The sequence below is a fragment of the Schistocerca nitens genome, chromosome 5 (assembly GCF_023898315.1).
Source record: "Schistocerca nitens isolate TAMUIC-IGC-003100 chromosome 5, iqSchNite1.1, whole genome shotgun sequence".
Lineage (NCBI taxonomy): Eukaryota > Metazoa > Arthropoda > Insecta > Orthoptera > Acrididae > Schistocerca > Schistocerca nitens.
Window position 1 is genome coordinate 557,792,480 of NC_064618.1, and position 72,089 is coordinate 557,864,568.

The following is a 72,089-nucleotide window of genomic DNA, read 5'->3' on the forward strand; positions in this document are numbered from 1 at the left end:
CCACTTACTATATCCAAAAATTCATCTAATGAGTAGAAGGAGTTGCCATTAAGAAATTCTTTTAATTTCCTTTTAAATTCTGTATGGCCATCTGTCAGACTTTTGATGCTATTAGGTAAGTGACCGAAGACTTTTGTGGCAGCATAATTTACCCCCTTCTGAGCCAAATTAGATTCATCCGTGAGTAGTGAAGACAATCCTTTCTCCTAGTGTTGTAGCCATGTACACAACTACTACTTTTGAATTCGTTCGGATTATTAATAACAAATTTCATAATTGAACATATATATATATATATATATATATATATATATATATATATATATATATATATATTGTGAGGCTACAGTGGAGATCCCAAGCTCTTTAAATAATTGTCTGCAGGATGATCTTGGATGAGCTCCAGCAATTATTCTGATTACACGCTTTTGTGCAATGAACACTCTTTTATTCAATGATGAGTTACCACAGAATATGATGCCATACGAAAGCAGAGAATGAAAATAGGCGTGGTAAGCTAATTTACTGAGATGTATATCGCCAAAATTTGCAATGACCCTAATAGCTTAAATAGCTGAACTCAAACGTTTCAGAAGATCTTCAGTGTATTTTTTCCAGTTCAACCCCTCATCAATGCAGACACCTAGAAATTTTGAATATTCTCCTTAGCTAGGTCCACCGATTTCTGATCGAAGTCTATACTTTTCAATGGTGTCATTCCATTTACTGTGTGGAACTGTATATGTTGTCTTTTGTCAAAGTTTAATGAGAGCCCATTTGCAGAGAACCACTTAATGATTTTCTGAAAAACATCGTTTACATTTTCATCAGCTTATTCTTATCTGTTGGATGTGATAGCTATACTTGTATCATCGGCAAAAAGTACCAGCTTTGCATCTTTTTGAATATAGAATGGCTTGTTGTTTGTCAAGTTTCCATTCGCTTTGATGGTAATGCCATCATCCTCTACTCTTGGTTTCCCTGTCTCCCTTGTAATAATATTCCAAATTGTTTTGATTTTGTTATCAGAGGTTTTAATCTCAGACATTATGCACATGCTTCTGGACTTTTTAATAACCTTTCTTAATGTAGCACAGAAGTTTTTATAATATTTGGCTGTTTCTGGGTCATTACACTTTCTTGTTGTTAGATACAGTTCACTTTAGTGGTTACAAGATATCTTATTCCTTTAGTAAGCCAAGATTTTCTACATGGTTTCTTATAATTAGATTTAACTGCTTTCTTGGGGAAACAGTTTTCAAATTCTCTTACAAGTGTATCATGAAAAAAGTTATATTTTAAATTAGCATCAGGTTCCTTGTACACCTCATCCCAGTGTAATTTCTAATGATTATCTCTGAAATTTCTAATTGTTGAGTCATTAATTGTTCAGCAGCCTACCTAGTTAGTTAAAGCCCTAAGTAATATTTGATGGAATAGTATTATCACTCAGAAAAAATTGTTATTATGAAAAGCCTCCTTTAAAATGAACATGTAATTATGGCTAAATTCAAATGGTGTTGTTTTTGTTTCTTGTAATTTATGATTGTTATTTGTAGGCTGAATTTTTTGTTCTGTCTCTCTGTCTGCTTCTTAATTTGACTTGTCCTACATTCAGTATACTATTTAATTATGTAATGAACCAATGGGCAAAATAAATGAAGTGAAATAAAGATTTAAGTGTTCATTTTTGTTGTTGTTGTTGTAAGCCGTATTATTAGTATAAGGAGCATATTGTGCCATATATTTTTCTCCCCTTGATTTCTCTTCCCAGTTATTAAAATAGTTTATTACGTTATATATACTTGTCGTGTATGTATATATCTAAATGTATTTACTTATTATCTAACAGTATAAGTAGTACGTATCATAGTATATTGTGCCGTACTGTCGTATTTTATTCTGTTGCTTTCTCTGTCCGATATTAATGTTGTTATCATTTTATGAATAGCTGTGACTTTATTATGCATTTAATTCTATTTACTTTTTAATGTATACTGACGACACCTACATCATGTGTGTGGTCAGTGGTTGGTAACTAAATATGAATGGGTATACACCACAGTCTAACATAACAGTCGCGACACTAGCGCTCCAAGCGGCAGGTAAGGTGAACGTCAGACGCGTCGTAAGCATAATGTTTGTTTGCATCCATTTCCTTCGTAATTTCCGAATTATTCGAGTTATTTTCTTGCCTCCAAGAGTTTGTTTAGCATCAGAAGGCATATATGTTTCTATTAATGATTCTAAAATAAGCGCAAGTATGGACAAAAACCATGAATAGAGTGGCAAGCTACAACACATTCGTGAAGAAACACTTGTGACATTGGACAGAATTGTAGCTTACCACGTTGATATCAAAAGAATATAAACACACAGATTCACATGTAAGATGCAGAGACATGTACCTCTACATGCAAAAGCGATCGACAGCTCGTTTATCGTTCTGTAGGCCTACTGTGTGTGTCATTGTCGCCTGTTGCCTCAAGTACGACCTTAATCTTTATATTATTCTAAGTGGGTCAAGCAACTGCCAAATAGTGGCTGAAATATGCTGAAAACATTATAATGAACTGATTACATTACATTTCACGAAAAACCAAATATTTGAATAATTTTCAAACAATGTGTCTGTAGGCACTTTCCTTGTCCCGTAATAGTTTCGCTTGATCTGCACAACCTGACACTTCACACGCTTTTGTAAGACACGAACAGCTGCACTTAATCTAACCACTTTCTCGTCAAAGCACGTTGGAGAGCTGAACTGGCCGCTTCTGTCATACGATTGTTCTACAGCTTTAGATTGACTGTCGAATCTTTGTGGCAGTTTCCTCTTCATCGTCAGTAGAAGTGGCTCATTTGGGATGTCAAACAGTGTGGGTACTGCATTCCACACGAGTTTGTTATTGTCTGCGCTCATGAACTGGTTTTCTTCGAAATGTAGCGGACAAAACCTAATATTATTATACAGGTAAACTGGGTCTTTCTTCATAAAGTCTTCTCGTCTGCTATTAACTAGCCATTTTCTGCTCCTAAAACGAAACATTTATCATTTATACACATATAGTTTGCAAGTGAATCCTGACGATACAATTTAGTAACATGATGGTATATACCTCTCAGGATCCTTAGGAAACATAAAAAGAGACAGCTGTGGTGTCTTCTTCCTGATGCTGCTGCAATTTATTGCGCTACAAACGCTCTCGATGGTAAGAATCATTGTATAAATCAAAATAAACAATCACTATTTGCTTTCACGATCGCGCCGAACTCACAGTTCAACCTACCAGCCGCTTGGGGCGCTGCTCGCGCTGTAGGCAACAAAATCGAGGCGAAGTGTCGCGACTGTTATGTTAGACTGTGGTATACACCTTCGACCGCAGATATTGGTCGAAGGTATGCACGAAGACGTGAATGGGTCTGTTGGCAATACTGGGCGAGGGCATTTGTTACAAGCGGAAAGACAATTTTTCGAATTTTGTAGCAGAAAAGAGGGATTGTTAAGTTTAGGTAGGTACTAGGTACTAGGTAGAGAACGTCTTGGAAATGGAGACAGACGTAGGACTGTACGAAGTAGAGCCTAATCGGAATGCTGAAGCTTATCGCAACTTGCAGCAAGAACCTGTTACAGGCATTGCAAAATATTTAGATATCATCGAAATTGCTGAAGGTATGTTTATTTCAGTGGTGTGTGTGTGTGTGTGTGTGTGTGTGTGTGTGTGTGTGTTACTGATTTGTTTGTGCTGCAGATGGATCTACGTTACTTGGATGTTCAGAATTAACGGGGCGGTTTTGGTGTGGCTCGCTGTGGTATTTTGAGGATGCAGAACTTACGCCAGATGTGTATAAATGTCTAGCAGGCGTTGATCGTGAGACGGGTGTATGCGATGGGAAGTTCCTGCAAGATAAGTATAAAGTAAGTATTCAGCAGAAGTATTTAATTTTTCGGGAAACGAGTGACATTCACCCATGTTAGGCCGAAGTTTGCACAGTTCTGAGCTTTGGAGGATCTTTTGTTAGGTTTATTGATATATGATGTGGCCTGATTTGTAATACTAAACAATATTGTCAGTGGTTTTTGCATGTACTCAGTAAGTATATATGCTTCTACATTTCAACAAATGTTGATTTAAAATTTCTTGTCTTAGATTGTTGTTGGCGAAGACTCTGGTGTTATTCAAGTACTCGCCTTGATTGAATCTGAGGATAAAGATTCATTTCATTTTACATGCCTCGGGTCTGCTTGCGAGCATGATGATAGTGTTAGCTCCCTTTCAACATTTAACGATAAGAAGAAGGTTGTTTCAGGAAGTTTTGATTGCAGGTAATATATCTCACATGTTTTGCCACAGTTAATTATAAGAATGCATTATTACTGTGGGTAAATTTTAATTTTAAAATGTTTATCATATTTAGTATAAAGGTATGGGATATAGAGGCACTAGCTCCAGAACATACGTACAGACCTGCTCACGCACATCATGTGACGTTAGTGACAACTAGTCCTATGGACAGATGCCTTCTGGCATCAACTTCTCTTGATGGTACAGCACTATTGTGGGACACAAGGAAATCCCAACCATCTTCAGGTAGAAATATACTGTTAAATGAGATGTAAATTATTCTTGCTTCAGTTTAGACTAATGTATGTTTAATGTTGCAGTTTTATTGAGGGATATAGGGTTCACTTCAGTAGACTGGCGGCCACAAAAATCTGAGTTTGTTGTTGTTGGTTCCATAACTGGTGATATTTTTACTGTCGATGTTCGGCACCCGAAGCAACCTCTGGATACATTGACTGTATTTAGCAGACCTGTCTATAAACTTAGGTTTTCCAATTGGTAAGTAAATACTTCAGTTACAATTTTTATTTTTGGCATATTCTACATAGTTCGTCAGTGACTTAAGTAGCAATAATTAAAGTGCAGTGTACTCATCTTGTAGTGTGCAATGGGTAACAGTTTAGTTGCGCTGTGTTGATCAAATTATTACAGTTCGGGATGAAAAAGTTCTATTAACAGGTACACAAAGCAATCAGAAGTAGTGAAGATATAGAAATATCAGATGCCCAAATAAGATACTATCCACTGACACACAGACATAACAAGATAATCAGCACAACACTCCCTATCTTGTTTGCTGATTTTAGACAGACAGTTGATAATGATCTAGTTAGTTTGTAACTTGACTTTGGTAAGTGCTTTTTTAAATAAGTCTGCCAAATGATCAGACTTGGTACAGGATACAAGAATAAAACAATCATTGATCTTTTCACCACTTTCTCTGTGGTTAGTTCTTTTGTGACGATCATTATTTTTTAACAATGGCATTGTGCCTTGGTATTCAACAAAGAATTGAGTTGGCTGTTCCACACTGATACAGAGCTCCTGCCAGAATGTGCAAAGCCACATTATTTCAGCAGCTGCATTAGATACAGCAACATACTCTTCTGTTGTAGATATGACAACACAATTTTCTTTTGCCTGCATTATATCTGGGTTATAGGTCCTCTGTTTAATGTGGTGACCTAACTTGGCCGAATATCAGTATCTCCTGTAAACTGAGAATCTGAGTACACACAGTGCTAGAGATTGCTCTCTCTGTGTTTAATACTGTTGTATCTTGTACCTTGACAATATTTTTGGATGAGTTTAATCCTCTAAATGCTGTGTGTATCACATTCTCATAAGGTACTGTACATGGACTTGGTGCTGCGTATCTAAAATGGCAAATACGGAAGCGTCCGATCCCGCCCGTCTGCTTTGACCCATGATGTCACAAATATGGCGGAAACAAAAACAAACACACACACTTTCCACAAGAAGCCTAATGACACTAACGGGACAAGTGCGGGAAATGGGGTGTTTTGGGTGGGGGGCAAACTAAATATAAACAAATTTAGACGCCTTGCGTAGCTACAACGTGTAAGTGAAGACAGCCATGCATGAATACCCACCCACCTCCCCAGGGGTCGTAACCCCTGCAACCCATAGAAGATAAAGATGCTTCAGTAGCTGATAAGTGTTTCTTTTTTTAAAAAAAAAAATCTCACGGGATAGGAGGAACAAATCAGAAAGATAAATATAATAAACTAAAACAGAAATTGGAGGAAACAGATAATTAAAATAAGTAATAAGTGTTTTTAAATTTAGAAAAAAAATCTCAAGAGATAGAACGAACAGATCAGAAAAGTAAATAAAATAAGATAAAACAGAACTGGAGACAGCCACACTCAAACCAAACTCTGCGCCATCATGACGTCACACACGACAACACCCTTACGTCACGGGTCAAAGCCGACGCGTGGGATCGGACGCTTCTGTCGACCCCTAAAATGGTACCATTTGTACATTTTTGTAAGTATAAATACCTGTATGTCAGTACAATCTAAGGACATTAAAAATCACAGAAAAATAGTATTTATTTTGACTTTGGTGCCAATTTAAAGGATAAAGATAAATTAATATGTAGCTACGCACTTTATTGAAAGCAAAAGTATTGCTTAATTGTAATGTATAATACTGAATAATTACAGTATAAAATGTATACATGTATTTCTAATATTAACTGAAATTAATTACAAGGTACAACATACATAAATATGAAAACGCTAAATATCAATCGCTGTGCACTTCAATTTCCCCATATCTTCTTTGATGACAGTCGAAAACTACTTCGCATGTTGATTCTTGCATACAAAATGTTTTCATGTTGAACAATGTACAGTAGTCTTTATTCTTGTGTGGGGCCCCATTTTTTTAACTGTTTTGTCGATTTGGTATTAGTTGGTTCTCGGTAGTGTGTGAGGTGGCAGCATGCGCACGCACGCACATATATGTAGTGTTCAAAGAGTGAAAGCCATATTTTCCAGGAAGTCCTGTTTGCTACATGTTTGATGTACATTACTACACATCCACAATGTGTGCATTTATTGCTACCATGTTCAAATATCTGAAGAATATTGCATTTTTTCTTGAAGTCTAGTAAAATGAACGCTTTGTGTCAACTTTATCCACGCCCTCCCTCGGTATGGTTATAATCAGTTATTGGGGTAGGTTTTTCCTGTTTCTGTGTCTGTTTCCTCACTATCGTGCATTGTAGATAACAGGCGGACACATTTTTTTTCTTCTTTGGGATATTCATTGTACTGAGAAATGTTACACCATTGCCCAGAAGAAACTGTGCTAATGGATAGCTAGTATAGTAGTTGACGGTAGTTACATTTCTGAGAGACTCAAAAGATACGCTGAACCAGTTGCTTAACTATGTCGAATGGTTTGTTTGATGTAAAGCAAGAACATTCCCTTTGTTTGTTACAGTGTATCTCAAAGCTGTGCGCATAAAATCTTCTATCACACATGGCATACAATTTCAGGCTATTTGGCTGACAGTACACTGACCTTGAAAGGGAAGCAGAATTTCATCAGTCGTCACAAATTCTGATAGCGAGTAATTGATTTTGCAGTTACTTCCTTAAAAGTCCCTGTACACCTCCATAATGGCTGCTAATTTATCGTGTCCCCCCCCCCCCCCCCCCAAAAAAAAAGCTTTCATTTCTGAAGAGGAAATAAACAAAGAATCTCTCCCCCTTGTATATTGAATTGTACATCTCCGTTCTGAAACACACACTGTTTTGTGTAACCAACAGTTTTGTCAATCATATTTGTAGGTATCCGGCAATGGAAACTCCAGGTAGAAGTATCAATCATATACGGAAAAAAAGATCGCTACTTACTGTAAAAGACACACAAAGTTGGACAAGCACAATTAAGACACTTCCATAAAGCTTTCGGCCCCAGCCGTCATTAGTAAAGAGACACAGTTCACACACAAGAAGGCTCATGTAAGGCACACATGACCGCCAACTCCATCTCGGGCCAGAATGCAACGTGGGATTCAAGCGCAATCTGGAGGGGCGGGGAAGGATAGTAGTGTATGGGTGCGGAGAGAGATGAACGCTGTCTGGTGGAGTGTGCAGGGACTAGACTGCCAACATGTGCAGCATCAGGAGGTTGTGGGGCATGGAGATGGGAAAAGGAGCAGAGGAACGGGGAAAGATGGGCAGATGTGTTGGCAGATGGCTGCAAATATAGTCGGAGGTGAGTGGGGAGGAGACAGTAGAACAAATGTGGTGGAAATTGTTGGAGGGTGTGGTAACAGTTTGTTACTGTAGGTCAAGGCCGGGATAATTACAGGAGTGGAGAATGTATTTTAAGGATAAATCCAATTGCAAAGTTCAGAGAAGCCGGTGGTGGAGGGAAGGATCCAGATGGCTCGGGTAGTGAAATAGCAGTTGAAATTAAGTGTATGATGTTCAGCTGCTTGCTGTGCCACAGGGTGGTCTACTTCGCTCTTGGCCATGGTTACGCAGTGGCTGTTCATCCTGGAAGACAGCTGGTTGGTAATCATATGAATAAAAAAAGCTGTGCGGTGATTGTAGTGAGGCTGGTGAATGACAGGGCCACTATTGCAGGTGTTCAGGCCCCTGATGGGAGAGGATAAACTTGTGATAGGACTGGAATATGAAGTGCAGGGTGGGTGGATTGAGCTGCACCTGGGTCTTCCACAGGGATGTGATAAATGTGGCAGCAGGTTGGGATTTGGAGTGGTATAGGGATGTACCTTTAGACTGTTAAATTATTCTGCCTGCCTTTTGTCATAGGACTTCAAACCAGTAACAAATGAACCATATTTTGCCCGATGTCCAACTAAAACTTTGGCAGTCATGTAAGAATGCAAGTGTCTTGGTTTGGTAACATGGAATAAAATATTCTCAGCCTTCCCGCCACATAGTCATTAAAATTCTACGAGCTTTTGACAGGTGCTCTGCGGCTATTGTCAAGTGATAAGACTGCCAGTTTGATACTACTCTGCCCTTTTATACATTAGCTGTCAGCTGTGATGTGCTCATGGGATTGTGATATGTGGACACACAATGACTTGGTGTTCGATGTGTCTGCTTCAACTTCACAATCACTGGTTTGCACACCATGCTGAGTTACAGGCCATGCTACTGAACAGTGTCACTACAACCAAGATTTTGTGAAAGGGATGGGAACACTGTCACTCTAGCCCAGTTAAAAATATACTAACAGAACTTCTACTGCAAAATTAAAAAGTGAATAAGCATTTTTGACAGTGAAGCAACACAGGTAGGACTCGTAGGTCTATCTCACATTTAACAGAGGCAGCACTTTCACTTTGAGCTTTAACCTGGGTTATAGAAGTGTATAGTAGTCTGTAGTTTGCAGAATGGCTGCTGAAAATTTTTGTCAAGTCAGAACTCGTTATATAGAGGGAAGTAGATTATGCGTGTTAGTGGGAATAGCCTTCTGAAGACAGACATGGTTGAAGTAACATAAGACGTAAGAAAATATTTAGCATGAAATGTTTTCAGAGTTGTAGACGGTGATGTGCTAAGAGAGATGTTGTCTTGTTTCACATCCTCACACCATTCAGCACAACAGTGTCAGATATGTAAACACCACTCGAAGATTAGGCCTCGTGTCTGTTCTGTCTGGCTGACTGCTGCCTACAGGGTGGTAAAAGGAGTGAACATGTTGGAAACATTACAGATTAAATATATATAAAAGGTATACAAAGTAAGATAGGATTATGTGAGGATAGTGCATTTATTCATATCAAATGTATTTACCTGAGTACTTTGTTTGTCATGTGGTGGCTGTTGTCATAACTAATTTCATTACAGTAATGCTTGATATTTCTTCTCCTGTCGTCATGTTACTGTAATGAAGATATAGTATATTTTCATTTAAGGCTGCATCTTTTATTTGCAAGGGTGAATTGATAAGATAGTAAGCCATATAGCAAATAATTTCAAAATAAAAATTTGAGCTCAGTGTTTCTAATTCTTATTTGTTCAAATAAGAAATTAATTACAGCTTTGCATAAAAATTATTTACAGCAAAAATAATTTTCAGGTGACAAAAATTTCACTGTTACTTTAAGATTAGCATGAAGAAAAGCTGACTTGTGGTCACACCTGGAAAAAGAGGGGAGGTAGGGAGGGAATTGGCAAAGAATCTGATCACTTGCACTTTACCCATTGCAACAGCCAAATGGATGAACAGATGCATTGGACTGTTGTAAATGCAGTTGTTTGATGTGGTCTTACACATTTCCATTTCAAGTACCCTTGAAAATTTTGCAGTGGCATTATGAGGACTTCTTACTGTTTCACCCTTTTCCAAATTGAGCTCTAAAAAATTCACTATTTTCTCCCAGTGACTAATTTTCACATTGTTGTTATTTGACCTTTACCCTAAATAATGTTCCAAAATTATATTGCTTGAGTATTTTTTACTTGTAGTAAGCACTTACCATGCACTCTTCTTCATGTGCAGAACTTTGCTCACAGTATTTGACAGGTCGTATTTGCTGTATGCCAGCTGTCCCCACCCATGTGTTGCTGTGGCTCCATCTGGTTAAACGGAAAAGAGAAAGCATATATGCAAAGGAGAAAGCATAATATGTATAGGAAGTGTATTATGGAAAGGATAGATTGCTACTAACAGTATAGTGGAGAATGTTGAGTCACAGATTGGCACAACGAAGAGACTCCTAAATAAGTAAGCTTTCTGCCAAAAAGGCCTTCTGAATTGGACCCCACACACCCACCACATAGGAGGGTAGGGGTGAGGACAGTAAAGTTCTGTTTGTGGGAACATACAGGGATAAGGTGGAGAGATTCGCAGCCAGGTTCTGTTGGAAGGTTAGACGGTGGGCCGGAGTGGGGAGGGGGGTGATTGAAAAAGGAAAGAAGTAGACTGTGGATGTGGGTGCCATTGGTGGAAAAGAAGGGTGTTTAATGGGAACACAACGGGGATTGGTGGAGGACAATGACCAACAAAGGTTGAGGCCACAGTTTCAGTGGCCATTCATGCAGACAGCTTGTTGGTTGTCATGCCCACGTAGAATGCAGCTTGGCCTTAAGATTGCATGAATGGCTTCAGTCAGCTCTGCCTATTACGGGTCAGGTGTGGTGGTGGTGGTGGTGGTGGTGGTGGTGGTGGTGGTGGTGGTGGTGGAAGAAGGATGTATGGGACAGGTCTTGCTTCCAAGTCTATTACAGGGACATGAGCCATGAGGCAAGGGTTTGGGGGCAGGGGTTCTGTAGGGATGTGTGAGTATATTGTGTAGGTTTGGTAGGTGGCAGAATACCACTCTGGGGGGAAGGGTGGGAAGGATAGAGGGTAGAACATTTTCATCTTCGGGCATAATGAGAGGCAGTTGATTCAGTTGCCGCTGAGTTTAGACAACATCTCACACCCACAGCCTTTTAACTTCTCTCCTTTCCCACTCTCACCTACCCCAGCCTGCCCTCCATCTAACCTCCTGACAGCACCTGTCCACCCACATCGCCCCTCCCCACCCCCATCGCCCCTAGATTTCTCCTCCCATTGGACACAGTTGTTTGCATTGAGGTGTGTGTGTGTGTGTGTGTGTGTGTGTGTGTGTGTACTCTTTCTGTTGTGCTTGTATGTGACTCAGCATGCTCCACTATATGATGAGTAGCAGTCTATCCTTCTCATAATATTGTCATTATTCCATCCTGGATTTTCATTGTTTGATGTATGGGAATTTGATACATGTCCTAATCTCCTCCTGCCCCTCTTTGTCCATTTCCTCCTTACCGCTTTCTATGCCTATTTTGTCCCACCCCCTCTGTCCATCACATATTGCCCTTCTCTCTGACTTGAACGTTCTTTATTGTTTTGCAAATTCAGATTCTGTAGTAATATTCTCATCATAAACCTATAAAGCCATACATGCAATTTCCCTTTTAGCAAGCAATGTTATACACATGTCCGTACATTTATTACAGTAACTTGTAGAAATTTGAAATAAATCGAGAGTACTTTTGAGGTTTTTCTAACACTGTTTCAACTTTTTGAATTACATATTTAGATACATTCTCTCTCTCTCTCTCTCTCTCTCTCTCTCTCTCTATATATATATATATATATATATATATATATATATATATATATATATATATATATGCTGTAACTTACCAAACGAGAAAGCGCTGGTAGATACACAATTAAAAAAAGGGGCGCACAAATTTCAAGCTTTCGCAACCCAAGGTTGCTTCATCAGGAAGAGAGAAGGAGAGGGAAAGACAAGAGGATGTGGGTTTCAAGGGAGAGGGTAAGGAGTCATTCCAATCCTGGGAGTGGAAATACTTACCTTAGGGGGGGGGGGGGGGGGGGGAAGGCCAGGTATATACTCGCACCCCCCCCCCACACACACACACACACACACACACACACACACAGACTTTTGGAGAGTTAAGATTTTAAACAGGTGAACAGTAGCATTTTTATTTATGTAGATGTAAATATTTTTATTTACTCAGTCTTCAATCTCCAAAAGTTCTTCAGCTTCCTGTGAAATTTTGACATAATGTTGCATTTGAATATGCAAGTGTTTTTTATATACCTACAGGAGCGCCATTGCAGGGTGATTCATGAAGATACGCAAATGTTTTAATATGTTATTCTACAAGGAAAACTAAAGAAAAACGTTCATACAAACATAGGTCCACAAATGTTTAGTTACGGCTAATAAAAGATTTTGCCTGAAATTTAGCAACTTCGCTAATATGAAGCCCTCGCAAAACTGTAAGAGGTTAAAGTAAAGCAAGATTTCCATTTATTTTGTTGTTATTGGTCTGGTGAATCAAATGAAACATGTCCCAGATGTGTATCTGCAGTAGTTTTCCAGACCATCCAGAGAAGAAAAGATTGTACAAGTAAATTAGTTTATTTTCCACTAAGAATGTGGAAACATTAGTCATTGTTGGCAACCGTTAGTGAGTTGTTAGTCATTTCCTAACCTTGAAACGAGGTAGTTTTCTGTTTGTTCAGGGAAGGAACATAACACAACAGTGTATTTAAGTGAAACCACATAGTATCTGTTGTAGTTTAACATAAATTAATAAAAGCAGATTATCTATCATACAGTTTCAGTCAATGTTATTACCATCATTTTTTCCAAAATTCTCTAAAACTTCCGTTGAAAACATTGTGTAATTGCCTGGAATTAAAAAAAAATAAAAATAAACAAAACAAATTGGGCCAAGTAGTTAGTAAATTAAAAATTTTATGAAATTATATCTTTGCTTTTCTGGATATTCTGGAAAACTACTGCAGATACACATCTGGGGCATGTTTTATTAGATTCGCCAGACCAATAACAACAAAATAAATTGAAATTGTTTTTCTTTAACCTCCTACACTTTTGTGATGGCTTCATATTAATGAAGTTGATAATTTTCAGGCAAAATCTTTTGTTAGCCATAACTCTGTAACTAAAAATTTGTGGACCTATGTTTATATGAACTTTTTTCTTTAGTTTTATTTGCAGAATAATGTATTAAAAATTTGCATATCTTCGTGAATCACTCTGTATGTATAACAATTTTATTCTTGTATTTTATTTAGATATAATATGGTGCTCCAGTAGGTGTCAGAGACCTCGTGAATATTAGAATGCAACTTGTTAAAATTTCAAAGGAATTGATGAAGAACTTTCGGAGCTACAGTTTTGAGCAAATGAACATTCACATTTTTATGTAATAGATTTAATATTTAAAAGATCTCTAGAATCTTTATTTGCTAGTTTTATATATTTCTCTTTCACAATAAATATATTTTACGATGTTCAAATCTACGTGTGAACAGTAATGTATTCTACACTGTACTGTTTTCTGAAGTTACGGCATATTGCTATACATAACAGCTAATATAATAGCATTGTGAAATGAATCATTGTATTTCTTTTTTCATGAGGTATCTGTATAGGATATAGGGAATGTGGTAAATCTGCAAGGCTTTTTTGACTGTGTGAAGTCTCAGCTATGTCATCTCAATCTTAGCTAAGCCCTCTGCGTGTTGACACCCCCCGCTCCCTGCTCCCGTTCTAAAATTTGTTTACAATGTGTGACGTTTCAGAATTTCTGTGAAATGTGCTTCTGATATCTTAAACTAGCTGACACTGAAGTTGCGTTGCTTGAAAGTTTGAACACAGAAATCTCATCAAAAGTTGAAAGTCCAGGATGGAATAACAATGTGAAAAGGATAGATGGCTACTTACCACATAGAGGAACCATCAAGTTGCAGACAAGCACAATGAAGAGACTGCTAAACATGTAAGCTTTCCAAAAGCTTAAAGTTTAGCAGGCGCAGACAGGCACAATGAAAAGTCATTGTGCCTGTCTGTGACTCAATGCCTCTATGTTGTGAGTAGCAATCTATTCTTTTCATGTTGTTCTCACTAAGAGTTGATGCTTAAACTTTCATGCTTTCATGGTAATCTGCAGAAAATGTTGAAGAGTTGGTAAAACACATTTCTTTAATTTGGAAGCCAGAATAAGAAGGTAGGTGTGTGTGTGTGTGTGTGTGTGTGTGTGTGTGTGTGTGTGTGTGTGTGTGTGTGTGTGTATATAATATTCTTGGTCTGTGTTTTATGAAGACGGCAATATAACAACTTACTTAGTTTAGTCGGTGTCTTATATATAAAGTGAAATGAATGCAAAATAAGTATCATGAGTCGCACGCTCGGTGCAGTAGAGAACAGATGTACTAATGCTGTTGCTCCACTGTGATGACTCATGGATGCGAGCTGGCACACATCTTCCGAAGGATGGGGTGGTGGGTCACTGCTTGGTTGAGCCTGCTTCCAAACAGGCTTCATCTGGCCATTCACATATGATGACAGAAGAGTTGGATGTGGCAGACCATTGTCAGGAGGATCCTTCTCTCTCGCCTGCTACACCGACACTGCCTGCATTGGACTTAACAGATGGAAGACTTGTCCAGTGATGAAGACCTACTGGTGCACAACCCAGCACTAAGCACGCTTCCAACTGCAGAGTGCAAGCATCGCAAAACTGCCACCGTGCTGTTCCGCCTCGATGGCGAGTGGTGCAAGAGGTCAGATGTGGTGCAGACAGGTATTCAAAAGAAGGCACCCAAGAAGAAGAGATAGCCCACTGTCTCGACTACAGGCAGCAAAAAGGGCACCATAGCTGACATCAGCATGGCGGGGCTTGCCTTTTCTAGTCAAAGTGAGCAGCAAGGCCAGCTACTCCCCCTCCCTGTGGTCTACATAAACTGCCAACCGTTTCAACATGTTGATGGAAGAAGATATGGCAGAGCAGCAGGGGAGTGATACCGCTGCCCAAGGCGGCCACTCTACACAAGAAGATTTTGCCAACTCCCACCCAGCAACAACAGTCAGCCGGACAGAGAGGTGGTCGCTTCTCATTCTACTACAAGTGGAGGAGGACTACTGAGGATTCCTGCAGCTCCTGAATAAGTGGACTGAGCTGTCGACATAGTAAGGGCTGCGGGAGAAAACCTGGAGCGACTTCAGGTTGTAAATTCAGCAGACTACCGGATGTGACGGCAGAGGCATCAGTGTGAGTGATCCACTGGTACTCGTGTGCCTCACTTCCAGAAAAACTTTTGAAGGTCATATGCAAGGGCTTCCCCAATTCAACAGGCCCTGAATTCCTGAAGAAGAAGCTGACTGACATGAAATTTGATGTGTGTAAAGTGACATGCATCAAATCCTGTGTCTCATACGAGGGGATGTTATTGCTGTTGGTCATCACAGCCGACACACTTGAGAACAGACAACTCTTAAAGCTCAAGTGGGTGGCCAACACAAAGGTCAGTGGATCATTGAAGCAGAAGGGGATGGTGAAGTGTTTCTGCTGCCAATAGGTGGGGCACGAGACTCGCCACTGCTCCTTTCCAGGGGCATGTGCAAAAGGTTTGTGTCCAGGCATGCAGGCAATGACAAGGCAGGCCCATGTAAAGATGACACTGACCAGCGAGAACAACGCCCGTGGCCCATAAGCAAATGGCAGTCGGAGAAGGCGCATCTGTGTCATGAAGTGTGTCTGGGAGGGCACACGAGATCAGCGAGCCGACCCACCAAGAAGGAAGGCATGCAGAGCAGAAGCAGACAAAAGCAGGAGGAGTGGCAACACTATGACCACACCTCAGCTGCACTCAGCTGCCATGCAGCACCCAGTGCGAACAACAGCGACCTAGCTGCAGTTGTCGTCTCACACTCTGCAGTGCTCAAAAAGGTGACACATCTGGCTAAGACACTGCAGAGAGTATTTGAGGCCCTGCTGCCAACCGTGGCCACGCTGACAGCAATGCAAACACAGCCTAAGCTGCTCACAGCATTGTCCGTGCCTGAAGTGTTTAAGCCTGGGCCTCTCAAGTGCCCACGACAGCTGACTGCCTCAATCAGTATAGAAGCCAAAATTTTGAAGAGGGCTAACCTCAGCTGGTGACAGCGAAAACAGAAGAAACTTACCAGTTACCAAAAGAAAGAGTAGGGGAGGCATAGCAGCCATGACTGCTGGTATCCCACTGCAACCAGGCAGTGACAGTGATCCCTGAAGAAGTTGCCAGTGTGCAGAAATGTGGAAATACAACAGGTTATGGCCTGAGACCTCTAAAAATAAGTTTAAAATGGAGGACATGAGTAACAAAGAAAAAATGAAAGGTCATAAGAACAAGCAAAAAGTAGAAAAATTCAGTAGGTCCAGAAAATGAATTTCGTGATTTAAATGTGCTCAAAAACTGTACTTAGTCATGTGGGTGTTGAAATTAGAAAATTTGAGATCTCTCTGATATTGTGGATGGAACTGATTTGCTTGAAAAATGCGAAACAGCATAAAAAGACAAAGGCATAGCATTATATGCTGAGGAAAATTGACAAAAACATCAGGCCACATGTCTTGTGAAACTTCCAAGGTTATGTCCAATAAACTTTAAGCAATACACAAAAGCGATTTTTCTCAAAGGTCTTGGCTGTTACTTAAACAATTTTATAGTTGTAAACATGATAAAACTAGACTAATAATATAATGGCATTGCAGAATAGGACATTTGAACTGAATTGTCTGAAAGGCAGAAAAGATGTTGGACACTATAATCCTACTCAGAGTACTGTTGTGACAAATTCGGCAGTGTCTGCTATAACCTCGGCCAGCAGTTCCCCGGTATGTGTTGGCAGTGTTACGTTATGTGTTGTGCATAGCAAGTGCAGTGCGGAAATTGGTATGGTGCTCAAGTGCTAAGAACACAGTGTTGGGTCTCACAAGGGAATGGTCCAATAACACATGTTGAAACCTACCCTGAAATCTTTTACAAAATTTTAGTTGCTAAGAGGCACTGCAAGTACTAAAAAAAAAAATCTGAAAATTTCCAAATTTGTAGTGCGCCAGGCGGTGGTAGAAATGTACACCCCTGCTGGTGCTGCAGCGCTCTCTCTCTCTCTCTCTCTCTCTCTCTCTCTCTCTCTCTCTCTCTCTCTCTCTCTCTCTCTCTCTCGGTCGGCAGTACATTTGTATAAGTAGTCTACTTCGCATATTTTCATACGCTTATGTCGTATGGTATTATTTTTTGGGGTAATTCTTCTGATTCAAAAAGGGTATTTTTGGCTCAAAAACGGGCTGTTCGAGCTATATGTGGTGTAAGTTCGAGAACCTCTTGTCGACCCCTATTCAAAAATCTGGGAATTCTGACATTGCCCTCACAGTATATATTTTCTTTAATGTCGTTTGTTGTTAGCAATATTAGCCTATTCCCAAGAGTTAGCAGCTTTCACTCAGTTAATACTAGGCAGAAATCAAATCTGCATGTAGAATGCAGTTCCTTGACTCTTGTGCAGAAAGGAGTGCAGTATTCTGCTGCATCCATTTTCAATAAGCTACCACAAGAACTCAAAAATCTTAGCAGTAGCCCAAACTCTTTTAAGTCTAAACTGAAGAGTTTCCTCATGGCTCACTCCTTCTATTCTGTCGAGGAGCTCCTGGAAGAGCTAAAAAATTAAGCAAATTCCAGTGTTACATTGTTGATTGTCTTCATTTAAACTTGTGACTTGTCACCTGAATATGTTTTTTTTCTATATTTCATTTTATCTGTTTCTAATATCGTGTTATAATTTCATGTATTGACTCGTTCCATGACCATGGAGATTTCTCCTTAATTTGGTCCCACGGAACAATAAATAAATAAATAAATAAATCAGTTGCTTTTTGCAGCATTGGTAAGTATTGACCATACAGATAGTTTAATTAAAGTTTATTGTGCTTTCATAAGGCATGCCTGCTAATAGTACCTCTTTATTTTCCCTTCCAGTTTCACCATAGTGTGGAATCAAATTAATGTTCTCAATTTAGGAGTGGTGAAATATGAAAAAGTGGTTTCCAACTGAAATCGCCTACTTCTTTTGAGGACGTACATATGATATGTGTCATTTGTTAGTTGATTTCCTTTACATTCATTCGAATGATTTCGACATTTTGTTTGAAATTGTCTATACGGTAGAAGAAATGGCAAATAACTGTGAAGATTCCAATAATTGTGGCTTAGATGTCAGCTGTGCCAGTAACAGTTCTGAAGAAAAATACCTTCCAAGCCTTAAAAAAATACAGTAACAGCTTTCAGCGACAAAGAAAAGGCAGTGAAATATTGGTTAAACGAAGGAGGGAAAAAACGCTTGATGTTACGCAGTGTGCAAAGGCGTTTTTGTTTTGTAAAATAGGCGTATGAACTGTAAAAATGGAAGAATGAATTACATTAAGTAAGAAATATGTGCCAAACAGAAACCCGAAACAATCTGAATGAAAAACTGAAAGATTCAGAACTGTTCGTGAGAGGCTATGGACTGTTGCCAATGGAGATATAAAAGACTGGGCCCTCCGAATTGCTTGCGGCATGAACATTGCTAATTTCCGGGCTTCATTGACCTGGCTTTGCAGGTTCAAGAAATTGTACAGAATAGGAAGTAACAAAATTACCAAGTTTGTCATGTAACCATGTAGAACAGCTGTCAGTTACAGACAATGCTATAGATAAATTCATAGCTGATATTAAGACGAAACTTACTGTTATCCCCCTCCCCCCCAACTGCTGTTTACAATGCTGATCAGTAAACTTTCATGAAAGAACTGCGTGCACACCGTACTTCTATCATTTCAGGGCGAAAAGACAGTCTGTTGTCCAATCGATGAATGCAATGATACATTCATGTAGGATAATGCCAGTGATAAGTATGAGTGGTTTTCTGTTTCCGCAGCTGTCTGTCTGCAAGAACTGCAGGGCAAATTAGGACCAACAATTAAAAAAAATGGACTGTTCAGTTGCAAATATATTGTAATCAACTTATCAAAATCTGGAAAAGTGGGAAGGAATAATTTCCAACATTTCAGTTGGAACGTATTCCTAACTGCTGCATAATCTAATTCATTTCTTTTGTTGGAATCGTGGTCTGGACTTGACACGTATGTTTTTGTGGAGGACAATGAAAAATTTGTAGGTGTAATGTGGATTTTGCCTGGAACTACTAGCGCGATAACGCACTTTTTTGGCAGTGGAAAGCATTTTTCAGGAAATTCAGGCAACATATTTTCCAACATGTCTCTCTCATTTCAGGTTTCAGTGGAACAGTATTCTTAATCTCCAGTCATTTGCACATTACCAGTTTTCTTCACCGCACCTAACGAATTTATTTGATCAAGTATGCCTGGTATGCAGCGCAATATGCAGAACAATGGTTGGGATCATTTCTGACTCATCCCACTTCTGTATAAGTAAAACTAGTGGTTACTGCGAAGTGTCTGACTGCATGCCTGGTGGAAGAAAACTGTTTGTTTTTGTCATTTAATAGACACTTCCCATTTTTGTGATGACTTCAGGATAGTCAAATGTACAACATTCAAACATCATTATAAGGAATGTCATATAGGAATTGTTATAAAATGTAGTACTGCAAGACGAATTTCATTTCAACAAATTAAGTCCTCATGGATGGAAGTCATCTGTGACATCAAACATAGCCATGATTTTATTTTCTCTGCTAGCCACCTTCATCAGAATTACATGCACAAGAATTGTGCTGTCGATATGAAGTTATTAAATGTTTGTGTGGTTGAAGCCAGATTTTCACAGGCGCAAACGAGCGTAAGCAAGAGAATTCCACAACACAGCGTTCATAGGCAATGTTCGCTACCTCGTGTTCTTCCGTTCCTGCTAGTATAAACGATTCTACCTATATATAAACGCATGGTAGTGAATTTTCTGCAAATGCTCATGCACGTGTTCACTTCCATTCGCTCCATTGTAAACCGGCTTTAGGTTATTGAAAATGGTGTCCGTGAACTCCGGTGCTGCGTGAATGATTTGCCGATTTGCACTGTAAGTGGGCAGGGCTGTACAAACTGCTGTTCTTCGCATGGTAAAAATGTGTAACTTCAACATTTTTTACAAAATACTTGCTGTGCCTCTTAGCAGCTAAAATTTTGGCAGTGCATTTCTTTTATTGTCTTCTTCCTGTGTAAAAAAATTCAGGGTAGGTTTCGGCAGGTCTTATTTGACCATTCCCTTGTCGGTGCAAATGTGCTGTTTTTTGTATTTGTATTATATAGGTTCCTTATGAGAAATTTGCACTTACCCACACACTTACTTTGTCAAATTTTTCGAGTTTTTGTTCGGAATTGCTGTGGTAATCGAATTGGTTGTATTGTGATTTTCAAGGCAGCGAATAATTTCTGCATCCAACGAAACTGTTCCCTCCAGAACATTACCTGTTTTATGGTAATAGAGCACGTAAAGGCAAATGTCAGCCATCCAGGTGGAGCCTAAAATTGACAAGTGATGACCCAGGTGCATTCTCGAGTGGAAAACTATGAAAAGAGTAAAAGATCAGTTTATTTATTTAACATACAGTGAAATGCCTGAAGAACTGAATGTTTCCTGTCTGGCTGTCGGCCATCCTCCATTCTGGCCTTGTAACCTAGTCCTATGGTTTGTGCAGGAGTTACTGCAGGCACGACAAAATTTACACTCGCGGTGAGCCAATTAGATAATCACTATGCAGCTGAAGTGTGCTACCACAGGAAAAATCACATGCTAAGCTAAAATTGGAGCTGATATGGCAAGTTGCAGCTTGACAAGAGCACCAGACATTTCAGGTGCTCATAAAAAGAGGACCTAGATCATCTAAAACCCTCACAGTATTTACAGCACCTTTACAGTAAGGTGGATACTAATCATGGTTTCAGATAATTTGCTGTGCACTCTGTGAAGCTGCAGGTTACTGCTGCAAGTTACGGCAATAATAGCAACTCGGAATGATATCCCATTGGATGTAGTATAGGAACTGGCTGATAGCATGCAAGAAGCAATTGTTCCAGCACAGGTTAGTGCAGTGCTATAGTACCACGGCACCACAGATGCCTGTAGCACATGCCGATTATGATTCCCTTGTGACCAAAGTCAAGCTACTGTGTGCCCAGCTCAGCAAGTTGTTGTTACCAAACAGTTCAGAAGACGACTGCTGCAGGCACTGTAGCAGACTTCTAGGAGTCGGTGTACCAGCAGTACCGAATCATCTTGTTGAGAACAGCTGGTGTGTTGGTACCATTAGTGGTTCAGAGAGCAAGCATGGAAATGTACCACACCATGCAGCTATGTTAAATGCTCACAGAAGGCAGTCCTAGAGGTAGCTGGTGGCCCGTCATCATCAAAGTGCCTGTTTATTACTGATTGCAGCTCTGGTTTGAAGTTTCTCATTGATACTGAATCTGACTTGAGCATTCTCCCACGATTTCAGAGACATTGCTGCGGACCATCCACTGCACTCTTAATGGCAGCAAACAGCCCAGCCATAGCTATGAATGGGATGGAGTTTGGAAATGCATCTAGGACTACGAGCGCATGGAACTCCATCGGCTCTTATCTTTTGGCTCACTATAACCTTCTGCCTGATGTGGTAAATGCTCGGCTGGTTGACAGTATCACCAGACTTGCTGCTGCCAGATTCCACCGCAGTACCACCTGACACGGTGTGAAGGTAGTCTGTGCACAAGGGTGAGTACATCATCCTGCTTACTCTTTACCCAAACATAACCAGGCCGCCAAGCACTTCCGAAACAGATATTGCACATACAACACGTGGACTGCCTGTCTCGTGCAGGATGAGACTTCTGGTGCCCGATAGGCTTGGCCATAGCAGAAGTAGAATTTAGCACCTTGGTGCATGAAGGCCTTATCAGACCATCCAGCAGTTCATGGTCCTCAGCTTTGCACCTTGTGCCTGAAAAGAATGGGGTTTGGTGCCCTTGCGGAGAGTACCATGCACTAAATGCAAGAATGGTACCTGATCAGATATCTCGTGCCACTGCTGCAAGATTACAACCACACTTTGCATGGCACAACCCTCTGTAGTTTTCTTTTTACACGTCAAGTTCCATAGGATCAAATTGAGGAGCAAACCTCAAAGGTCGTGGAACATGTCAGTACATAAAATTACGACAAAAAAAGTAATAACAGATAAAAATTAATGTTTATGAACCCGAAAAAAGTCAGTCCATAAGATTAAGTAAACGCAGTCAACAATAAAATAAGAATCGGCTTAATTTTTCAAGGAACTCCTTCACAGAATAGGAGTGACCCATGAGGAAACTCTTAGTTTAGATTTGAAAGCGCATGGATTACTGCTAAGATATTTGAATTAAAGTGGTAGCTCATTGAAAATGGATGCAGCAATATACTGCATGCGTTTTCTGCACAAGAGTTAAGGAAGTCGATCCAGATGCAGGTTTTTCTGCAGAGTGTTACCTGAGTGAAAGCTGCTTATTCTTTGGAATAAGCCAATATTGTTAACAAGAAATGACAATAAGGAATATATATATATTGAGAGGCCAATGTCAAAATACCCAGACTCATGAACAGAGATCGACCCGAGGTTCGCGAACTTACACCACTTATTGCCTGAACAGCCTGTTTGAGCCAAAAGTATCCTTTTAGAATGGGAAGAGTTACCCCAAAATAAAATACCGTACGACATAAGCGAATGAAAATAAGCAAAGTAGACTAATTTTTGTGTCGAACACTCACTCACTTCAGATACAGAGTAGTAAAAATGGTAGTATTAAGTCTTTAAACAAGATCCTGAACATGGGCTTTCCATGACAGCTTACTGTCTATCTGAACACCTAGAAATTTGAAGTCTTGTTTCACTAATCAATTGCCCGTTCTGTGAAATTAAAATGTCAGGTTCTGTTGAATTGTATTAGAAACTGTAAAAACTGAGTCTTACTGTGATTTAGCATTAATTTTCTGCTAGCCATTAACTTAAGTCATGAACTGCACTATTTGAAACTGAGCCATAATATTAGAGGGCATATCATTTATATGAATAAGGAATAGGAGTGGCCCCAACACTGATCCCTGGAGGCAGTCCCCACTTGGCAGTACCCAACTCAGACCCAACATCACAGCTGTTCTCAACATTGTGAATAATGACCTTCTGCTGGCTGTTGCTAAAGTAAGAGGTGAACCAATTGTGAGCTACTCCCTGTATTCTGTGATGGTCCAACTTCTGGAGCAATATTTTGTGATTAACAAAACCAAATGCCTTAGTTAAATCAAAAAATATACCAAGTGATCGAAACTTTTTGTTTAACCCATCCAGTACCAACAAAGAAGAAAATATAGCATTTTCAGTTGTTTAACAACTTCTAAAGCCGAACTTTACATTTGATAGCAAATCATGTGATATAAAATGATCAATTATCCTTACATACACAGCCTTTTGAATAACTTTTGCAAACACTGATGGCATAGAAATAGGTCTAAAATTATCCACATTATCCCTTTCTCCCTTTTTATAAAGTGGATTTACTACTGAGTACTTTAATTGTTCAGGAAACTGACCATTCCTAAAGGAAAAAATTACAAATATTGCTAAATACAGGGCTAATGTGTTCAGCACGGTACTTTAATATTCTGCTAGACACTCCATTATAACCATGAGAGTCCTTAGTCTTAGTGATTTAATTATTGACTCAATCTCCCTCTTTTATGTATCACAGAGGAGTATTTCAGACATCTCGGAAAGGCATTTGCCAAGAAAGTTATATCATTCCCTATAGAAACTAAATTTTTATTTGATTCACCAGCAATGCTCAGAAAATGCTTGTTAAATACTGTACATACATCTGATTTATCAGTAACAGAAATATTTTTATTGCGAACTGACTTTGTATCGTTGACATTGTGTTACTGATCACACTTCCTTCAGGCCTTTTGGACTTTTTAAGGGCATGTTAGTGACATTTTGGCTGAGTACTGTGGCACAGACTTGACAGTTTTGTAGATGTGATCCTCCAAGACCTTCCATTAGGCTTCACGTATCTATATGATGTGCTAGTGTTCTGAGCTGACAAGGAGCAACACTACGAACACCGGCAAGAGGGTATTATTCATCTGGAAAATTACAGTGTTGTCTTTAACACTGCCAAGGGCAGTTTTCAGACTGCTGGAAATCACCTTTTTTGGGGCACTAGATCACGTCAGCCGGTTCCCTGCCTCGAATAGCAATAGTAGGTGCCATAATGCGCATGTCAGTCCTCTTCCATGAAAGAATTATGCAGATTCTTAGGTATGTTAAATATCTATGGCTGTCACTTGCTGCTCACTGCCGAATTGCAGGAACTGCTGACACCAGCGCTCGCAGAAGCAAAGAGGAAAGACAGTTGTCTGATACAGTGGACAGAGGAGATTAACACCATCTTTGACAACATCAAACAGAATATTGCTAATGAAACACTGCTTGCACATCTGAATCTGCATAGCTCTTAGCTTTGGTTGTTGATGCGAGTCAAACTTACTGCCACAGTGTGTCAACAGTACACGAAGTGCCTGGCAGGTGTTAGCTTTCTTTTATAGGAAGCTATCACTATCGCCAATGAAATGGAGCACTTCATCCACGAGAGTTGTTGGCAGTATATGAAGCTGTTAAACACTTCCGCCCACAGATTAAGGCTTGCGTGTTTACTATATGTACTCATGTAAGCCCTTGATCCATGCATTCAGATGGAACAGCACAACTTGACCCCCCACTCTTGTTCAACTGGCTGGAGTTTGTCACCCAGTTTTGCACAGATATTAACCACATATCTGCCTTAGACAATATTGTAGCAGACTGCCTATCGCGTGTCAGCTGTGTGACAAGCCATATAGATTTTACAGTACTGATGCAGGCACAGCAAGCTGGTGATGAACTTCATGCACTCGTAGAAGATGCCAGTTCATCACTCCAGCTGCAGTTGTTTGACATTCCTGGGACAGAGGTGAAACTATACTACAGCGTCTCCAAAGGAAGACCTCATCCGTTCCCTTTACTAGCATTCCCCAAGCAAGCGTTTGATCACAATCAAGATTTATGTCATCCAGGAGTATGACCGACCTTCAGTCTCTCGTCTCTGATGTTGTGGGGCCACTGCTGCCCTTAAACGGCAACAGATATCTATTCACAATGATTGGTTGGTATACATACTGGCCAGAAGCAGTTCCCCTAGATAACTAGCCTCTGCTTCTGCCTCTACCTTGTTAGCTAGGTTCAGTTGTCCTCAGTATATCACTATTGATTGGAGATGACAATTTGAATCAGAACTGTCCAGTTATCTTGCCAAGTTTTGCGGGTATAAGCATCACAAGGCTATGAGCTGCCACCTGGCCAGTAATGGGATGCTGGAGCCTTGGCACTGTTTCTTGAAGCAGCAATTATGTATTGACACGTCTTGGACAACTGCCTTGTCATTCATTCTCTTGGGCACAAGGACAATGTACAAAACAGACAGAGTAAATTTGTTGATACAAACACTCTCTGTATCCAACAGGACCAAATGGAACTCTTGTGCCAGCTTCATGAACATATAGCATGAGCTCATCCATTGCAAGCTTCTCAACATGGGACACCTTATTTTTGCATACTCCATGACTTGGAAATGTGCACACGTCATGCTATGCATGGCAGGAGTGAAGGCACCATTACAGACACCTTACAGGTATTTTGTAGAATGGACAGTCTATGGTCTCAGTAGGGTGTGTGGCAGTGCCACCTGCTTTTATTTCTTCATTTATTGTCCTCAGCATCAATGTACTGACTAAAAAATGGGTTGTGTGGATTCAGACACTGACTACTTTAAATGATGTAGCCGACATATGCACAGTTAAGCTTTACAGTACTTTAATTTCACTGTTCACAACCCCCTAATAATACAGTTATATGGCCAGTGCACTATTGTTTAACTTTTGATAAGCATCATTAATAGTTAGCAGGTGAAACTCCACATACTGCTACAATAGTTTCTTGTTGAACATCTACGACCAGTAACACCTAACCACAAAGTTCAATTCTTGAAGAATAATTATGTACATATGGAGTAGTCACTGTCATTGGTTTTTACACATGGCCTAATTAACACTTATTTCACAGTTCAATTGAAGCATTGTTGTTGTTCTAACCAGCACAGGTTACTTGTCTGAGACTCTGCCTTGGACTGACTGCCTCGTGACCAAAAATTGGGCCATATATATATGTAGCTTATGTTCTGAGTTGTACACAGAGCAAGTGCAGCACGGAAGTTAGTGTGATGTTAGACTGCTAAGAGTGCTGTGTTGTCTTGGTGCAGCTGTGCTGTTCTTTGGTTTTTGTTTTATTATAGACACTCCATGTTTTATCGCAGACACTTGATTCCTTATGAGACATTCACACTTACCCACATGCTTATTTTCTGTCAGACTTTTCAAGTTTTGGTTCAGAATTGCTGTGATGATCAAATCTGTTGTCATGAGTTTCAAGGCAGTAAATAATTCGTGTCCAATATACTTGCGCCCCCCCCCCCCCCTCAGCCCCCTGAACAATACCTGTTTATGTTAACAGAACATATAAAGGCAAAAGCAGGCCAGCCAAGTTGAGCCGGAAACACATGGTCTGTTTTAACAGATGAATTCAAATATTTTTCTCCTGCATAGAATTAGTCACCCAGTAGTGAGAAGACTATTCAGAATTTAATTGCAGGGCTCATTGGAGAAGAGGAAGAATTAAAAAGTAATAATCAGGAAGAGAGTATTGCCTTTGATGTCCATTCTAATAAAAATAAAAGAAAGGACCTAATTGTGAATGGATGTCGAAATTTTGCAAGAAGCATGAGAAGGAAGAATTTGCTATGTGTACAATAAAAATGACCACAAAAGATGTGGTACTTTAAAAATAAAATTCAGGTATCAAAACAAAGGCCTTTCAAATCCTGTCCTCTCTTCAAAAGGACAAACCATGAATAAATTTGTTATTCTAATGACAGAGACAACCCAAAATTAGCACTCTTAATGAAGCATTAGAAAGTGTCAAACAAAATCCTGTCACTGAATAGGACAAGAGGCGAGTCACTACATTTATTGGATATGAATGAAATAGAATTCAGAAAAGAAGTGGGCAAGTTAATAAATATGAAGGACTATGATAGTGTCATGAAAGTTGCCGAACAAGGAAAATCAGTGAAAATAGTGGCAACAGGAAATTTCGCAAGTGAAAACTGTGTTCTCAAGGGTGTAATGTTTGTTGCTTAACTCAGTAAAAATCTGATGTCTTACACAGACATTATTGAAAAATATTGCATAATTGTTTTTAGTAAATATTCCTTTCACGTCTATAAATATAAGACATTTTAAAAGGACCAAATGTGAAAATTAAACCAGGAATGCAATCACTACTGACAAGTGAAGGATGAGAATGGCACATGATGTGCTCCACCAAGAGAATGTGTGATGGGGATCCAAATAGTTAAGTTCGACAGAAACACTGTGTGAAACTTGTGTGAGAACTAAGCTATCAAGAGAGCCATTTCCTGCTGAGAGAGAATAATAGATGTTGATATCTGTGGGGAGATCCGCCTAACATTTAGTGGATGCAGATTCTACACGACAGTATTAAATGATTTCATTCATTTTTGTGTAGTAAATCTTGTAAGATATATGTCAGTGGGTATAGTGTTCATAAGAAAGTGTGTTAGAAAGTGAAAAATCACTCTCTGTGTCAAAAAGAAGACATGATGATATAGGTGGTGAATACACAAGTCATGAGTTTAAGAATTGTTGTGAAGGAAAAGGAATGTACTATAGTTCTTACACTAAAAAAGAAAGTAGAGACTAAATCTGACAATGAACAAGGCCAGAGCTATGATTGTGGTCAGCAAACTGACCAGAGAGCTACGGGGAGAAGTAGTGCACACAGCTACACATTTATTCGATAGCTCAGCTATCAAACCTACAGAACAGTGGGAGGCCAGGTCTGTCAAGAATTAAAACTGTTGTATCTTGAGTTTTTGCCAAAAATTTTGACCATTTCTAGAAACTAGATGAAAGAACACTTCCAGAAACTACACAAGCGCCAAAGGAACTGGAATAGGCATTCATATTCAAATACAGAGATTTGTGAACAGGCAGGATACAGCACTGCGGCCGGCAACGCTTATGTAAGAAAAGTTCCTGGTGCAGTTGTTAGATCGGTTCTACTGCTACAATGGCAGGTTATCAAGATTTGAGCGAGTTTGAACGTGGTGTTATAGTCGGTGCATGAGTGTTGGGACATAGCATCTCCGGGGTAGTGATACATGGGGATTTTCCCATTTGACCATTTACGAGTGTACCGTGACTTATCACGAATCCTGTAAAAAGTCACATCTCGGACATGGATGTGGCCAGAAAAAGATCATACAGGAATGGGGCAAATCACAACTGAAGAATAGTTCAACATGACAGAAGTGCAACTCTTTCACAAATTGCTGCAGATTTCAATTCTGGGCCATTAACAAATGTCAGTGTGTGAACCATTCAACGAAACATCATCGATGGGGGGGGGGGGGGGGGGTTCGGAGCCGAAGGCCCACCGGAGCCGAAGGCCCACCGATGTACCTTCGATGACTGCAAGACACAATGTTTGATGCCTCGTGTGGGCTCGTCAACACCAACATTGAACTGTTGTTGACTGGAAACACGTTTCCTGGTTGGACGAGTTTCATTTTAAATTATATCAAGCGGATTGGCGGGTATGGGTACGGAGACAACCTAATGAATCAGTGGACCTGCATGTCAGCAGGGGACTATTCAATCTGGTGGAGGCTCTTTAATCTACATCTACATGGATACTCTGCAAATCACATTTAAGTGCCTGGCAGAGGTTTCATCGAACCACCTTAACAATTCTCTAGTATTCCAATCTCGTATAGTGTGCGGAAAGAATGAATACCTATATCTTCTCGTATGAGCTCTGATTTTCCTTATTTTATTGTGGTGATCATTCCTCCCTGTGTAGGTCAGTGTCAAGAAAATATTCTCACATTCAGAGGAGAAAGTTGTTGATTGGAAATTCGTGAGAAGATTCCGTCGCAACAAAAAACGTCTTTCTAAGTGTCCCAATAAGACGCAGTCTTTGGTTAGCCTTCCCCACAACATTTTCTTTGTGTTCCTTCCAATTTAAATTGTCTGTAATTGTAATACCTAGGTATTTAGTTGAATTTATGTGTTTTAGATTAGACTGATTTATCATGTAACTGAAGTTTAACAAGTTCCTTTTTACACCATTCAGATATCTTTTCTAAATAGTTTTTCAGTTTGTATTGATCTTCTGATGACTTTATTAGTCGATAAATGACAGCGTAATCTGCAAACAACCGAAGACGGCTGCTCAGATTGTCTCCCAAATATAAGGAACAGCAAAGGGCCTATAACACTACCTTGGGGAACACCAGAAATCACTTCTGTTTTACTCAATGACTTTCTGTCAGTTACTATGAACTGTGACCTCTCTGACAGGAAATTAGAAACCCAGTCACATAACTGAGATGAGATGATATTCCATAAGCACACAGTTTCACTATGAGCCGCTTGTGTGGTACAGTGTCAAAAGCGTTCCAGAAATCCAAAAATACGGACTCAATCTGAAATGCCTTTTCAATGGCAATCAACACTTCATGTGAATAAAAAGCTAATTGTGTTTCACAGGAATGATGTTTTCTAAACCCATGTTGACTGTGTGTCAGTAGACCGTTTTCTTAGAGGTAATTCATAATGTTTGAACACAATATATGTTTAAAATCCTGTTGCATATTGATGTTAACGATATGGGTCTGTAATTTAGTGGATTACTCCTACTACCTTTCCTGGATATTGGTGTGACCTGTGCAACTTTCCAGTCTTTGGGTACGGATCTTTCGTCGAGCGAATGGTTGCATGTGATAAGTGTGGAGCTAATGCATCAGCATACCCCGAAAGGAACCTAATTGGTTTTTAGTCTGGACCAGAAGACTTTCTTTTATTAAGTGACTTAAGTTGCTTCACTACTCCGAGGATAGTTACTTCTACGTCACTCATGTTGGCAGCTGTTTCCGATTTGGATTCTGGACTTTTGTGAAGGCATTTCGGAAGGCGGTGTTTACTAACTCTGCTTTGGCAGCACTGTCTTTGATAGTATCTCCATGGCTATCGCGCAGAGAAGGCATTGATTGTTTCTTGCTACTAACATACTACACATACAACCAGAATCTCTTTGGATTTTCTGCCAGGTTTCGAGACAGTTTCATTGTGGAAACTGTTATAAGCATCTCACATTGAAGTCTGCCCTAAATTTCGAGCTTCTGTAAAAGATCGCCAATCTTGGGGATTTTACGTCTGTTTAAATTTCGCGTGTTTGTTTCGTTGTTTCTGCAACAGTGTTCCAACTTGTTTTGTGTACAAAGGAGGATCAGCTCCATCATTTGTTAATTTATTTGGTATAAATCTCTCAATTTAAGCCACTTGTATTATTAATTTGGAATGAGTGGAGATTGTCACTGAGGAAGGTGTCAAGTGAATTTTTATCTGCTTTTTTGAATAGTATATTTTTCGCTTATTTTTCAATAATTTGGGGATTACAATATTCATTCTCGCTACGACAACCCTGCGTTCACTAATCCCTGAATCAGTTTTGATGCTCGTTATTAACTCAGGATTATTTGTTGCTGAGAGGTGAAGTGTGTTTTCACAACCCTTTACTATTCGCGTGGGCTCATGAACTAACTGCTCTGAAATAATTTTCAGAGAATGTGTTTAGCACAATTTCGGATGATATTTTATCCATTAACTCTGGAATTAAACATGTATTTTCGCCGACATATCAATGGTAAATTAGTCACCACCAACTATTATTGTAAGAGTCGGGTACGTGTTTGAAATCACTCAAGTTTTCTTTGAACCTTTCAGCAACTGTATCATCTTTATTGGGAGGTTGGTAAAAGGATCCAATTATTATTTTATTCCGGTTACCAACAATGACCTCTGCCCATACTAACTCACAGGAAGTATCTACTTCAATTTCGCGACAAGTTAAACTACTTCTGACAGCAACAAACACGCCGCCGCCAATTGTGTTTTAGCCTATCCTTTCAGAACTCCATTAGGTTCTTCGCAAAAATTTCAGCTGAGCTTATATTCCCTAATGGTGAGGGGTGTGTGCAGTTGAAGAGATATGGAACACCTGGTAAGTCTAGATAAGACTCTGATGGGTGACACGTATGCAAACATCCTGTCTGATCAATTGCATCCATTCATGTCCATTTTGGATTCTGACCAGCTTGGACAATTCCATCAGGAGAATGTGACACCCCACATGTCCAGAATTGCTACAGAGTGGCTTCAGGAACACTAAGTTTAAACCTTTCCACTGGCAATCAAACTCCTCGGACATGAACATTATTGAACATATCTGGGATGCCTTGCAATGGGCTGTTTAGAAGAGATGCCCACCCTCTCATACTCTTACGGATTTATGGACAACCCTGCAGGATTCATGGTGTAAAGTCCCTCAGCACTACTTCAGGCAGTAGAATCCGTGCCATGTCGTATTGCAGCACTTCTGCATGCTTGTGGAGATCTTACACGATATTAGGCCGGTGTACTAGTTTCTTTATCATCTTCCATGTAGATGAAAGAAGTGAATCGTACATTTTTGTTGATTATGTTCTAAATGGTTGCAGACTGTGTGATGCAGAAAGAAGAAAGCAGGTGGAGATGTTGAATTTGAAGAGTGTGACAAAAGAAACTGTACAGAAAAATCTTGTTATTGGTGAAGTATCAAACGATACTACAATCAAGTAAATGTAAATAAAGAAACAGGAGAAGTAAGTTAATAAGACAGAGGATGCAATAAAGAAAGAAAATACAATTTTAGGGATAGATCAAATTTGAAGAAACCTTTAAAATATGATTATGGAACATCATTACTTCAATATGAGAATGTGGTAATGGTCCATATAAAGAAAACGGGATAAAAGTGTGGAGGCTGGCAAATCCAAAGGAGACAATAGGAAAGAGAGAATGACAAGCAAATTGCCTTTAAAATCAGAGATGGTGGTTGATGTAAGGCCAGGCTGGTTGTCAAGTTGTCAATAAGAAGAGATGTGGATTTCAAGGAATTATTCAGGCCAGTAATAGATATCTGTTGATGAAGACCCCCCCCCCCCTTTTTTTTTTTTTTTTGCAGTGGAGAAAAATTTCCATATGAGTGTTTGATGTAGTGTTTTTCATGAAGATACCTGAAGAAGACAATGAACTCCATTTAGAAATGAACTCCATTTAGATGGAATAAAACTGGAAGATTTCCTACGTGCAGGACAGATTCAATCAATCGGATCAGCACATATTTAAATATTTAACAAAAGAAATTTGTGTAGCTAAGCATGTTGAGAATCATAATAGCAAAATAATTGAAGAAAACTGAAAACATACTGAAGAAAAATTTAAGTGTCTGTGGTAGAAAATCTAGATGCATACATAGAGATACAAATAGTGAAGACAGAGGATGGAGTATTTCTGCATCAAGAACAGTGTGTGGAGGAGGAAATTGGTATAACTGACTGCAAGGTCACAAGACTCCTTTAGTTCCAAAGCGTAATAAAAGCAAAGAAAATAAAGAGGATGAAAATATTTAATTTCCTTACCTGTTGTATTTGGAAAGTAAAACCAGACATCTACATAGACTCCAAGCCACCATACAGTGCGTGACAGAGGCCACCCTGTACCTCTGTTAGTAATTTCCTTTCCTGTTCCACTCGCAAATAGAGCGGTATGAAAAACAATGTCTGTGTGCCTCTGCACAGGCCCTAATTTCTCTTATCTTTGTGGTCCTTATGCACAGTGTATGTAGGCGGCAGTAGAATCATTTGGCAGTCAACTTCAAATGCCGATTCTCTAAATTTTCTCAATAGTGATTCTCAAAATGGACATTGCTTTCCCTCCAGGGATTACCATTTGAGTTCCTGGAGCATCTCCATAACACTTACATATTTTTTGAACCCACCGCAAAGAAATCTAGCAGCCAGCCTCTGAATTGAATTGCTTCAATCTCTTCTTCAGTACCACCTGGTATGGATCCCAAACACTTGAGCAGTACTTAATAGGTTACACCAGTGTCTCACACTCTCACACTGTCTCCCTTACAGGTGAACCACTGTTTTCTAAAATCCTTCCAGTAGATTGAAGTCAATCAATAACCTTCCGTACCCAGTTCTCACGTGCTTGTTCCATTTCATATCACTTTGTAACATTATGCCCAGATATGTAAATGACTTGACTGTGTCAAGCAGGACACCAGTAATACTGTATCCCTACTCATCCACATTAACTTAAGTTTTCCACATTTAGAGCTAGCTACCATTCACCACACCAACTAAAAATTTTGTCTGTTGTCTTGTATCTTCCTACAGTCACTAAACTTCAACATACAGTACACCACAGCATCATCTGCAGATTGCTGCCCACCCTGCCTGCCAAATCATTTATGTATGTAGAGAACAGCAGCAGTCTTATCACACTTCCCTGGGGCACTCCTGATTATACCCTTGTCTCTGATGAACACAACGGGATTGTTGGAGTGCCTGGGGGGGAAATGTGATAGGACCGCTGTTGTCTCTGTATACATAAATGATTTAAATAAAACAGAAAGAAACATTCCACATGGGAAAAATACATCAAAAACAAAGATTCCGTGACTTACCAAATGGGAAAGCGCTGGTAGATAGACACAATAAAAAACACACAAAATTTCAAGCTTTCGCAACCAACGGTTGCTTCGTCAGGTAAGAGGGAAGGAGAGGGAAAGACGAAAGGATATGGGTTTTAAGGGAGAGGGTAAGGAGTCATTCCAATCCCGGGAGTGGAAAGACTTACCTTAGGGGGGGAAAAAAGGACAGGTATACACTCGCTCGCTCGCACGCGCCCACACACACACACACACACACACACACACACACACACACACACACACACACACACACACACACACACATATACAGACACTAGCGGACATATCAGCTTGTGTCTGTATATGTGTGGATGGATATGTGCGTGTGCGCGCGTGCGCGAGTGTATACCCGTCCTTTTTTCCCCCTAAGGTAAGTCTTTCCGCTCCCGGGGTTGGAATGACTCCTTACCCTCTCCCTTAAAACCCACATCCTTTCATCTTTCCCTCTCCTTCCCTCTTTCCTGACGAAGCAACCGTTGGTTGCGAAAGCTTGAAATTTTGTGTGTGTGTTTGTGTGTTTTTTATTGTGTCTATCTACCAGCGCTTTTCCGTTTGGTAAGTCATGGAATCTTTGTTTTTAATATACATAAATGATTTGGTAGAGTGGGCAGCAATCTGTGGGAGTTCTTTCACGGAAGACCATCCCCTACCGCTACCCCAAAAAATGCCAAATTCTCAAAAGAACTCTGAGATATCTAAAAGATTCCATGAATTATGCCCTTTTCTACAATAAGAAAGAAGGTGAAGATGACACTATTCATCTATATATCTACTGTTGTTTCTGATAATGCCCAAGACTGAAGAGACGGAAAGAGTCGAAATGTATGCATTGTCTATATCGGTATTCCCGTTAGTTGGTGTTTCAAGAAGCAGTGTAAAATGGTTAATTCATCAACTGAAGAAAAATACATTTCAGCAACAGAATGCACCAAAGAAATGAAACACACAAAGACCTTACTACATGAGCTACCCGGTTTGAGATTAACTAAAATCTAAAACTTAAGACTAGATTTAGTGAAACAAACCAGGTATGTGGTAATGGATTTGTTGAAGAGCTGGGGGAAACGGTGTTTGCTGCATTTATTTGTTTAATTTAGTAATCAGAATAAGAAGCTGAATGTGAGTTACCTGGTGTGTGTGTGTGTGTGTGTGTGTGTGTGTGTGTGTGTGTGTGTGTTTGTGTGTTTGTGTTATACAAAGACAGCAATGCAGTAGCTTATATAGTGTAATCAGTGTTTGTTGTATCTTATAATATTCAAAATAGTGAATACATAGAAGTAAAAACATAGCAGAATTTGCCAATCTTTTCAGTTCTACTTCATGATGCCACATTAGTGAAGATTCCTTTTTATGTAATCATAAGTTGCCTCTGATCAGAAATTCAGATTGTTTCTTTTTTTCATAACAGCCATGATCTGTTGGCAGCCTGTGCTGAAAGTACAGAAGTAAAAGTATTCGACTTTAAGAGCAACACAGCAACAGAAATGTAAGTATCTTTACAGAATTTTGGTGTTCCGTTTTATTAAATTTATGACAACTTTGATCAGTTGAGATTTCTTAATTCAGTGCAAACTACAAATTAGGGAGGAGTATTTTAGCTTTAAATGAAGTTAATGATAGATTATCTAACTGATTAGTTTCTTACAAGAATTCTTCCACAAAGTAATTGTATCTCTTTGGCATAGTTATTTGTAGCTTTTTTTCGGTGAACATAGCTTTATATGCAGCATTTCTTACCATTTAGTTCTGTTTGTATTGGGAAGTATGAACATGTGATTATAGTTCAGGGATAAGAATTGTGAAATCTGTATTTCGTCTACAAATGATGGAAATAATTATCCGTATCTAATTTTGACGAGTTATTTAAAAATGATTTTTGGCTGTGAAAGGAAGAAATTATAAAAATTAAGATGCTTTTAAAATATTCAGAACCATTGTCCCTTGGAGGTGCAATATACACGTATAATGGTTCTGTGAGGAGCCGTGCAGTTTATTTAGACTACCATGAAAACCACACATAAGAACTGGAAATAAGTATGGTATGCTATGTAATATCTTACCTACCCCATTGTATTTGTTGACAGATAAGTCAATTATTATAATGCTGATTCTTGGTACCCATTGGGAAAGCTTAAGTATTGTGCCCTGTGTTCAGTAAGAACTTGCGAGTACCCTGTGGACTGTTCTGTGACATTTGTGTGTTTTCGTATGGATAATTGAACTGATTCCCCCTCTCCCAGGGTGCTCAAAACTCATTTGTGAGACTGTTTTTCTAAGACATGTTGGCATTTCTTCTTTTCACATGCCGCAATCCCATCTCCACCCTTTCTTTCCCCCTGTCTATCCCTCCCTCCGCCCTCACCCCCACCCAGTTCGTTCAGAAATCATGTTTTGAGCATAAATGTGATAAACGTGAAACCCAGAACACTTAATAGTTAAACTGCTATTTCCATACTGCAAATTTAATCTCTTACTATCCTGCACACGCTTCCCCCAAGAGACTAGTGTTAGAACAAGCTCGTGTTACCACCTGCTTGATATAAGAGAGAATGATACAGAGGCTCACCTTAGGTTGGCTCCCATATTGACAATACAACTAGTATCAGGATGTCATTTTGGTTAAATTTTGTCATTGCATCTTCTTTTTTTTCCACTCTAGAGTTTGACCCATTATTTATCTAAATTTTACAGCAGTATGTCATCTGGAAGGATACTTTCAGTCCACCACATCTCGTTCATGTGGGCACGTGTGCATGCACACATGCAGAAATCTTTTGATCATAGTGACACCAGAGGAGATGATCACTAATGGAACAGATAAAGTTATACAAACAAATGGCTGTACTGACCTGACCTCAGCAAACATACCTAGTAATTCTGATTCAGAGATTTATAGCCCTTTGACGTTGTCATCTCTGACCACTAAATGGAATAATAAGGTAAAAGTGTGAGGAATTTGACCTAAACTGTTTTCTCAATGTCTACTATGACGTAGAAGAGATGGCGATAGCCTTACAGTAACAAAACTATTACTCTTTACGGAACAAATGGAGGTCAGTTTTTGAGAAGTAGTTACATTAGAAAATACTAGATAACATCTGTACTTTGCTAACTACCTTATCCTGTGTGGAGGAGAGTATTGTGTGTATCACTACACGCGTACACCCAACCCCCTTTGCCCTGCCCCCTTTCCTGTTCGTCACATACAGTCTAAAGGAAGAAAGATTGTTTGTAATCTTCCACTTGAGCTTGAACCTCACTAATTTAATCCAGAAATATGTTAAAATGGGAGACATACCAGTCACTATCCCCCGTGCAATGTCAGGGGTGAGGGTGGGTGGTGGCTAGAATAGACCCATGGCCCTTTCTTGCCTGTCTTAAGAGGCAACTAATAGACATCTTCTTATTTGGTCACATTTTTACCTTGAGAAGTGGACTAAATCGTGCATCTGCTAAACCAGTTGTGGAAAAAGGCGTTCAGTGCAGGTGGATGGCTATAGTTGAAATGGGTGCTGCACCTAGCACCATGCCTTATGCCCTTTCCACCATAACACTAGCACCCACTCGTTTTGACTGCAGATGCCTCCCCATATGGCATTGGTGCAGTGTAGCATTACTGAGCAACCAGTTGCCTATGCATCAAAGGCGCTGACACCCCACTAGAAAGATCTCCTTGCAGATAGAAAAGGAAGCATTAGTGGTTGTCTTTACCATTAGGAAGTTCCATGTTGACCTATTCGGGGCTAAGTTTATATTAATTACAGACCACACACCACTGGTTGGTTATTTGGATAGCACGCCATTGTTCCAGAATTGACAGTCAACGATCTGTGCCGAGTGCTTTTCCACAGCTCTTACAATTAAATCATAAAATACAAACCCACTTCACAACATACTGAGGCTCCAACTCACTAAGCTGTGGGACACAACCTGGCCTTTGACCCACAGGAAATCTCATGTTTCCACATAGCAGGGTGTTTGTCCCTGGACAACTGGGAAATCCAGGAATTGTTTCATCTGGGAGAAAATAAACCTGGAAAGTTTCTAGAATTTCAGGGATTTTTCTTTTTTTTTAAGTTTTCAGTTAATTTTTCCATAAGTCCAAACCCTCGTCCAAGTCGTGGGAGATGGGCAATGGCACAAAGTAGGGGACTGCCTATAGGGGCGATGTACAGCGGGGACTTTGTGTGCCCCAGGACCGCTACGGTAGCTGGGAAGGCCCTATGGGAACCCTGAAACGTGACGGCTAACGGGGCTCTGGTGAAGCTGCGATAGGCCTAGCAAGCCAGTAGTGGATAAATCAACTGCTTTTAAAAAGGAACATGCCTCGGATCACGGAACGGATTTAAAGGAAACTGACCAAGCAATGGAAAAGGATTACGAGATGGCTTACGACTGGGCACCTTAAACGTAAGGACTCAAACTGGGAAGTTAGAAGAAATTGTAGAAATGATGGAAAGGAGGAAATTGGACATCTTGGGACTTGCTGAGACTAGGTGGAGAGGAGTTGGTGAAAAACCACTAAGTAAAGGATGTAAACTGTACTGGATAGGGAATGAGAGGGGAAGAAATGGGGTGGCAATAGTGGTCAGAGAGGGTCTGCAGGAGGAGGTGGAAGGTATCAATGATCGAATGATAAAAGCCAGAGTACAAGTGAAAGGAAAAAGCATTGAAATCATCCAAGCATATGCCCCACAGGTGGGGTGTACAAAAAAGGAGGAGGAATTTGAAGATGACATGCAAAAGCAGCTAAATGGAGGTAATCAGATTATAATAGGGGACCTCAATGCACATGTTGGCACACAGGAAAGGATTCGAGGAGATAATGGGACCAGAGGGCTGGGGGAACCGAAATAGAGAAGGAAAATTGTTGCTGGAATTCTGCAAGAGGAATGGGCTGGCGATCGCAAATTCCTGGTACAAGAAGAGAAGTAGCCACAAAATAACTTGGTACAGTGGAGACTGGTCCCAAACTTCAGTAGTAGACTATGTACTAGTGGATAGGCAGATGATGAGCAGCCTCACAGATGTTAAGGTCATTCCATCTGAGGCCTTATACAGTGACCATCGGCTGTTGGTAGCCACCCTGAGAGAGAAAAAAGATAGGAGGGCAGCAGATATACAGGAGAAAAGGTTGAAGACATGGATGCTGAAAGAGGATGAACGGAGGACCCAGTACCAGACACTGATCAGGAAGAAGCTGCCAAAGGAAGATCAGAGAACAGTGGAAGAAGAATGGGGAGATTTTAAGAGGGCTCTAGTTGAGGCAGCTGAGACTGTGTGCGGAAGAACTAGCACAAAGAGGAGAAGTAAGGAAACCCCATAGAGAATGGTTCCAGACCCGAACAGAGGAAGCTAGGGTAAAATATAAGGAAAGCAAGAAAGTGGCACAGACCATAGTAAGGGCGGAGAAGAAGTGGATGGAAAAATGGACAAGAATGTTAGAAGAGGACAGTGAAGGGAACAAAAAAGTACTTTACACCATGGTAAGAAATAAGAGGAACGACAGAAGCGAGTGCCTGAGGATCATGGATAATAATGGAAGAGTTGTGGAGGAAATGCATGAGCTCAAAAAGATTTGGAAGGAGTACTTTGAAGATCTGTTGAATGCCGCCAAGCGGGTAACTAACAGCGATGGAGAGTCTAAGGCAGCAGACGATTATAATAGTGGGGAAATTGATGATCTAACTTGGAATGAAGTGGAAGAAGCCATAAAGAGGATGAAAGGGGGCAAGGCACCAGGTTGGGACGAAGTAACAGTGGATATGATACGAGCAGCAGGAGAAGTAGGAACCCAGTGGCTATACAGAGTGCTGAGGGTGGTGTGGAAGGAGAACAGAATTCCTGAGGATTGGAAGAAAGGAATTATAGTCCTGATCTTCAAGAAACGGGATAAAAGGAGATGTGAGAACTACAGAGGAATCACCCTGCTATGCCACTGCGGAAAAATCTAGGAAAAGATCCTGGAGAAGAGAATAAGAAGCAGTATTGAAAGTAGACTGCAAGAGGAGCAGTATGGTTTCAGACCGGGAAGATCAACAACGGACCTCATATTTGTGGTAAGGCAACTGCAGGAAAGGCACTATGAGTACGGGAAGGACTTAATCATGGCCTTTTTAGATATTGAGAAGGTGTATGACAGTATCTGTAGGGACAAGCTCTGGGATGTGCTGAACGCAAAAGGGATAGATGAAGAGATAACACGAAAAGTCAGAAAAATGTATGAGGGAAGTGAGAGTTGTGTGACAGTGGGGAGGGAACGTACTGCATGGTTCAAGCTGGAAAATGGGCTGCGACAGGGAAGTGCACTTTCGCCTTTATTGTTTATTATTGTTATGGATGAAATCCTACAGCAAGTATCAGATGCAATTGGAGATCATAAAATGAAAGCAGTGATTTTTGCCGATGACCTGATGTTGTGGGAAAATTGCGAGGAGGAGGTGCAGGAGCAGTTAGATGCATGGGAGGCAACGGCAGCTCAATATGGAATGCATTTCTCTGCAAAGAAAAGTGAAATAATTGTCACAGCAAGGAAGAAGAATAGGCCAAATGTGGATATAACTTGTGGAGGGGAAAAACTACAAGTGGTAGAGAACTTCAAGTACCTGGGAAGCATGATTGAAAGTAAGGGGGGAAACGCAATGGAAATAAATGAAAGGTGCAGAAAAGCAGGGCAGTTCTACAAATGCATTAGGGGGCTTATTTGGAGCAAGGAGGTGCCACAGAAATCCAAGGGAATTATATACCGAACCTACTTTGTCCCCATATTGGCATACGGAAGTGAGACATGGGTAATGCACAAAAGTGACAAAAGTAGAATACAGGCTAGTGAAATGAAGTTCCAGAGGAGCAGGTTGAGTGTAACAAGACGAGACAGATTGCGAAATGTGTATGTGAGGGAAAGACTAAAGGAGGAACCAGTACAGGACAGGATAGAAAAATCAAGACTGCAGTGGTATGGACACACGAAGAGAATGGATGAGGGAAGAATTCCAAAGAGGATGTTTGATCTGCAACTGGAGGGGAAGAGGCCCAGAGGAAGACCAAGAGATAGATGGGTGAAGGGAGTGAAGGAATGTGTGACGAGAAGAGGAGAGAACTGGACGAAGGTGGAAGAGGGGGAATGGTGGAAAGACAGAACACGATGGAGAGGCTTGTGTTCCCGACAGACCCAGCCAGTGGCTGGAAACTGTCCATGATGGTGGTGGTGGTGGTGGTGGTGGTGATGATTGATTGGTAAGAACTGATACCCTAACAAAGAATTTCACTGTACTCTGCTACTGCAGAATTTGACTGCAGCAGTAAAACATAAATGAGGGGGGGGACTTAAGTTGCAAAGGAAATGTCATTTAAGACAACAAAACACAGTGTACACACAGGTGTCTGCTAACAGGAAAATGTCAAAGGCTTCAGGACGAAGACTGTACAATACTTCATATCAGTAAACTTCCGATGAGCTGATGTTGCAACTGTTTACATTATGTTCGTTTGAGCAGTTGCCAGTGGGTGCAGGCGCTGTTGAGTCATGTATGAGCAGTACCTTCTCGTACTTACGGCTGCTTGAAGTGTGGCTGTTAGTTGTACCAGCAATAGCAGCAAGCAGTCAGATGGTACCTGAGAAATTTTTCTGGCGAGCCCATGTTGCCAGATTTGTGCAGGTGCAGAACAATCTGAGTTGTAATGAGAAGGGGAGTAGTCTCCACGTGGCCTGTGTTTACATTTAGTGTTTTTGCTGTTACCTCTTCGTTTACAGCTTTCATGACAAATGAAAACAAGAGATTTCTGTGGCTGTGAGCTATTAAGTGAATATAGTCACCTAATTACAGAAGGTTAAAACATGTCTTTAGTTTGTTTTTCGATTTAATTTTGTTTCTCTGTTTTTGGCAGTCGAGCATTAATCTCTTTGCAGAACAATGAAGTTATTTTTTCAGTTTGCTAAAGAAATTTAGCTTTTATTAGTCTCTTCTGCAGAGACAGTTAATCTATTTGGAACAAAGTATTTCATTCCACACTATTGGCTGGTTTCAATTGTCTGCTGAATTTCAAGTGCATGTTTTCATCTTCTGGCACGCATGGCATTATGCCATAGTAAAGAACTAAACCTGAGATAATATAGTAGTGGTACTTCAAGAATATTTGCATCCAAAAAGCCACACTGAAAAGCTTAATATCAGGTTGGGGCCTACTTCATTGTGAATCTGGACATGAGTAATTCAGCTTAAAGTGAAATTCGAATTTTAATATGGTTTATAAAATTCCAATGATCTTGGAGTATGCTCTGGTGTTCCATTTCTGTTACACCATAATGTAAGAACTCTTCATGCAACATACATACATACAAACACAAGGGCTTCCTACATCATTGTAGCTACACATGTGCTGCAGTGCCCGTTTTCTGGCACACTCTGGCAACTGCTGAAACAAACATATTTCTAACAGGTCACAGGAAAATATTGCGAATGTGGTTCGAAGCGCATTACGTTCAAAATAAATTTCGTTTTACGCAAGATAAATTCTGTTACATGTGAGAATGTACAATGAATTTCCTAAATTGCACAGTTTTGACTCTCATTTAAAACTTAACACTTTGAGGACCAGCCACTTGGAATAATTTAGAAACCAGATCAGATCATACATTTATGTTGTTATTTAAAATTTTACTGGCACATTTGTGTGATGTATCATAAAGTGTAAAACCTTCAAAAAGACCAATATTATATACGAAAGCTTAGCTTTTCTTGTAGCTACACTATGTGTATTAATTTAAACCATTAACTTTTCCTATCTCTGTGTTTGCACGACTTAACAATGATGTTGCTATTGGCTGACTACATCATGTCCTATGCTCTGAATATGTGCTATCATCGGTTGGTGAGATCACAGCATCACCCAACTTAATTAGACTGCATTCCATTAACCTCGTTTTGATTTTGTTCATATTCATCTTATACCCTCCTCTCAAGACACTGTCCATTCTGTTTAACTGCTCTTCCAAGTCCTTTGCTGTCTCTGACAGAATTACAATGTCATTGGCGAACCTCAACGTTTTTATTTCTTCTCCATGGATTGTAATACCTACTCCAAATTTTTCTTTTGTTGCCTTTACTGCTTGCTCAATATACAGATTGAATAGCATCGGGGAGAGGCTACAACCCTGTCTCACTCCCTTCCCAACCACTGCTTCCCTTTCATGTCCCTCGGCTCTTACAACTGCCATCTGGTTTCTGTACAAATTGTAAATAGCCTTTTGCTCCCTGTATTTTACCCCTGCCACCTTCAGTATTTGAAAGAGAGTATTCCAGTCAACATTGTCAAAAGCTTTAGCTAAGTCTACAAATGCTAGAAATGTAGGTTTGCCTTTCCTTAATCTATTTTCTAAGATAAGTCGTAGGGTCAGTATTGCCTCACGTGTTCCAATATTTCTACCGAATCCAAACTGATCTTGCCCGAGGTCGGCTTCTACCAGTTTTTCCATTCGTCTGTAAAGAATTCGCATTAGTATTTTGCAGCTGTGACTTATTAAACTGATAGTTCGATAATTTTCACATCTGTCAACACCTGATTTCTTTGGAATTGGTATTATTATATTCTTCTTGAAGTCTGAGGGAATTTTGCCTGTCTCATACATCTTGCTCACCAGATGGTATAGTTTTGTCAGGACTGGCTCTCCCAAGGCTGTCAGTAGTAATTCGAATTTATATTTTCATAATATGAAAATATCCAGTGTACCTGTTGCTGTACATCAAAGATCTTTCCAAAACATTCTTTTGAGCACCGGAAAGTTATACACTAGTGTATAAAACCTTAAACATTTGAAGGATTTATATGTTTTACAGTTCTGAGGGGAAAGTGCATTTTTAACTGGGAAATCTGGGAAAAATGTGGAATTTTTTTTCCTCGTCCACATATACACCCTTGACATTCAGACACAGAACAAACTGACTTTCTACTGGTTTCTAATTTCAGCTCTGCGCACACACTGCCTCTCCGGAGACATTAGTATTCATTTCTTCCTGCTTCATTTTTATTTTTTCTCCTTTCATCAATTAAATTAAATATGTCTCTCTACCTACTTGATCCTCTGCTGCCTTCAGTATTTCATCTCTAAAAGCTACCCATTCTTCTTCTACTGTGTTTCTTTCCCCCATTCTTGTTAATCGTTCCCTTATGCTCTCCCTGAAACTCTGTACAACCTCTGGTTCTTTCAGTTTATCCAGATCCCATCTCCTTAAATTCCCACCTTTTTGCAGTTTCTTCAGTTTTAATGTACAGGTCATAACCAATAGATTGTGGTCAGAGTCCACATCTGTCCCTGGAAATGTCTTAAAACTTAAAACCTGTTTCCTGAATCTCTGTCTTGCCATTATATAATCTGTCTGAGACCTTCCAGTATCTCCAGGCTTCTTCCATAAATACAAGCTTCTTGCATGGTTCTTGAACCAAGTGTTAGCTATGATAGTTGGCATATAAACTTGTACTACTGTGGTAGGCATGGGCTTCGTATTTATCTTGGCCAGAATAATGTGTTCACAATGCTGTTTGTAGTAGCTTACCCGCATTCCTACTTTTTTTTATTCATTATTAAACCTACTCCTCCATTACCCCTATTTGATTTTGTATTTATAACCCTGAATTCACCTGACCATAAGTCTTGTTCTTCCTGCCACCGAACTTCACTAATTGCCACTATATCTAACTTTAACCTATCCATTTCCCTTTTTAAATTTTCTAACCGTCCTGCCCGATTAAGGGATTTGACATTCCACACTCCAATCTGTAGAATGTCAGTTTTCTTTCTTTCTCCTGATAACGACGTCCTCCTGAGCAGTCCCCACCCGGAGATCCAAATCGGGGACTATTTTACCTCCGGAATATTTTACCCAAGAGGACGCCATCATTTAACCATACTGTAAAGCTGCATGCCCACGGGAAAAATTATGGCTGTAGTTTCCCCTTGCTTTCAGCCATTCGCAGCAAGACCATTTTGGTTAGTGTTAAAAGGCCAGGTCAGTCAATCATTCAGGCTGTTGCCCCTGTGACTACTGAAAAAGACTGCTGCCCCTCTTCAGGAAACACACATTTGTCTGGCCTCTTAATAGATACCCCTCCGTTGTGGTTGCACCTACAGTATGGCTATCCGTATCGCTGAGGCACGCAAGCCTCCCCACCAACGGTAAGGTTCATAGTTCATTTGGGGGGGGGGGGGGGGGGGTGTTATTCATGTCACTAATACACTGTATCAAAAGACAACGGAAATCTGTAAGAGGCTACCTCATTCCCAGTGGAGTGACTTGTTACTGTGCAATCAGGGATAATTGACAAATTGGAAGTTAGTCTGTATCACCAGATGGGAACACTCCAGCCCTTAGGTCCATGACAGTAAGGGCTTGGAAGAGAATGGTTTAAATGTTCCTTTCTCCATAGTCAATATTAAGTCTAATTGACACAGTGAGGATAACATTGAAGATCATTTTGAATGACTGTATGATTTACTGATCGGTCTCAAACTCCCTAGCTTCAGCTCTGCAATTAAAGTGGATGCTTCAGAGACTACTGGAGTGAGTAGTGAAGAAAGGCTTTACTTTTCCCAGATGAAGCTGTGTGTCCATTTTAAACACGTGTGTTGTAATTTTAATGACCACAACTAAGTTTTAATGACACAGTTCACAATTTTAATCACTGTAAATTACATTACTCTTGTATTTGGTGTAAGTTCACATGGCTACTCCACACCTGTAGAACCTTAAATTAAAATTACAAGGAGACACAATGAATGTCTGGTAATTACCTTTAGGAGGAGAGAATCTGTAAATTCTGGTGTAATAGATGTGTTGGTGGAGAATTTCTTTGCATTATAGTGACACTGTTTGGCTGCCATTTATAGTTAGGCAAAAAACTGAAGTTTGAGGTTCTTTTTCCAGCTCACTCGGATAGCTGTGGTTGGACATGCAGATCAGTTACATATCACTGCTCCCCTTTCAACTTTCTCCCCTCATCCTCTTGGCCTGGCGTCTGAGTGATGTGCTTTCTTTCTTACTTCCTGTTTCATATCCTGCTTGTTGCCAGCGTCCTTTTTATTTTATTTTATTTTATTTATTTTTATTCATTCTGTCATATCTAGGTTCAGTTGATAATCACACTTCTCATTTGGTCCACAAATTTTGTTTAATATATATTAAGACTTAATTTGTATTTCAGCTATTCTGATGACCGTCACAAGGACTTTGTTCGTGGTATTGCATGGCATCAAAGGGACACATCATTTTACACCTGTGGATGGGATAAGCAGGTATTTCGCCATATTCCAAGTGAAGCTTCAGCAGAAATGGAAGTAAACGAAGTTGGTGGAGATCGTGCCCTTTCTTAGGAAAGCTTTTCCTCCTCAAAAATTACTTAATGTTATTAATTTTGAAGAATTTTTTAAAAATAAAGGATTTCTCTCAACTGGTAAATAGTTTGATTTTAATTTCTTGTGTGTCTCTTGCAGTTGCTTAATGTATTGTCTTGGGGCCTGGTTAGTAAGGACTTAATAATTTGTTCTTTCCCACTAAACATCCTTGTGCAGTAGAAACATTAATTCATTGACACACACATTGAAACCACCCAACACGAGAATCGAACTTAATTGCATCATATGAAACAACCTGAAAGAGAAAAACATAGTTAATGATGCGAAGAGAATGAGTAAGAAGAGAATATGTTAGTGACCTTGGCAAACAGTATGTTTCAATGACCAAGCAGTTGACAAAAAATAAAGGAATGGACAAGGCTCAACTGATCTTCACTTATTGCTGTTACTTGAACCTGTCTAGAGAAGACTAATGCTAAAAACAGTAGTAGCAAAAAGATGTCGATCATCTGTACATAACCAAGAAAGTTTGCATTACTTTTTCTTTGTTTCTTGTAATAGACAGCCACCTAGTGTAAATCATGTTACCTAAGCCTGTAGTGGGAAATTGTTTATTTTACCAGCTGGACAGCTGACAATGCCCAGTGTCAGAATGTTTTTGTGGTTGAAGGAACATGATTTAAACCAATTTACCTCAAAACTAGACAAATGTCATTCTGTTCAGTCCACTTGGATTTCCAGTGAACATCACCATAGGAATTACAAATAGCCACTGACAAACTCCTTGTCCAGCTAGTGAAGGTCCAAGGAATACCAAACAGCCGCCATGTCATCCTCAGCCATTCGACATTACGCGGATGGTCAGCATACCACTCTCCTGGCCATATTGTCAACTTTCCAGACCTTGATGCTGCTGCTACTTTTGTGGATAGACAAAGTTTTGCACGTATGTGTATCAGTGAGACAGTTGTTTCACTGTAACCTATGAATGAACATATCCATGGTGTATCAGATGACGCAGCATAAACCTTAATTTTAGTTCATCATATTGACTGACGACTTACGGGTTAGGAACAATAGCAAAAAATGGTCAGTGAAACTGTGATGCTCATAACATTAACTGGACAGGAGAATGTAATATTGCCAAAACATTTTGATTCTAACTGATAAAATGTGTTTAGAACAACAGTTTAAATGCCCATCTGTCTGAATTGGTGCTTTTCTGCCAGCAGACTGTGTTACAGTTTATTTATTGCTACTTATTTAAAGAAAGTTTGTTTATGTAGGTCACAGTAAATATGCAGATGTGAACAAAGAGAGCTGCGTATATCTAATCATCAGACTGAAGACCTAAACAATAATATTTATGTAATGTATACTTTCCTTAAGCATTTAATACATGCGGAAATATCATTTATTGGAAATAACTTCAACTTTTTGATAAAGTAATTACAGAGGTTAGCACACTATTTTGTCAAAAACTGACATTTTGAGACCATGACTGTGTACAGCATATGGATCAATTCTTGCGAAGAAGGGAAAAAAGGCAACTAGCCACTATTGATATTACTGTTTATTTATGCAAATTGTACTCTTACTGGTTTTGAACAGACAGATTTTTTGTCAGATGGCTGTTTACATATAAATGTGTGTTTACTGTTTACATATAAATGTGTTTACTGTTTACATTAGTTTTTAATCTTTATTTCCCATTATGGTGAAAGATCCTTGGGATGGTCATACCCTACAGTAAAAAATGATGTAGGAAACTGTACTATCACTGAATTTATATTTTATATTGCAGTGTAATTCAACTTTGGGGGGGGGGGGGGGGGGGGGAGATTGATTTTTAACACAGAACTCTGAACTTATGCCAGTCTGGCATTAGCATTTAAATCTTTGTTAAAATAATACGTTATATTTCTAAAGCTACGGCCATTGCAATGCAGAAAGTGAAATCATTATTCCTGATCAGTCTTGTTTAGATGACCTTTCCAATGATTAAAAATATGAAAATTAACTTTCCAAGCCAAATGTACTATTTGCATTAATATGAAAGTCGGACATTACAAAAGGTGCCGGTCCGATTTTAATACTAAATGGATTTGATTTGCAATAGTGTGACTATCACTCAATCACTGCATCATCTCATAAATCAACAGATGAGTTATTAACACATCAGTAAACTGCAAATCATTTTTTAAATCAAAGCAGATTGTGAAATGAACCAACAATTACAGATAATGAAGGCAAATATATGAACACTGAAGTTACGAATGATGGTACAATGAAAACCACTGTAAGACTCGAGCATGCACAAAGCAAACTTACATGATTTCTCCATGAGGAAAGACACTAAAGTTGGCATCACGATTATTTAAAATTATCTGATTACAATGAGTGAAATACAATGAAGCTTGATATCGGATGAGATACATTGGAGTTAGCAACGTCATTGTTCGGTGGCAAATTATCGCTTTTTCCCAAGACACACACAAAGAATTCTTCTTCGTTTACATTTCACACACCAGAATTAGTACAGATCAAAAGCTTATATTCACTGTTTTCTTTGTACATTCCACACTGTACTTCTGTTGAGTTTTGTTTTAAGAAGCTAGTGTTCACGTTACTACATTAATGTTCAGTCGGTAGATAACTTAATGTGGGTCCAACAGTTACACACTTTGTTGGTTTTACACACTTGACTATACTCATGGTTTGTTGCCAGAGGTTGAATTGATTTTGCTCAACTTTGGATCACAATTTTACTGTATTACTACTACTACTACTACTACTACTACTACTACTACTACCACCACCACCACCACCACCACCACCATTGGGCAGTGGTGTATGGAAGACAAAGGAGAGTGACACATAGGCTCTTCAACCTCTTGTAGTACTTGTCTCAACAGAACAGTTCCGTTTACTACACAATTAGTACATGTAAAATTACATCAAAATCTTCAGATTTCCCCAAAGTACAAGAGATCGGTGATCAAGGTATCATTCAAATTTTTTTGATGTTCCAGTTACACGAACAGTACCATACCTCGCTTTCCAGAATGAAATTTTTCACTCTGCAGCAGTGTGTGCACTGATATGAAACTTCCTGGCAAATTAAAACTGTGTGCCAGACCTAGACTCAAACTCAGGACCTTTGTCTTTCGCGGGCAGGTGCTCTACTATCTGAGCTACCCAAGCACGACTCTCAACCCATCGTCGCAGCTTTAATTCCGCGAGTAGAACACTTGCCAGCAAAAGGCAAAGGTCCTGAGTTCGAGTCTCGGTCTGGCCCACAGTTTTAATCTGCCAGGGAGTTTCATAACTTGCTTTGTTGTAAAGGAACAAAAAAATGGTTGGTTGTTGGTGCATAGGTGATTTATTGTTACAGCTGTTATTAATAAGCTTTCTCTAAGTATTTGTAGACTTAGAGAAAGCTTTTGACAATGTTGACTGGAATACTCTCTTTCAAATACTAAAGGTGGCAGGGGTAAAATACAGGGAGCGAAAGGCTACTTACAATTTGTACAGAAAGCAGATGGCAGTTATAAGAGTCGAGGGGCATGAAAGGGAAGCAGTGGTTGGGAAGGGAGTGAGACAGGGTTGTAGCCTCTCCCTGATGTTGTTCAATCTGTATATTGAGCAAGCACTAAAGGAAACAAAAGAAAAATTTGGAGTAGGAATTAAAATCCAGGGAGAAGAAATAAAAACTTTCAGGTTCGCCGATGACATTGTAATTCTGTCAGAGACAGCAAAGGACTTGGAAGAGCAGTTGAACGGAATGAATGGTGTCTTGAAGGGAGGATATAAGATGAACATCAACAAAAGCAAAATGAGGATAATGGAATGTAGTCAAATTAAGTCGGGTGATGCTGAGGGAATTATATTAGGAAATGAGACACTTAAAGTAGTAAAGGAGTTTTGCTTTTTGGGGAGCAAAATAACTGATGATGGTCGAAGTAGAGAGGATATAAAATGTAGACTGGCAATGGCAAGGAAAGCGTTTCTGAAGAAGAGAAATTTGGTAACATCGAGTATAGATTTAAGTGTCAGGAAGTCATTTCTGAAAGTATTTGTATGGAGTGTAGCCATGTATGGAAGTGAAACATGGACAATAAATAGTTCGGACAAGAAGAGAATAGAAGCTTTCGAAATGTGGTGCTACAGAAGAATGTTGAAGATTAGGTGGGTAGATCACGTAACTAATGAGGAGGTATTGAATAGGATTGGGGAGAAGAGAAGTTTGTGGCACAACTTGGCTAGAAGAAGGGATTGGTTGGTAGGACATGTTCTGAGGCATCAAGGGATCACAAATTTAGCATTGGAGGGCAGCGTGGAGGGTAAAAATCGTAGAGGGAGACCAAGGGATGAATACACTAAGCAGATTCAGAAGGATGTAGGTTGCAGTAGGTACTGGGAAATGAAGGAGCTTGCACATGATAGAATAGCATGGAGACCTGCATCAAACCAGTCTCAGGACTGAAGACCACAACGACAACATTAATAACAGCTGCCATTGACTGAACCACCTATGTAAAACACACAAACACACACACACACACACACACACACACACACACACACACACACACAATTCTTTCTTTTTATACAGTGGTCATCGAAGTGCAGTCAGAAACAGTGGGAGAGATGAGTTGATAGTCAAGAATGCCAGATATTGTCTCCATTAAAATATTCTGGACATCTTAACAGTGGCTTGAGTGACTGCTGATCGTCTCATCAGATATGAGAGAGACATTTCTATGTGTAATACATAACTAAGACTATCTGGACCATAACCATTATTAGTATGTGGGAACAGAGGTCACAATTTCAAAAATACTTGAGAAATAAATTTCATATATAACATGCGTTAAATGGATCCATTGGGGAAGAAAAACCTTATTTTACTGTTAGTCAGGTGACAAGAGATTCGTAATTTAATACATTGACTTTCATGTGGCTGGCAGTAGCAACAGCAGAACCGCACACTAGCGTGGCCTCATGCCTAACGCTGTGTGCCTTGTGTGGCCTGGTGGTGAAACATCCATCACTGAATGTACGGCGAACAATTTGTTAAAGCAAAACACTGTCACAATCACTTGAAGCACATTTGCTTTTATAGGTAAAGTTCCTTGGCTGTCGAATTGCATGTTAACAGCTGTGTATCAGTCTGTCGTGTGTGCCATACCCTGATCCAACAGTAGTATGTGTGCCTCCTTTGAATGTTAGTTTACATGAACCATTGAGATGGGTGTCTGTGAATAAATGAGTACTACACCCACACATGGATTCCATTTCACAACTCATTGGTTACAGATAAGAGTAAGCGACAGAAATCAGTTCTAAACATTTGTGAAACAATCTTATTTGTGGCCATTGACAATTAGTTCACCATCATTTCGAATTCAGATCATCTCGTGTGTACTGCATGCAAACAACTGTTGTTGCACAGTTATATTAACACAACACATTTTGATTCCACAAAGTTTTGCTTTTGGTCTACCCTCTCTTACTAAATATTTAGTGTCCTAAAGCAAGATTGTTAGTGTTCTTGTATGTATTGCATCTAAGAATACACACTTTAATGCACTAAGTGTACTTCTGTTAGGAACTATTTGTTATTATTGTTATTCTTGAAGACGACATTTTTTATTCTTTAAACTGAGACCGCTATTTTCTCCCTGCGTGACTAAAGTGCGCATCATTTATGTTGGCGGCCGAGTTTAGGTTCGTTCTGCGCATCTGACGTCACAAAACACAGTCAGCCAATGAACAGAGAAAGACGTTGCCAGATCTCGACTGCAGTGCATAGCGTGGACGAGTGTCTTCAGTTTTAGAAACATTCAGTCATAAATAAAGTAATAGAACAAAGGCAATGTCTTGATAGCAGACTTACTTTTATAGAAAGTTTGGAAAAGGCATTCTTTATACCAGTTGCTTCATATTCTATTAATTAATTAATTAAACCAAACAAGCAATAAGACTCCTAATTCAGGCGATAGCAAGGAAAGGTGTTTGTATCAATCTCGTGAACCGCTTTTTCGCAATAAAGAACAGTGGTAATTGTTTATTTCCTATTGTACTTCGACGAAGCGTGAGTAATTCATAGTCATACCAACAGTGTTTGTCAGTATTTTGCTTAACGTGTTACAGTCCTCATGGCGTTGTGGAGTCAGACGAGCTGCGTTAGTGTAACGGTTAAGGTGTTGGGCTTCTACGCGAAAGGTGGAGTTCAAACCTTGTGCACTGCTTATATTTTCATTATTTAAAAAAATATCGAAGTGCCTTACTTCATGAATTATATTCGTTTGAATGCAATTTTTTTTTTTTATTTCTAGTGCTTTGTCTCTTCATTAACCCTTTTGCTGCTGCAGACACGTGCTCCCCTCATTCCGCGCTGTGCGCTATTTTGTCATCACTGCACTGCTCGCCTGTGCAGACACATGGCATTCCCACTGCTTTGACACACTTATCATTCGATTTCACAAAAACTATTTGGCCCAAAAATTTGATTTTTGACTGATACCTTCCCCCCATAAATGACTTAATTTTGTTTCAATGTTCAACGCAGTTATTATGCAGCATTACATGTAGTAGTTTTATATGAAATTTAGGTATCTTGTCCACATTTCATTCTCAACAATGTGGCAACTAAAATCGACCATATGGAAAGTATACTCTATGGACTTTTACCTCTGCAAACTCTTCAAAATTTCATGCAATGGTTTACTATATTTAATGCGGCATAATAACTGCGTTGAACGTCGAAACAAAATTAAGTCATTTACGGGGGGAAGGTATCAGTCAAGAAAACATGTAAAAATCTAATTTTTGGGCAAAACAGTTTTTGTGGAATCAAATGATACGAGTGTCAAAGCAGTCGGAACACGATGTGTCTGCACAGGCGAGCAGTGCAGTGACAAAATCGCGCACAGCGTGGAATGCAGGGAGCACGTCTTGTAGCAGCGAAAGGGTTAATGCGGCCGTGGTGGCTTTACTTCATGTCATGAGCTTCGCGCCCCCCTAAACGTAAGCTTGCGAACTATGCTATACTATGGCGCTACTTCTATTGGCGCGTCCGTCGTGTGCAACTGGCAACGCAACAATCTCCCGCGTCTGGGCGGGCATGCGCGAGCCGCCAAGATAAAAGAATTGAACTATAGTTTCAGGCTTTGTATATACAGTATATTTGGTGTGGACAGTTCTGTTCATGTCATCACACTTAAATGTATCTCAGACAATCGTTATCCAGCATGATGTGAGCCACATGACGATTATATTTTATCTACAGTGGAGAATTTTTTCTCATTGGATTACTCAGTGTCACGCTGACTTGTTTACCATAGGTGTTATCATAATTTTGACAGATGTCTATTCTCACACTCCTGATAGTGGCCATCTCTGCTCGTTTTAATGATCAGGAGAGCTGAGAGAATCAAACTAACAAAGCTCAGAAAAGTAACAAGATTGGAATATTTCCTAATGGTAGCCATGCTCTCCTAGACTGTTCAGACTACTCAGGCATAGTTTCCTTATACCTTGGACCCTGAATATGTAAACATATTTACCATATTCACTCCGAAGTGAACTCAGTCAACATTCATAGGAATGACATTTACTTTGTTATTTAAGATAGTGATCACAGCAATTGAGCTGTACCTATGTTCCTTTTTTAACTGTTACTATGGCTAGGCTACAGTTAAATTTAATGCAGCGCATGCATTAATAACTCTGTGCATAAGCTCCTTAAAAAGCACACTACTTTGATTGTGTAAAAAAGAAAACAATTTGCATATTTTACCTCGTCAGGCCTGTTAAACGTATAGTTTCTGATTAGAAACTGCTCTTATGCCACTTATTAATATACAACTATACACATATATACAAGACATTTACCAAGGAAGAAAAAATGCAAGACATGAAAATAAAATAGTGCATAAGCATATATTATGTACAGCCTTAAGTGTTTGCATATTTAGCAGTCCGCATGCATACTTAAATCCTATACTATATTTAAATCAGGTGGACAATATTTACATGTATACACTGCAGCAAAATTTCTTAATTATCTTGTATAGAGAATATCCTAAATACACTCCTGGAAATTGAAATAAGAACACCGTGAATTCATTGTCCCAGGAAGGGGAAACTTTATTGACACATTCCTGGGGTCAGATACATCACATGATCACACTGACAGAACCACAGGCACATAGACACAGGCAACAGAGCATGCACAATGTCGGCACTAGTACAGTGTATATCCACCTTTCGCAGCAATGCAGGCTGCTATTCTCCCATGGAGACGATCGTAGAGATGCTGGATGTAGTCCTGTGGAACGGCTTGCCATGCCATTTCCACCTGGCGCCTCAGTTGGACCAGCGTTCGTGCTGGACGTGCAGACCGCGTGAGACGACGCTTCATCCAGTCCCAAACATGCTCAATGGGGGACAGATCCGGAGGTCTTGCTTGCCAGGGTAGTTGACTTACACCTTCTAGAGCACGTTGGGTGGCACGGGATACATGCGGACGTGCATTGTCCTGTTGGAACAGCAAGTTCCCTTGCTGGTCTAGGAATGGTAGAACGATGGGTTCGATGACGGTTTGGATGTACCGTGCACTATTCAGTGTCCTCTCGACGATCACCAGTGGTGTACGGCCAGTGTAGGAGATCGCTCCCCACACCATGATGCCGGGTGTTGGCCCTGTGTGCCTCGGTCGTATGCAGTCCTGATTGTGGCGCTCACCTGCACGGCGCCAAACACGCATACGACCATCATTGGCACCAAGGCAGAAGCAACTCTCATCGCTGAAGACGACACGTCTCCATTCGTCCCTCCATTCACGCCTGTCGCGACACCACTGGAGGCGGGCTGCACGATGTTGGGGCGTGAGCGGAAGACGGCCTAACGGTGTGCGGGACCGTAGCCCAGCTTCATGGAGACGGTTGCGAATGGTCCTCGCCGATACCCCAGGAGCAACAGTGTCCCTAATTTGCTGGGAAGTGGCGGTGCGGTCCCCTACGGCACTGCGTAGGATCCTACGGTCTTGGCGTGCATCCGTGCGTCGCTGCGGTCCGGTCCCAGGTCGACGGGCACGTGCACCTTCCGCCGACCACTGGCGACAACATCGATGTACTGTGGAGACCTCACGCCCCACGTGTTGAGCAATTCGGCGGTACGTCCACCCAGCCTCCCGCATGCCCACTATACGCCCTCGCTCAAAGTCCGTCAACTGCACATATGCTTCACGTCCACGCTGTCGCGGCACGCTACCAGTGTTAAAGACTGCGATGGAGCTCCGTATGCCACGGCAAACTGGCTGACACTGACGGCGGCGGTGCACAAATGCTGCGCAGCTAGCGGCATTCGACGGCCAACACCGCGGTTCCTGGTGTGTCCGCTGTGCCGTGCGTGTGATCATTGCTTGTACAGCCCTCTCGCAGTGTCCGGAGCAAGTATGGTGGGTCTGACACACCGGTGTCAATGTGTTCTTTTTTCCATTTCCAGGAGTGTAAATGTGTAGTCATCTTATTGAACATATTTTAATAAATCTTGATGTGGGTATGACCATTTTATTTCATGCGCTCTTGGATGTGTCAGCAAATAAATCCCTAGATGTGGGATACAGACGATTTCAAATGGTCCTATAAACTTGAGTTGCCATTTCTTGTTCATTTTGTTTATAAGTGAGGACTTGATATGGTTTCTTATGAGAACTTTTTCATCCATGTGAAAGATCTTCTGACTACTTTTCCTTTGATGGGCCCCTTCTGTAAGGTTTATGAGCTTGCCTCACTTTCTCTTCCCACAAGGTAATTTCCTTGGGAAAACAAGGAAGAGGGGTCTCTTCACTCATTCCTTTCCTTAACCCTAGTTCAGCAGGTGTATATTTTGTAGATGAATGTGGCAGATTGTTTACTGCTTCTTCAAAAGGCGCCCAGTTCTCAACCCAGAGTGTCTGCTTATTAGCACAGTAAGTGCAAATGAAGCTGTTTAGCTCCCTAAAAGTACATCCAACAGGGTTCGCCTCATGATGAAATTTTGATATCAGTGTGCTGGATGTGCTTATTATAAAGGAATGTTTTTCAGCATTTACTAGTGATATTTGATGCATTATCTGACATGGACACTGGCATGCCAACCCTGGGCAAGTAATAATAGATCAGCCTCTTAATGATAGTGGCACTCACGGCAGTTTTAATTGCATAGTGTTTGATATACAAAGTGAAGAAAAATGCAGGAAATATACATCCTACATTAATTTATGTACATCTCATGTACAGGATTGATTCTCCTTACTTGGAGAAGGTTGTAGTCATCGTTCATTGACACACAGTGAAAATAAAATATTGCGTAAGCTTTTATTACGTACATGTTTTTGTTAGGGACTACAGTAGAGTTCTGTAGTGCAAAGCCATTAGTCGTTTGTTTTAAAAGCTAGTGACCACTTGTTAGCATTAATCAGCCAGTCGGACAGCAGCAGCCAGCCGAAACAGAAGCAGCAACAGGGAAGTAACTGATTTTGTGACTTTTACGAATTCCTAACTGTGAGCAAATTGTATAATTTCATCTGTGTGCTTAGCTAGTTTAGTTTCTCGAGTTTCTGCATTTAAATTAATTCTCATCTTAGTGCTTTGGTAGTTAAGTTTATGAATCTCTGGTATATTAGACACAGTTCTTGCATCTTCATCAGGGTCTGCTGTAGAGTTCTGCAGCACATGTCGATAGTCTATTTGTCTTAGTAGTTTTCCTTGGTCTCTAGTATGGGTAGGGACTGTGACCGTTGTGTGTGGATCAGAGTCGAGTTGGTGATATTGTGCTCTCAGATCCAGGCTGTGATGGCTCCGGTTACACAGCTTGAAGCTGCAGTGGATGGGGCATCACTATTGTTAGGTGGATTGTGTGGCCCCTTAGGGACATGGCTGCCAAGAAGTCCAATGTTTATTCTGCGTGCATACCAAGTGGAGTTATTCCAGATGTGGAATGGATCCTTCCGGATGCCATGAGGAGCACAAGGTGCAGCCAACTGCAGGTGGTGGCTCACGTTGATACCAATGATGTGTGTTGCTTTGGATTGGAAGAGAGGCTGTCAGTCTTGCTTGCGAGATGAAGTCACAGCTCACCATTTGCAGCATAGTCGACAGGACCGATTGCAGATCTCTGGAACAGTGCCGAGTGGAGCGTCAGAATAAGAGCTCAGGCAGTTCTGCGATGGTGTAGGCTGTAGATTCCTCTACTTGTGCCATGGGGTGGTTGGATTTCGGGTTCTGCTAAATAGGTCAGGAGTCCACTACACACAGGAGGTGGCTACATGGATAGCAGGAGCTTTGCAGAATGAATTGGACAGTTTTTTTAGGTTAGAAGGTCTTGGGAAAACACAAAAAGGGCTTCAGTGCAGACCAAACACAGGAAGGATGTAGATACAGGAACCATTGGTATAATAGTTGTAAATTGTCGTAGCTGTGTTGGGGAAGTACCAGTGTTCCATGCACTAATAGAAAGCACCGATGCTCAAATCGTTATAGGCACTGAAAGCTGGCTAAATCCAGGGATAAGTTCAGCCAAAAATTTTGTGAAGAACCTAACTGTGTTCCGAAAGGATAGGTTAAACACAGTTGGCTGTGGCATGTTTGTTGCTGTTAGTAGTTTACCTTGTTGCGAAATTGAAGTTGATAGTTCCTGTGAGTTAATATGGGCAGAGGTCATTCTTGGCAACCGGAATAACATAATTGGATTATTTTACCGACCTCCCAGTTCAGATGATACAATTGCTGATGGGTTCAAAGGAAACTTGAGTTTAATTTCAGTCGTGTATGCGACTCATAAATTACAGTTGGTGGCGACTTTAATTTACCCTCGATATTTTGGTGAAAATACATGCTTAAATCCGGAGGTACGCATAAAACATCATCCGAAATTGTGCTAAAGGTATTCTATGAAAATTATTTCGAGCAGTTAGTTCATGAGCCACACAAATAGTAAATGGTTGTGAAAACACACTTGACCTCTTAGCAGCCAATAATCCTGAGCTAATAACAAGTATCAAAACAGATACAGGGATTAGTGAACAGAGGGTTGTCGTAGTGAGATTGAATATTGTAACCTCCAAATCCTCCAAAAATAAACAAAAAATATACCTATTCAAAAAAGCAGATAAAAATTCACCCTGACACCTTCCTGAGAGACAATCTCCACTCCTTCCAAATTAACGATGTAAGTGTAGATCAGATGTGGCACAGTTCAAAAAAATAGTATCCGCAGCAATTGAGAGATTCATACCAAATAAATTAACAAATGACGGAGGGCTGATCTTCCTTGGTACACAAAACGGGTCAGAACAGTGTCGCAGAAACAACGAAAAAATCATGCCGATTGTAAACGGGCGCTACATCTCCAACATTGGTGATCTTTTACAGAAGCTCGAAAATTGGTGCAGACTTCAATGCGAGGTGCTTACAATAGTATCCACTATGAAACTTTGTCTTGAAATCTTATTTAATAATTTTTGTACACAACAAAGTGTAGTATTGATTCAAAATTTCGTGTTTTTAAAAATGAACAAAAGTGAACAATTTGACGGTATTAAGAATGACTTAACCAGCTCGTGGTCTTGTGGTAGCATTCTCGCTTCCCGCGCACGGTGTCCCAGGTTCGAATCCCGGTGGGGTCAGGGATTTTTCCTGCTTCGTGATGACTGGGTGTCGTCGTCGTCGTCATCATCATCATCATCACCCGTCCCCATTACGGTTGGAGGAAGTCAGTTGCTAACCACCTCCACTAGGACCTTGCCTAGTTCAGCGGTGCGGGTCTCCCGCCTCATCCCCTATGATCCTCGGAGTATGGGACATAATCATCATCATCATCATCATCATCATCATCAAGAATGACTTATAAGAGGTTCGATAATGTAAGTCAAAATCTACGCACTGACCTTTCCAATGATTTAACATGCAAACTTGGGGAAGAAGTGGAATTATTCACTGATTTGTTTCATGAGATAACAACCTACATAAGTCATTTATAGATGAGGCACAACAGGAAATAGGTAAACTCAGATGCAAGAGGCTCAGTTCGAAATTTGCAAAAATGTAGAAACTAAGATGGATACTATTAATGAGTTGCAGTCTTTATGCAAATATCTGCCAGTAGTAGTACAGGAGCGGTCAGTAAAATTGAGTAATTTATATTTAGGCACTAAGTTCATAATAAATGCACAAGAAAAATCGAAAAGGAGGTAAAAAACTTAAAAGGACAAAGCTGAAGCGGAAATGCTAGTTAAAGGTACAACCCTCACACAGAAGGTCGTACAAGAGCATAAGACCTATGTCAAAGCAGTTGAAGAGGTAGTAAAGGAAAGGGATTGTTACAATTCAGCTATGCTTATAGGCTGTGGAAGAGCAATCTAATTAATGTTGCAGATGTCACAAGAGACACGCCAGTAGCAACCAATCGGGTGCAGTCAGGTGGAATAGATAGCAGTAATGTCAGCCATTTGCTACCAGCCTCTCAGACAGAGAAGAAAGGAATTAATTACAAAATGCAACACATACTGCCAATGTCAGAACCAGTTGCGCAAACATATCCAAAGTATAATCATGTACCGTACATTCGAACAATGCCATGGCAGCAACAGACAACACTGAATTTGTGCCTATTAGCGGATGAGGGACTACATCATAGACAGTTTCCGACTGTTTAAACAGAGGGTAAGAGAACTAACCCCGTACTGTTTATCAGAGCTTTTCGTAATGTTACATTGCAACTAGACAGAAGCACAGAAGATCCGGTTCACTGCGGGGTACACAACAGGCAATATTTTGTTGTGGGCCATCCTACGAGCAATTTGAACAGACCTTCTTGGACAAATATTGATCCACAGCAGTCCAAGATAAGCTACATCTAGAGGTTTTCAACCCATCGCCATTCTGTAAACATGGGGGACTGAGGAAGTATTTCAAAAAATACTTAAACGAAACAACGTATTGGACAAACCCAGTTTCCCATGTGGAAATAGTGAAAATATTGAAAAGTCATCTGCCCATCCACTTTGGGAAAAAGCTGACTACAGCACCTGAAAATGATACAGAATATTTCTTATCCTTATTCAACGGGATTGACCTGATATATAAAGAGGGGCCGCCGCAACTACAGAACATTAATACGCAGTGTGTGCCTCCGCAAAATAGTCAATGGCAATGGCAGCAGCAAACAGCATGGTTGGCACCCATATGCCTTGTGTAACAACAGTAATACAAGGAATAATTATGGTAACATGGAAAACCAAAAGTACAAATGAGGTTGCAAAGGAAATTGCAAACTGAATTACAATAGACGGGCTTATACCGAACAGCAGGGCTGTGGCCAACAAGATCCCCCCCCAGGTGGCAATACAGTAATTGGCAGGAAGTGACTGCAAATAGACCATCTGGCAGTCATCCACATGGTAATTATCATCAACGGAATAACAATTATATATCCAGTAGGTGTCAAGGCACTAAGTGAATTTTATTCTAGGGCAATGCAGGACACAGACTGGTGATATCAAACCCATAACGTGCAGGTAGTTGAAGTTATTCACAATGAAGAGGCTAATCCCCCAATCAGAAAACTCGAACAGGTCACGATAAGTCGCATAACGATAAAACGGGCGGGACATGCAGTTTATTCCAAATCATCTTGTTCAGATATGACCAAGGGGTAGATATGAAAGAAGAACTGTGTTGATAAGATCTAAATAACTTAGACAAGGATAATGAGTCAGTGCAAGCCATAGTTAATGCCCAGATATGTGATATAGATGTTGCTTGACAGGGGTGCATTGACAAATGTAATATAACAAGTTTTCTTTAAAGAGCTGCAAAGATGATGTTATATACCAATGTTTCCGGTGCAGAATTGTCATATTCTGACTGCAGTGGGGAGCATGTCAAAAGGAGTTAGACTTCAGGCATTAATACCCATTGCTCAGCAATTTTTCTCTTAAGTGTATTTTTCTGGTAGTGGAAAGACTTGCAGTAAACTGTTTTATTGGAATGGATACCTTTACACAATACAAGCATGGATTGACATAGGGCAAGGAAAATGTTTCTTTACAATCACTGAACAGAGGTTATCAGTAAATTTAATGAAAACCAGCACAGCTGAAAATACACTCAAAACTGAGTACTGATATCAGAGTGTAATTGTCATACCCAAAACATACTGGTTGTTGGCATAAAAAAGGGTTATCAGCTGTCTGAAGAAGACATGAATTGGAGATGGTCCATATTAAGGTAAGTTAATCTGCTTGTTGGTCAGAGGATCAGGAGGAGGAGTTAAAAGAAGTATATTTCAGTATTCGCAAGTATTTAGAAGGCCCTGGGGCTAATAAATGGTTACAAGCATAAAATGGATATTTACCCTCATGAGATATTCTGCTTTTCTTCATATCCATTTCCTTAAACAAGAAGAGAAGATGTGAGGAAAGAAATTGAAGTGATGATAAATTGGAAGATCATACAACCCTCCAATTCCTCATATTGTAGCCATATTTTAGCTGTCACCAAGCCCAATGGCAGTGTCAGGCTTGTGCTTGACGCCCGAAGTAGAAACAAAATCATTGTTCCCATCAGGACATGCCCTAATGACTTTGGAGAATAATTGCTGAAGCTTCACAGTGGTAAATTCCTCACTATGACTGATTTAAAAGTGCTCACAGCTAATTTAATGATGTCAGAGTCTCGAAACAAAAAGGTTAAATTCCTGAGTCGTATTATCTTGCCACAGCGTATAGTACCTGATCCTGTAAAACTTACGGGAACAAACATTTCCCACTGGCACAATAAAAAACAACTCAAGACACATATGGGTTTGGTTTCTTTTTTAGGAAATTCATTCCAGATCAGTTACTGAATAGTGACACATTGCTGAATCTTTTAAGGAAAATCAAGCAGACTTCGAGAAAATAAAAGAAGCGTTACTATGTGCAAACGTACTACTCCACCCTGACATGTCACAGGATTTTTGGTTGAGTACAGATGCGTCTTCACTGGGACTAGGAGCTTGCTTATGTGAAGATGATGGGATACTGTCACCTAAGATAATCAGTTTTGCTATTTAAACACTTTCTGAAGCCGAGTGGTCATATTCCGTGACAGAGCTCGAGGCTCTCAGGATTACATGGGCATTTAAGAAATTTGAGTACTTCTTATGGACAAGCACACCAAAGTCTACTGTGACCATCAAGCACTTTCTTTTCTGTTGATGCGCAAATTATTACAATGAACAGTGCATGCACTTACAGGCATCCAGTTTTGAAATCGTTTACGTCTAGGGTGAACAAAACATAATTGCAGATGCCTTGTCAAGGGTTCATTGAATTCACAGAACAGAACTCTGAAATTAGGGTTCTGCTTATGCAGGACAAGACACAACCACCATATTATGTAAAGGTGTGTAAGAGCCTGGAGCAGTTGCAAAAGGGAGACCTGCGATGGAGGAAGGTGAGGTCAAAATAGTCTCAAAACGACGATGAGAATTCGAGGAAATTCCATACTATATATAACAATGTTATGAAGAGGATAGTTGCTACTCACTATACAGCGGATATACTGAGTCATGTATACTTTATAAATATCTAGTATGTACAATATAAATATACTATATATAAGGGAGTCCTGTTTCATCGATGTATGCCAAATCAAGAACAGTGGTGTGTGTGTTTACTGGAGAGTTATGTAGATGATTTCATTTTTTAAACTCAAGATGTATGGGGTCACTACGGGGTTTCCAAATGCACCAAAAAGATAAATACATACTACTATTTTCTCAACTTCCGGAGAAGGGTTCCCCAAGTAATTTGGAAGTGCATTACTTGCCAAAATATGAAGCACTCAGACAAGTCCAAGCTGATTGAACTTACATCCTACAGCGCCCATAAAACTTTGTTGATGTTTGTATGATGTTTTCACAAAATATGTCAAGTTGTATGCAGTGCGGTCTGTGACTGCAGTTTCTGTTGTTAGGGGTTACATAAGATTATCTCCTGAGAGTGAGGCGGCCACAGATATTGTGAACGGAAACTGCATCATACTTCATAGGCAGCAGATGGAAGGAATTTACTAACACAAGTAAGGCAAGCCCAACGGAAAGGATATTCAAATAATTTAATTGGTTTATATGCAGCTATACACCCCAGAAGCACACGAAATGGGTTGAGTTTGTCTCACCATTTCAACAAATCATGAACAAGTTACCACACACTCAAAGTGGTTTTAACCCTATTGAATTGATGTTTGAAAGGCGAGGAGTCGATAAGTGGGAAAGTCTATTGCCCGGTATACCCAAGGGATGGATGTCAGTTGAAGAAAAAGTCGTATGACAAAAGATTAAAGTCAAGTAGGACAAGAGGTATTACTATGAATGTACGCTAAATCCACATAAGGGAAGCTCAATCATAAATGGCAGCTTTTGTACAGTGGGCCATTTGTGGTTACTAAAATCCCACATACAGGTGCATATGGGTTATCCTACCCTAATAGTGGAAAGGACAAGGGACTTAATCTGTACAAGGATCTATGAGAATTTGTACACTACAAGAATTGGACAAAGGTCAAATCTCACTCGAAGTAATGTACATGAACGAATGAAATATTTCAATATAATATGTATGTAACAATTGTTTGCTTAGTTTTAAGAGAAAATGTTCATTCTTTTTTTATTTGTGAGTTTTTAATGGGAAGCAAGATAAGTTATAGTAATTTAAGGGATTTTCTCTGCCTCGAGCATTACGAGAGGGAGATGACACACAGGCGCAGTAGGAGCTCATACACAGGTCAGCAACCTGCATATGCGCAGAAATAGTTCAGTCCAACTTGCTGTTTAGCACACTGTCTGCAATGCAAACTTGGCATCTAGCCACCAAATAAGCTATATTCCAGAGGTTTTAATATAAGTTTAATTACTATTAAAGTGAAGGAATCTATACCATAAGGATAAAACAAAATCTGTAAGCAGCTTTAAAATAAGATTTGCAGAGGAAGAAAACATGACTAATTTACAGAAACCTATCTGCACACTACTTCACTATTTCCAGTGTATAAAAATTTACACAGTAGTTATATACATAATGAATAAAACACCAAGGAAAGTATCTATGTAGAATGAAAGAAAGCATAATTGTAGGGGTATGTCACATTCTGGGCAAAATACAAAAGATTATGATGATGTGCCTGTCGACAACAACACTTATGTGCTCTTATAAGAAGAAAGATTGGTTTTGAGAATTAAAAAGGAATTGATGAATTTACACATCCATGTACTTAAGGTAAAAAGTATGTGCATGAGGAGAAAAATACAATAGTTAGCCTTGAAGCAACTACATTCTTAGTTTATAAGTTGTTATAAAGTTTTTTTCTAGGTAATGGTGCAAGGACATGCCCTGGTAAAAGCAGGAAGGAGAATTTGCGTAGCTGCTAAAATAGAAAATGAGCCACACTGCAATATGAGTAATTATCTATATATAAATATGTGTATGAATGTGTGTATATGAATAAATTACAATACATAGAATGTTGTTAATGTTAAGTGAAGTTTAGGTCTAGAACTACCTAGGCAAAAAGGTGTCAGATCACATAGCAGGAAGAGAAGCTACGGATATGAGGGCCAAATAGGAGTATTCATGGTGCACTTACATGGGCTCATGACTTACCTGAATGATCTTCTACAATATTTTCATGGCACAACCTTCGTAGTGACATATTTGAGTATATTACATATACGAGAGTGGCATCCTGCAGACATAGATATAAGTTAAGTACACTGAATTACCCTCACTACAAGTACTTTCAATCAGGTAATATTCATAACTTACATGACAGTGCACTGTCACAATTCTGCAATTAGTTCAGCAAACACTAAGTACGTAGTTTCACAAACAAACAAAGAAGTGTGCACAAAGAGTTTACTCAGTTACAGTATTCTGTGGTGTGTAGACGACGTATTTCAGTAGCAGAAGGGGTGGGGGGAGGAAAAAAAAGTGTCTTTCCATTCCCTGTTACCGTACCTTGTAGCTCAGTTGACACATTTCAAGTAGACTTGAGAGAGGCAGGGCTAAGCATAGCTATGTTTGCTTGTGTTGGTTAATGCATAGTGGAGATTTCTACTCTTTTGTTAGCAGTCTGGATTTACAGATGCATCATTCAGACAAAATGTGAGGACAGTGGTTTATGCATATCATCAAAATGTATATATGTATATTGTCCTTTACCTTGAAATTGAAAAAAAAAAAAAAAACATTTTAATTGTTATCCTATGTAAGGTAATACAGTTGCATGAGCTCAAAGATTAAGAGATTTGTCTGTTCATGACAAATCTGCAAGAGACAAACAGCTTTGAACGGTCTGAGAAAATGTCAAGTACTGTGTATTTAAAATATCATAAGATGTTGTTACATGTGTCCTAAATGCGAAAATAAAATCCTAAAGGACATACATTAGTATTGAAATGTTGTTTTCTGCACAAGTTGTAAATGTTATAATGAATCTAGATGTGAATATGTATGAATTTGTACCATATATGTATCCAATGTGTCAGCAACACATATATATAGGCTTATGTGTGAAATTATGTATGTATTGAAAACAGACGTCAAGAGGAACTACTCAATTACTAAACACTTGGTGTGTTCAGTACAAAGGTTGCATTTATGTGTGTTATAGTGAGTGAAGGTGCAGGTGCTTACAATGAGCCAAACATTTTTGGTTTGCCCGCATCTCGTGGTCGTGCGGTAGTGTTCTCGCTTCCCACGCCCGGGTTCCCGGGTTCGATTCCCGGCGGGGTCAGGGATTTTCTCTGCCTCGTGATGGCTGGGTGTTGTGTGCTGTCCTTAGGTTAGTTAGGTTTAAGTAGTTCTAAGTTCTAGGGGACTGATGACCATAGATGTTAAGTCCCATAGTGCTCAGAGCCATTTGAACCATTTTTGGTTTGTTTTTAGCAGCAATGGACCTCTGGCTCTGCTACAGGGGACAGCGTAAAGTGAAAATGTTTAAGGACGTAACTGAAATTTGGTGAGTTTCGACATGGTGCTGAATATATGGGCTGTCCTTGGACACTGAAATGCGTGACGTGTGATGTGGTTCAAGAGTAACAGCTCAGAAATGACGGGCCTTTGTGTTGCAGCATTGAAAACTCGCAACCACACACTCGCCTATACACACTATCCTATGGAGCAGCTCTGTGGACATTTTGATTACATGAAATTCATAATTATCTAGAAACTGTGAAAACAAACTGTATCGCCCAGCCATGTTGTACCAACGGACTTATGAGGTGTGTGTGAACAAACATTGCTTAACGTGTATGAATGTAGCCCTGCTAGAAGCATTTAGCAGTTACTCTGCAATAATGGGAGAGCTGGCATGTCTAGGATATACGTTAAAATAAAGCTGCCCTTCAATAAAGTATTTTAAACGCCAGTCAGGCCAAAGATACAATATAAGTCATAACTGAAAATTAATTTTAACATATTATGATTGCATATAGAAAGGGTACCCCCTACTGTATACTGTCGTTCAGAAATCGTGGACCATGACAGTATACAGTGGGGTGGGGGGGGGGGGGCAATTGTATTAGAACTTATGCTGGTCTACCTATATGGGTATATGGTCGTCCCCCCCCCCCCCCCCCCCCCATTCATTCGCCTGAGTAGTTTACGGCAAAGATTAATACGCAGTACGCCCGCAGCAATCAAGCCTGTGGAGCTAGCAAGAAAAGATGAAAAACATTAATTTTCTTATGTTTGTAAAAACTCCTGTCGGATGTTTCATTGATCTTGTACCGTCTGTCTTTTCCCGTACATGATAGATAGAGGATGTGGGTTTCTGTTTAGTTCACTAATAATGTGCAATATAATAATTGTTATAGTATGAAGTCAACTTCACTTACGAGTTACTTATTTCATGTATCTGCCTGCCTGCCTGCATTACCAGTACCTGTAATACTTCAGAGAAACAAGACATTTAAGCAGAGCAAGCTGGACTTGTCAAAGAAGAGGAGGAGGTAAATAATTTGATGGCTCGATAAACTGTCGTCTAATAATCCAATGTTATACATTCCAGATTTTCCGTGTATACAAAAAATCATAAGCCTTACTGGCTGGAAGTGTACGTCGCTGTGCGTAAATTAGCTGACATACAAGCTCTTGAGCAAATTCACTATTGTTGCGCCTCATGTGCAGTGCCAGTAAATTTCCATCGTAATTATTATTCCTAAAATTATTAATTAAGCCCTAGAACAGAAAACCTTTGAGATGGTACCATAGAGATAATGATTACATTTTATAAAAGCACATACAACTGCTAGTGTTTCCAGTCCAGTAGTAGAATAAGCTCTTTCACAGTCTGGTCGAGTGCTGGAGGCAAGCCCTTTACTGAATTGTGGGCTTCCCTCTTTTTTCTTTTAACTTAACTTGAAATGCTTGCCAAGACCATGTGACACATCAATTGACAAACTGAAATCCATGGACATGTCCAGATGGTATAAGATTTTAGAGTTCACCAGTGCTTGTTTGATTGTGTCAAGTGCAACTGGCATTTCCTGAACCAGAACCATTGTTTTTGCTTCATTAGTAGTTTCATCCAGCTCACCGTTCACCAAAAAGAAAGTCAAACCAAGGAAGGCTCTAAGCTGCTTCCTTGTTCTGGAGGGTGGTGAGTTTCCTTATGTACTGATAGTTCTGCTTTCCAACAAGATACCTCAGGGTGTTGTAATACGCCCAAGGAATTTGATTCACTCCATGCCCGACTTTGACTTCCAGAGCTTGGCAATAATTCTAGCTTTTAAAAATATCTTTACCAGTATTATGAGGTCAATGTACCCTTCCCACATCTGAGAAGGAAAATCTCTAAATTGGTACCATCTTCCAGCATGTGGAGGGTAGTGAGAAACAGTCTGAAAAGCTGGTAAGGGGTGTTGCAGGGGAGGTTGTACTGAGAAATAATTATTAAGTTAAAGTTTGATACATTGCACCATTTCCAATTTATTTAGCATTAAAGTTAGCCAATCAGGTTGTCACGCCCACGTATGCAAGCAGCCTGCCAGATGTGGTGTCACCAAATGAATTCTTTGTTTGGTTTCCTCAAACCAAATGTACTTAGTTTTTCCTCATCTAGCTTAAATTTACCAATTCCGAAAAAGGCACATTTTAACTGGTAATGAGCAGTTCAGCAAGTGGTAACTCACAGATAAGTGGTAACTCGCAGATGTCTGTGCACTACCACGTTTTAGCATGTTCAGGTACTCGAATTTGCATGTGTGATGACCTGGTTAGCAAACTCCAATGCTAAATAACTCAGAAATGGTCCAACATATCGAATTTTTTTCTTAATAATTATTTCTCAGCACAACCTCCCCTGCAACACCCCTTCAAGCTTTTTGGACTGTTTCTAAACATCCTGAATAAGTGCAGTGTATTTCAGTGATTCTTCTGCTATCTGAATCTGTCAGTAGGAGGTTCTTAATCAACGTTAATCAAAAATGTGACCCCATGAAACTTCTGGATTTGTCCATCTAACAAGGAGAGGTCCCCAGCCGTGGGATCGACTTTTTGATACCATATGTACGGTGATGTCACACCCCACAGCCATTCATTCTGGAGGGCCCTTGTTTGCAACTAATTGACAAATATTAAATTTCATAATTTTACATGATGCTGAATATTGTTAAAAAAGTATTTTTTTACAATATGATTGTACAGTGTAATGGATAGGGTTGTAGGTTCATATATTGTCAGGTACTTTAATTTTCTTTTATTTTTAAATCTTTACGGAAAGGACTTTGATCATTATTTGTATCCAGTTAACTGATATTTAAATGTAATTTTTTTTTATTTCTATTCCTTTGTGACATGATTTTAATCATTATGAATTTTTTTATTTGTTCTCATTTTTTCTTTTTTTCCACTCAGAATATTTGTGAATGTGAATTTAATTGTATAAAATAATGGAAAATCCAGGATGAAAGGTAACAATATTATTAAAAGGAAAGTTGCTACACACCATACAGCGGAGATGCTGAGTCGCAGATAGGCATAATAAGAAGACTGTCACAAATAAAGCTTTTGGCCATTAAGGCTTTCGTTGACAATAGACGACACACACACACACACACAGAGGCAAACACAACTCACACGCCGAATTCAGTCTCAGGCAACTGAAACCACACTGCGATCAGCAGCACCAGTGCAAATGGGAGTGGCAACTGGGTGGGGGTAAGGAGGAGGCTGGGGCGAGGAGGGGGAGGGGTAGTATAGTGGGGGTGGCAGGAGAGGTGGGGAGGGGGGAGGAGTAGCAGAAAGAGAGAGAAGTAAAAAGACTGGGTGTGATGGTGGAATGAGGGCTTTGTAATGCTGGAATGGGAACAGGGATGGGGCTGGATTTATAGTCAAGTTATCTATCTATTTATCTATCATAATATTTAAATACTTGAAAATGCTGATCTATCAGGTAAAAAACAAAAGATGAAATAATCTATTCTGATTGTGCAATGGTGTCAAAAATGTATTTTTCATCTCAAGATGTGCATTTTTTATGGTTATCACCATACAAATATTTAAAACATAGCTTAAATTCCTATTGCACTGTGGACAAAGTAAGGGAGATGAAGATTTAAATGAATGAAGGGGTTATAAGTAAAACAAAATTCAAGTAAAGTGAGGAACAGAAATAATGAATGCAATAACATGGGCAAAAAACAGGATGATAAAATGAAAGAAATTAGATCAAAATTAATACATAAAATTAATTAAACTCACAGAAACAAATATATCAAATGGAATGGAAAAAGAGTGAAGGGATAAAAATGGTAATAATTGAAGTTAGATATGATGATTAAATGATATGACAAAGGAATAGAAATAAAAAATTACATTTAAACCAGTTAATTGGATAAAACAAAGATCAAAGTCATTTCAATAAAAGTTTAAAACAAACAAAAAATTAAGTATCTTGAGATTCGAATCCATGACCTTCTGCACATTTAGGCCATACATTACCAAACTTCCTGGCAGATTAAAACTGTGTGCCGGACCGAGACTCGAACTCGGGACCTATGCCTTTCGCGAGCAGGTGCTGTACCAACTGAGCTACCCAAGCATGACTCATGCCCCGTCCTCACAGCTTTACTTCTGTCAGTATCTCGTCTCCTACCTTCCAAACTTTACAGAAGCTCTCCTGTGAACCCTGCAGAACTAGCACTCCTGAAAGAAAGGATATTGCGGAGATATGGCTTAGGCACAGCCTGGGGGGATGTTTCCAGAATAAGATTTTCACTCTGCAGCGGAGTGTGCGCTGATATGAAACTTCCTGGCAGATTAAAACTGTGTGCCGGACTGAGACTCGAACTCGGGACCTGTGCCTTTCGAGTCTTGGTCCGGCACACAGTTTTAATGTGCCAGGAAGTTTCATATCAGCGCACACTCCACTGCAGAGTGAAAATCTAATTCTGCATACATTATCCATTACACTAAGCAATCAGTCCATCTGGCATTGCTTTTTTAATGATTTTAAGCATCATGCAAAATTCCAAAATTTTTTGCGTCAATTTCTCGCAAATGAGGATGCACCATCAACCTACATCACCATATAGATGGTTTCAAAAAGTTGATCTCACCAGTGGGGACCTATCCTTGTAAGTTCTTGGGTCTGATTCGTACCGGAACTGTAATTATTTTTCAAGTGTCCAGTACAAGCTGGATGTTGCCCTTTGGCTTAGTTTCAGCCAGGAGTGGGCTACAATATGGTGAAAATGATGGCTCAATAATTTCCCACAACAGTATTCTATGAATTTCCTTAGACGTGTCTGACCATTTGAACCACAGAGAGGAGTAAAAGGCAATGCAATATATTTTATGGCAAATGACTTCCATGTGGTACTCATACTCGCACATCGCAATAATAGGCTGAAAAATTCAGCTTGCTGTGAGATATTTTCATTCAGTCATCTTGTTACTAATGTATTCCTCAGTATAAGGAGCCCCTAAATAGGTAGGATAATGATTGCTGAAGTGTAAAATGTTTCTCCTAACCACTTTAATTTTTAATCCTTGGCAGCATCTGCCATGGCTAATCTCGGTTTGTAACAAGTCCATAGAAATATGCTTCCCATTAGTATTTAAGCTGCATTTATCTGTGGCGATGTCAACGTCCAAAATACAATGCATTATGAAGCCTTTTATGACTAGAGATGTACAATGTACAGCTTCATTCCCTAGCACAGTAGGAAGGTGGGTTTGTATTTGTACACTGCATGATCTGGTGCATATGGCTCCAATAATCTGACAGTTTTGCTGTTGGTACCTTATTTACTTCAATAATTCTGCTGAACAAGTTAGTGGAAACCTTATTCACTGTAGCTCCTGTAATAGTTGTTGTTATAGTTGGTATTTCGCTAACAATAGCATTCACTGCAGCCTGTGATACAGTCTTAAGCTGTTCATTGCATTTATTGAAATTGGAACACAACTTGTTCCTGATTTCTTCCACAACATTGTGCCTCAGGACATGTACTTGAATATCATTTCTCCCCCCCCCCCCCCCCCCCCCCCACTCCATTCAGTGACCAACATCTGAGGGCAAAATGAGACCACTTTTAGTTTATCACTTTCTATGTAGTCAGGTAGTGGTTCTCAACCACACTGATAGGTGGATTGTGGTTATGCCAGTTTTGACCAGGTTGGCTATTTTGCATTGGTGCAGGATGTTTCCAATAATTATAAACATTCAGTGACCAGTTGTTTCACTGT

At 39.9% G+C, this 72,089-nt stretch overlaps 1 protein-coding gene across 1 annotated transcript; it reads left to right on the forward strand.

The window, feature by feature from the left end:
• Positions 1 to 3,411: 3,411 nt before the first annotated feature.
• LOC126259474 (methylosome protein 50-like) lies at positions 3,412 to 46,409 on the forward strand. The gene is made up of 7 exons (XM_049956311.1): positions 3,412 to 3,670; positions 3,750 to 3,916; positions 4,149 to 4,324; positions 4,417 to 4,589; positions 4,664 to 4,841; positions 35,366 to 35,443; positions 46,156 to 46,409. The coding sequence occupies exons 1-7, from the start codon at positions 3,547 to 3,549 to the stop codon at positions 46,322 to 46,324; spliced, it is 1,065 nt and encodes a 354-aa protein (XP_049812268.1). The 5' UTR covers positions 3,412 to 3,546; the 3' UTR covers positions 46,325 to 46,409.
• Positions 46,410 to 72,089: the final 25,680 nt, after the last annotated feature.

What these genes read in the sequence shown, in the direction of transcription:
- LOC126259474 (XM_049956311.1), top strand. Translation starts at nt 3,547, where the DNA reads ATGGAGACAGACGTAGGACTGTACGAAGTAGAGCCTAATCGGAATGCT. An exon ending in GAAATCCCAACCATCTTCAG is followed by an intron (nt 4,590 to 4,663) that starts GTAGAAATATAC and finishes TTAATGTTGCAG; the next exon opens with TTTTATTGAGGGATATAGGG. An exon ending in AAACTTAGGTTTTCCAATTG is followed by an intron (nt 4,842 to 35,365) that starts GTAAGTAAATAC and finishes TTTTCATAACAG; the next exon opens with CCATGATCTGTTGGCAGCCT.